The 72,089-nt window shown below is 37.8% G+C and overlaps 4 protein-coding genes, 1 long non-coding RNA gene and 1 other non-coding gene across 6 annotated transcripts; 1 reads left to right on the forward strand and 5 right to left on the reverse strand.

Annotated features, from left to right (window-relative positions):
• Positions 1 to 13,173: 13,173 nt before the first annotated feature.
• LOC104092500 (small ribosomal subunit protein eS7) lies at positions 13,174 to 17,310 on the reverse strand. Its single transcript, XM_070191575.1, has 6 exons — positions 17,057 to 17,310; positions 16,446 to 16,530; positions 16,267 to 16,340; positions 14,986 to 15,109; positions 13,808 to 13,990; positions 13,174 to 13,505 (listed from the first exon to the last, which is right to left on the reverse strand). The coding sequence occupies exons 2-6, from the start codon at positions 16,518 to 16,520 to the stop codon at positions 13,386 to 13,388; spliced, it is 576 nt and encodes a 191-aa protein (XP_070047676.1). The 5' UTR covers positions 16,521 to 16,530; positions 17,057 to 17,310; the 3' UTR covers positions 13,174 to 13,385.
• On the reverse strand, positions 15,352 to 15,733 carry LOC117275848 (uncharacterized). Its single transcript, XR_004506069.2, has 2 exons — positions 15,603 to 15,733; positions 15,352 to 15,530 (listed from the first exon to the last, which is right to left on the reverse strand). It is a non-coding gene; the product is annotated as an uncharacterized lncRNA (long non-coding RNA).
• Positions 17,311 to 17,349: 39 nt separating the features above from the next.
• On the reverse strand, positions 17,350 to 17,423 carry TRNAN-GUU (transfer RNA asparagine (anticodon GUU)). The gene has a single exon. It is a non-coding gene; the product is annotated as a tRNA-Asn (tRNA).
• A 6,833-nt stretch (positions 17,424 to 24,256) lies between these two features.
• LOC104112248 (transcription factor BEE 3-like) lies at positions 24,257 to 27,013 on the forward strand. The gene is made up of 6 exons (XM_009622116.4): positions 24,257 to 24,811; positions 25,562 to 25,681; positions 25,797 to 25,862; positions 25,989 to 26,057; positions 26,149 to 26,226; positions 26,767 to 27,013. The coding sequence occupies exons 1-6, from the start codon at positions 24,431 to 24,433 to the stop codon at positions 26,899 to 26,901; spliced, it is 849 nt and encodes a 282-aa protein (XP_009620411.1). The 5' UTR covers positions 24,257 to 24,430; the 3' UTR covers positions 26,902 to 27,013.
• Positions 27,014 to 35,569: 8,556 nt separating this feature from the next.
• Positions 35,570 to 42,455, reverse strand: LOC104112247 (cleavage stimulating factor 64). The gene is made up of 7 exons (XM_009622115.3): positions 42,299 to 42,455; positions 42,040 to 42,117; positions 39,843 to 39,881; positions 39,191 to 39,745; positions 39,009 to 39,101; positions 36,083 to 36,259; positions 35,570 to 35,981 (listed from the first exon to the last, which is right to left on the reverse strand). The coding sequence occupies exons 1-7, from the start codon at positions 42,389 to 42,391 to the stop codon at positions 35,856 to 35,858; spliced, it is 1,161 nt and encodes a 386-aa protein (XP_009620410.1). The 5' UTR covers positions 42,392 to 42,455; the 3' UTR covers positions 35,570 to 35,855.
• Positions 42,456 to 55,160: 12,705 nt separating this feature from the next.
• LOC104112246 (NAC domain-containing protein 100) lies at positions 55,161 to 58,334 on the reverse strand. Its single transcript, XM_009622114.4, has 3 exons — positions 58,132 to 58,334; positions 56,777 to 57,042; positions 55,161 to 55,915 (listed from the first exon to the last, which is right to left on the reverse strand). Exons 1-3 carry the CDS (start codon positions 58,283 to 58,285, stop codon positions 55,370 to 55,372), a joined length of 966 nt encoding a protein of 321 aa, XP_009620409.1. The 5' UTR covers positions 58,286 to 58,334; the 3' UTR covers positions 55,161 to 55,369.
• Positions 58,335 to 72,089: the final 13,755 nt, after the last annotated feature.

Raw genomic sequence — 72,089 nt, forward strand, 5'->3', positions numbered from 1 at the left:
TTTCAAGCATTTTAACTTGGGATCGCCTATCATTTTCTTGATCCACTCTTTATTTTCTGTTACAGCTGTGGCTCAGATGCCGGAACCGATCCTGAACTTTAAGCAATGTGTTGAAGGTCTCGTGTTGTAGAGACCGTACTCTGAGCATGCTTGGGTGGAACTATCAAAGGGTCTATGGGAGGCCCGTAGTCACGGTAAGTCTCTTTCTTAGTTTGTTTGTAGCTCGATCTTCTTCACTTACTTACCCTCCTTTTTTTCTTTGTAGGACTCGGAAAAGATGTTGTTATGAGGCCCCCATCTCGTGATGAAGAGGTCCCGGCCCCGAAGCAGGTTAAAGAGAGGAAAAGAAAAGATGCATCGAGTTCCCCGATCTCGGACAAGAAAAACTCGATGAAGAGAACTCGCAAACCCAAGGGGGCCCCCGATATCATGCCTTCGGACTCGATCCACCGATTAAGGGATGAGCCCGAAGAGGAAGAAGAGGTGTTAGCTTGTGTTCGGGCCAATGTTATGATACAACAATCCTCCGAATCGGCGGAGGTTAACAAGGGAGTTTTGGCCACGATTCCCGAACAAGGGAAAGCCGAGAATATTCGATCTCGAGCTGAGATGGTCGAGGGAGAGACCGAGGGCAGGACATATCTGGCAGAAGATATCTCGAGGGACGAGCTCGGGATAGTTGATATTACTAGATCCCCTCAGTTTTCGGATGCCATGATCCGCGAGGCCACCATATTGGAAGGTCACTCTTACGAGAGCATTCAGGAGTCGTCCGATATTTATGGCTTCTTGGATGGGCTCGAGTCTACTGCTTTGGAGGATATTACCGGGTTTGGTGGATTACCGGTACCAAAGAAAATATCATGGTCGGGTGCTGTTGAATCTTCATCGGGCCCAAAATTGGTGAACCAATTCCCTGCCCCGAGTGTTGATCCCGACCGTAGGAGGAAAATAGTACTCTCCGTCCCGGAGGATGCCCGAATTTTTTTCTCCCCCCGTGGGGATTGATAGTTACCTTCGGTCCTTGGTGACCGAAGAGGACCAAACAGTAATAAACACGGTAGGACCCGCCTGCCTTTTTAACGAGGCCCAACATGCTCTGAATCGGGTAACTTCGATGGTATCTTTGTTATTTCTCTTATATTTAGATATGTAGTTAATTCTAACATTTTTCCTATATTTTGTAGGCTTCGGTGTTGCATCACGAGGCTTTCCTCCGAATCCGAGAGAAGCACAAGGCTGAGGTTCGGAACCTCACTGAGAAGAGTGACTCTTACAAACTTCTTAGTGAGAAACTTCGAGCAAATTTGACAGCAACCCGGGAAGAGCACGAGGAGATGGCCGAGCAGGTATTCTGAATTTTTATGATAGTGAAGATGAATTGGAGATAACCACTAACGATCCGATCCTGCAGGTTCGGTAGAGGATCGAGCAGATCGGACGGCTCAACTCGTATGTAGATGGGCTACTGGCCGAGGAGGCAGAATTTAAATATAATGTGGATATCCTTGCCTTGAAAAAGGAAGCCATTCAAGCTCAGCTGGAGTTGTCTGAGGCCCAACTTCGATCTGCAAAAGAAAATGCCTCGGTGCTGATCGAGAAGATGAATGAGCTTTAGCATAGGTTAGAGTTGGCTATTTCTAATAAAGCAAGCTTGGTTGATGAACATAAAGTGGCCAGATCTGAGGTGATCGAGGCAATAAAAGAGCTGATGCTAAAGTGGCCCAGTTCAGGATCGATTTTGAGGTCAACCAAGCTAAAGCCAAGAGCATGGTCGAGCACGCCAAATGGTAGGCTCGGAGAGAAGCTCTCGAGGAGGTCAGCGCTCAGGGCTTCGATGTTGGGGCCGAGATTGAAATTGCCAAGGCGGAGGAAAATAAGGCTCGAAGGCTGGCCATCCCTGAGGAAGACTCCGATAGCTCGAGTGAATCTGACAGTGGAGAAGATCCCGAGGATGCGGCCTCGATGAAGACCAAGCCATTTAGGATATTAGGTAGTTGTTGTTATTTATATTGAGGCTGCTTTCAGCCTTTGTAAAGAACTTCCTTCGGGCCGAGTTGCCTTTGTAAAAGATTTGTATATAAAAAAAATTCCCTTTTATGGATTCCGAATCTTTTGCCTTTTTGTTAATTTATACAAAGGTCAAAAGTGCCATAGCATTGAATAATTATTCGAAGGTCCAAGATTGATATAGTAAGGGCCGATAGTAAGTACTGCACTCAACCGTTTCTTATAGGCAGTCCCCGAGTGAATGTCCGAATTTGAACTAAGGTGGCCCTTAGGCTTGATAGATAGATGTTAAATGAAATTATATGCTCAAACTTGAAGCAGAGTAGCCTTTTTAAGGTTGACACGTAGTCTCTAGTTTGGGGCAATAGTTCAAACTCAAAATAATGTTGCCCTTAGGCTTAATGGTCGAGTGAGTGTTTGCTCGAACTCGAGTTAATGTAGACCTTAGGCTTTATGGTCGAGTGAGTGTTTGCTCGAACTCGGAGTAATATAGGCCTTAGGCTTAATGGTCGAGTGAGTGTTTGCTCGAACTCGAACTAATGTAGCCCTTAGGCCTTATGGTCGAGTGAGTGTTTGCTCGAACTCGAAGTAAGAGTAGCCCTTAGGCTTAATGGTCGAGTGAGTGTTTGCTCGAACTCGAACTAATGTAGCCCTTAGGCCTTATGGTAGAGTGAGTGTTTGCTCGAACTCGAGTTAATGTAGCCCTTAGGCTTAATGGTCGAGTGAGTGTTTGCTCGAACTCAAAGTAAGAGTAGCCCTTAGGCTTAATGGTCGAGTGAGTGTTTGCTCGAACTCGAACTAATATAGCCCTTAGGCCTTATGGTAGAGTGAGTGTTTGCTCGAACTCGAGTTAATGTAGCCCTTAGGCTTAATGGTCGAGTGAGTGTTTGCTCGAACTCAAAGTAAGAGTAGCCCTTAGGCTTAATGGTCGAGTGAGTGTTTGATCGAACTCAAACTAAGAGTAGCCCTTAGGCTTAATGGTCAAGTGAGTGTTTGCTCGAACTCGAACTAATGTAGCCCTTAGGCCTTATGGTCAAGTGAGTGTTTGCTCGAACTCGAGTTAATGTATCCCTTAGGCTTAATGGTTGAGTGAGTGTTTGCTCGAACTCGAAGTAATGTAGCCCTTAGGCCTTATGATCGAGTGAGTGTTTGCTTGAACTCGAAGTAAGAGTAGCCCTTAGGCTTAATGGTCGAGTGAGGGTTTTGCTCGAACTCAAAAGTAAGAGTAGCCCTTAGGCTTAATGCTCAAGTGAGTGTTTTGCTAGAACTCGAAGTAAGAGTAGCCCTTAGGCTTAATGGTCGAGTAAGTGTTTTGCTCGAACTCAAAGTAAGAGTAGCCCTTAGGCTTAATGGTCGAGTGAGTATTTGCTCGAACTCGGATTAAGAGTAGCCCTTAGGTTAATGGTCGAGTGAGTGTTTGCTTGAACTCGAGTTAATGTAGCCCTTAGGCTATATGGAGCTTGATCTCATTGATATTTTGGTTGGCAGCCCTCGATTTATGGGGTAATATTTCAAACTCTGATCATGGTCGGCCCTTAAGCCTATTTGCATAATAGATCACGAACATGAAGTAGAAGAATCTTTCTGAGATATGAGAAATCGGTAAAGAAGAAATTTCTCTTTATAAGCCATTATACATGTGTTCATGTTTTGTGCCAGGGCTCGAGCAAACTACACGGGCATGGTTCGTTTGACCATTTGGCCCTTATAATTTTTCCTATCGAGACCCTATTGCCATGAAATAACTTTCTTGCATCGAACTTGATATATTCGAGGGCAATGCCCCCCAGTATTCGAGGTTGATTGTAAAAAGGCCTCAGATACTGTTGAAGTGTTCGAAGTTAGCACGATCAATGGTTGCCTCATTAAAAACCTCGCCGAAAAACCCATTTGGGACAAAACCGATCTAAGGGAAAAAGAGTGCAACGCGTGCTTTCAGACCTAAAGGCTTCGAGTTGAAGAATCCATCCTTGTTTCTGGTCGAACACCTGCAAGGGTTAATTTTGAAATACAAATGAGCATGGGAGCGCCGTACCTTAGCAGTAGTATCGTTTTAGGTGTGATACGTTCTAATTGCTCGGTAGTTGTTTGCCGTTTATCACACCGAGCTTGTATGATCCTTTTCCGAAGATTTCGAGAACCTGATATGGTCCTTCCCAGTTTGGACCCAGTTTCCCTTCAACCATAATTTGGGTGTTGAGGGTAACTTTCCTTAGCACCAAGTCCCCGATTTTAAAATGTCAAAGATTTGTTCTTCGATTATAGTACCTTTCGACCCGCTATTTTTGTGCGGTCGATCGAACGAAAGCGACTTCTCGTCTTTCATCCAACAATTCTAGGCTCGTATTCATGGTCTCGTTATTCAACTCATTTGTTGCATATCAAAACCTGAAGCTAGGTTATCTGACCTCAATCGGGATCAGAGCTTCGGCGCCATAAACCAACGAGATTGGCGTTGCTCCGGTACTGGATTTTGATGTTGTGCGATATGCCCATAGGACCTCGGGTAGTATTTCTCTCCATTTTCCTTTAGCGTCGGTCAATCTCTTCTTAAGATTTTGGAATATGGTTTTGTTTGTCGATTCGTCTTGCCCGTTTCCACCGGGATGGTACGAAGTTGATAGGATCCTTTTGATCTTGTGATCTTTGAGAAATTTAGTTACTTTGCTGCCGATGAATTATTTTTCATTATCACATACAATCTCGGATGGCATCCCAAATCGACATACGATGTGGTCCCAAATAAAGTCTATCACTTCTTTTTCTCTAACTTTCTCGAAAGCCTGTGCTTCAACCCATTTAGAGAAATAATCAGTCATAAACAAAATAAACTGAGCTTTACCTGGGGCCGATAGGAGGGGGCCGACGATGTCCATTCCTCATTTCATGAAAGTCCATGGAGATAGGACCGAGTAGAGTAGCTCCCCGGGTTGATGAATCATGGGCGCATGTCTTTGACATTTGTTGCATTTTCGAACGAACTCCCTTGCATCCTTGCCCATATCGGTCCAATAATACCCTATTCTGATTACTTTGTGGACTAGTGAATCGGCACCGGAATGGTTTTTACAAGTGCCTTCGTGAATTTCTCGTAGGATATAATCGGTATCTCCCGGTCCCAAGCATATTGTCAATGGTCCATCGAACGTCCTTCTAAACAGCGTTTCATCTTCGGACAGGGCGAACTGTGCTGCCTTTATGCGCAGAGCTCTCGATTCCTTTGGATCTGATGGGAGCTTCCCATTCATGAAGTACTCTATATATTTATTTCTCCAATCCTAAGTCAGACTCGTGGAGTTTATTTCGACGTGACCTTCTTTGATCACCAATCTTATGAGTTGTACGACAATCCCTGAATTGACTTCGTCATCTTCGACCGAAGAGCCTAAGTTTTCAAGGGCGTCGGCCTCGCTGTTCAGTTCTCGGGGTACATGCTACAAAGTCCATTCCTTAAATCGATGTAGAATCACTTATAATTTATCCAAGTACCTCTGCATTCGATCTTTTTGGACTTCGAAAGTTCCGTTAACTTGGTTGACCACGAGGAGGGAATCACACTTAGCCTCTACGACCTCCACTCCCAAAATTCTAGCTAGTTCGAGACCTGCAATCATGGCCTCATACTCGGCCTCATTGTTAGTCAATTTTGTAGTTCTGATAGACTATCTAACTACATTACCTGTGGGCAATTTTAGTACGATGCCTAGTCCGGCCCCCTTTGCGTTCGAGGCACCATCCATAAAGAGGGTCCAGACTCCCAAAGAGGTACCCGATTTTATCAGTAGTTCTTTTTCAATCTCGAGTATGAGGGCCGACGTAAATTCAACTACGAAGTCCACCAAGATTTGAGATTTAATAGCGGTTCGGGGTCGATACTTAATATCGTACCCCCCGATTTCTATAGCACACTTAGCCAATTGACCCGAAAGCTCAGGTTGTACAAAATACTTTGAAGAGGATAAGTTGTTACAACATGTATCGGATGACATTGAAAATATAGTTTTAGTTTCCTAGAGGCGTTTATTAAAGCAAACGCTAATTTTTCTAAGTGTGGATACCTAGTTTCGGCCTCGCCTAAGGTCCTACTGACATAATAAATAGGGAATTATGTACCTCATTCTTCTCGAACCAGGACCCCGCTTACCGCTATCTCTGAGACAGTTAAGTACAAGTAAAGTTGTTCGTCCATTTTCGGGGTATGAAGCAGGGGCGGGCTCGATAAATACCGCTTCAGCTCCTCCAAAGCATACTGGCATTTCGGAGTCCATGCAAAGTTGCTTTTCTTCTTAAGTAGTGAGAAAAATCGGTGGCTCCAATCTGAGGATCTCGAAATGAATCGTCCTAGGGCATCTATCTATCCTGTTAGCCTCTGTACGGCCTTTACATTATCTACTACTGTGATATCCTCGATAGCTTTGATTTTTTTGGGGTTAATCTCGATACCTCGATTGGATACCATGAAACCAAGAAACTTGCCTGAGCCAACCTCGAATGCACATTTTTCGGGGTTGAGCTTCATATTGTAATTCCTCAGTATGTCGAACGTTTCCTGCAAATGCTTTAAATGGTCCTCTGCTCGCAGGGACTTAACTAACATATCATCAATATAAACTTCCATTGATTTCCCTATTTATTTTTCGAACATTCGGTTTACTAGGCGTTGATAAGTTGCACCGGCATTTTTTAGATCGAATGGCATCATGTTATAACAGTAGGTACCGTACTTAGTGATGAATGAGGTATTTTCCTGATCCTCCGGGTTCATCTGTATCTAGTTGTACCCGGAGTAGGCATCGAGAAAACTGAGAGTCTCGTGACCGGTCGTGGCATCGATCATACGATCGATATTAGGCAAAGGAAATAGTACTTAAGGCATGCTTTATTCAGGTCTTTATAGTCTATACACATTCTAAGTTTGTTCCCCTTCTTAGGGACTACCACCACATTTGCTAGCCATTCGGGGTATTTTACTTCTCAAATAGATCCTATTTTAAGAAGTTTGGTTACCTCGTCTTTGATGAAGGCATGTTTGACCTCGGACTGGGGCCTTCTTTTTTGCTTTACCGGATGGAATTTCGAATCCAAGCTTAGTCTATGAGTGGTTATTTACGGTGGGATCCATGTCATCTCAAAATGGGACCAAGAGAAACAGTTCATGTTAGCTATAAGAAATTGAATAAGCTTTTTCCTCAGCTCGGGATCTAACCCCGCGCCCAGGTATACCTTTCGTTCGGGCAGATGTTCGATCAGCATGATTTGCTCCAGTTCTTCGACCATTGATTTGGTAGCATTGGAATCATCGAGGATACGAAGGATCGATGGATCCCGTAGTCATCATCTTCGTCAGTCTTCTGATTCTCTAGTTGGGTCGAAGCTGACGTTTGTTATTGCTATTTGGTATCTCGTTCCCCCTTTGAATCCGATCCTTTTGTCGATGATAGTGAAGATATCTTAATTACTTCATCGACGGCAAACATTTCTTTTGTTGCCAGTTGCTCTCCGTAAACCATTTTGATTCCCACCGATGTCGGGAATTTCAGAACTTGGTAAAGGGTCGAGGGTACTGCTCTCATATTGTGGATCCATGGTCTCCCGAACAGGGCGTTATACCTCATGTCGCCTTCGATTACGTGGAACTTCATTTCTTGGGTGGTCTCGACCATGTTTATTGGCAGAATTATCTCGCCCTTAGTAGTTTCACATGCCATATTGAATCCGTTTAGTACCAGGGTTGCGGGCACGACCTGGTCCTGTAGACCGAGCTACTTTATGACCTTCGATCTAATAATATTGGCCGAACTACATGGATCAAATAACACACGCTTAACTTGAGTTTTATTCATAAGTATAGATATGAGTTTTATTCATAAGTACAGATATGGGGTACCCCATAACCAGTGCATTGTTATGGGGTTGCATGATTCCTCAGTCACTAAAGGATAAGGTTCCTTTAGGTGTGTAATCCTGAGTCCGAGATCGCTTCTCTTTTACAATCGACATCTTAGTGTGTTTAAGCACCGATCCCTGGGGGACATCGATCCCTCCGATGATCATGTGGATGATGTGTTGTGGCTCTTCTTGTTCGTTTTGTCTATTGGAATCTCTGTTTTTGAAATGGGTTTTGGCCCGGTCACTTAAAAATTCTCGAAGGTGCCCTTAATTGAATAAACGGGCTACCTCCTCTCTCAACTGCCTGCAGTCTTCGGTTCTGTGGCCATGGGTTCCATGATACTTGCACATTTGATTGGGATTTCTCTGGGCTAGATCGTACTGTAGAGGTCGAGGCCACTTAGTATCTCTGATACGTCCGATAGCCGACACGATGGCGGATGCATCGATGTTGAAGTTATATTCTAATAATCGTGGTGCTTCCTTAGGTCCAGTATGCCTGTCAAACCCATTCCTGTTCATCAGCCCCCAAGACCCTTGGCCTCGATCGCTTTTCCTTTCTTCAGTTACGGAGTTGCATGTAGGTTTGTTGCCCCTACGATCTCCGTCATTCAGCCGATATCGATCCTTGTTCGACCTTGGTTCTCGGTCGATGTCCATTTTAATAACAGACCCGGAACCCAACTGGTCGTCTTTAACTCTGATCTTCGATTGATATCGATTGTGTACATTAGCCCAGGCAATAGTCGGGTACTCGATCAAATTATGCTTCAACTGTCGTGAAGCCATCGAGCTTCGTTCGTTCAGTCCTTAAGTGAAAGCTTTTATAGCCCAATCGTCTGTGACCAGTGGTAGGTCCATTCGTTCAGTTTGGAAACGAGATACGAACTCTCTTAGCATCTCGTTGTCCTTTTGCCTTACCCTAAAAAGGTCTGACTTCCTGGTCTCAACCTTTATGACTCCGGCGTGTGCTTTTACGAAAGAATCTGCAAGCATAGCAAAAGAATCGATAGAGTTAAACGGTAAATTATGATACCATGTCATTGCCCCATTTGACAGGGTTTCCCCGAACTTCTTCAATAGTACGGATTAGATCCCGTCGTCTTCTACATCATTTCCTTTAATGGCACATGTGTAAGAGGTGACATGTTCGTTGGGGTCGGTCGTTCCATTATATTTAGGAATTTCGGGCATGCAAAATTTCTTGGGGATCGGTTTAAGAGTCGTGCTCGGGGGAAAGGCTTTTGTACGAATTTTTTAGAACCCAAGCCCTTTAATACCGGTGGTGCTCCCGGGATCTGATCAACCCTGGAGTTATAAGTTTCTATTTTTTTTGTCGTTTGCTTCAATCCTCTTTTCTCCTCACTCAATTCGTTTTGTCAGTTCCTCTAATATCTTAATAATTTTAGGATTAGTCCCCGATTCTTGTTCATTTGATCTTACTATAGTTGGCCCCGTTTCGTGGGTGACTTATCGGGGTGGACCAGGCTCGGCCCTGCTCGGTGCCTGGGTTTGGCTCTGCAACTAAACTATTACTACCTGTTGAGCTTGCAACATTTCAAAAATCATATGCAGGCTGATCACGTCTTCTCCAACATTTTGGCTATTTCGAACTGCAAATCGAGTTCCACCATGAATGCTGTTTTCGGGGTCGGAATGTTGGTTCACCTCGATGGCCACATGTGAATTATCGTCAATTGGATCTATGGCCTGAGATCCAACGGGATCGACGGGTGGCCTTTCATCCCCGGTCATCAGGTTGTTATTCTCATCTTGAAGACCAGCTTCGTTGTCGATAGGTAGGGCCATTGATTGAGAGTTCGTCGTTTTTAACCTGAAATTAAAGACACTTCCAAGAGCAAGTGTAAAATGGTGCGTTTTGCAGAGATTCGTACCAAATAAGCACTATTATCCTTAGCCCCATTGTGGGCACCAAACTGTTTACCCGAAAAACGGATAGAGTTGAATTTATACGTGGTTCTAAGGATATATGGTATAACTTGGTACAAATCGAGAAAATAAGTAAAAATATATCGAATATTGACGGTAAAAGAAGGGATAAATACAAACCCAAATTGAGTAGAGAGTGATTTATATATGAACAAGAAGAACCAATGTACAAAGCACGGAAAGGGATAATTTTATTATATGCGTATGAATCTTAATAATCTCTTAAAATGAGAGTGTATGAATGTCAATAATCTCTAAAAATAAGAGTGTATGAATGTCCACCTCCCCCTCCCCCCTACAGAAATGATACTCACTCTTAATATAGTGGAAGAATCCTACTTTGGATATAATTAAAAATACATAATGGGGATCCCATAATAGATTAGTTAATTAGCTTTTCCTTAATTCCCGCTGAGATTCTCTCCTCCGGTGCGACTACAACGACTCTTTGTCTCTTGGCCCGATCTCGGTCGGTCTCGAGCTCGATATTGACTCGAGCTCGGTATTGATCGGTCTCTGGATCTTGAGCTCGATAACACCACTTCACATCATAGTTCGATTTGGACTCGAGCTCGATATTTACTCGAGCTCGGTATTGATCGGTCTCTGGATCTTGAGCTCGATAACACCACTTCACATCATAGTTCGATTTGGACTCGAGCTCGATATTGACTCGAGTTCGGTATTGATCGGTCTCTAAATCTTGAGCTCGATAACCTGGCTTGAGATCTCATCTCGATATTATGATGACGACCCTCGGTCCATCATGTTCCAATCTCGACTAATTACACAAAGGGCAAACTCGATTTTGACTGTATACAACTTTAAAACAACGAAACAAGTTTAAAGACGACAAAGGAAACTTTATTTTTGTTTCAGGTGACCCCTTTTTTAAAAAAAAAAAAAAAAACACCTGAAACAAAAGAAAGTTCCTTTTTTTTTTAATGCCAAGTAGATAAGTGAGCATCAGATTCACTACTTTGTTTTGAACTCTATCAGAGCCAAACAAAGAAAAAAACGTTATGGAGAAAGAAAAGGGACAATACAAAGATATCTGACCTTGTTTGCTGCGAAGGTTTAAGAAGCAGGGTATAACACTAAGGGGTTGTTTGGTTAAAGTCTTTAACTTAACAAGTTATGCTGAGATTAATTATATTGGAATTAGTTATACTAATATTATTTTATATTGATTATTTTGTATGTTGTATTATTCCTAGAATTGTCAATTTTATTGTTTTATCCTGATATACTTTACCCTGAGATTACTATTCCACCCTCTAGTAGGTATAAGTTATCATGATACTATTTTTAATCCTGAGAAAACTTATCTCAGGATTAGTAACCAAACAAGGAATAAGACGGTACAAAAATTTTATCCCATAAATACTATTGCTTATCCATCGTACCAAACGGCCCGAGATGTCCTCAAACTAACAAATAAATCAACAAAGCTTGATGACAGTGTCTTTTTTTTTTTTTTTGAGTTTAATCCTAGCCAACATAATTTAAAAAATGAAATTCACCTTCTCCGCAACACAGGAAACAGTAAATATAATGCGGTGCTCTTAATTCCATTTATGTTACATTGTTACCATCAGATATAAAGATAAAGTTTATATGTGACTTGCTATTCATTATCTTGCACGCTTTCCAGGTAACATCCAATTATTCCTGCAATATTACCAAAAAAACAATTATTCCTGCAATAGTTATATATGTGTCATATTTTAAGTTAAAGGTAAAGTTATTAGTTGGGAGAAAGAGTGAATCAACAAGTGCCCATCTTAACGGATCATGTGAAACACACAATTCCTCATCTCCATCAAAAGTAGGAACTGAATGATCTGAGATGATGAGAAATCAATATCTATAGAGTTGATGGACCAACGATGGCGTGGGAGGTGGGATACATCAATAGCTCTCATTCGCCACAAACATAATATCCTTTTTCTTTTTTCTTTTTGACAAACATTTGTTAGAGTTTTAGTACACATATTGCCCTCAAAGTAGACGGTCTTGAATTTTTGTCCCCATTTACCTCATGGACAGAACTTCAAGTTTAATAAGTGTTGTCTCTTGCTCGCTCATCAGAGTGGCTCTGGCCTGCCTTACATTTCATGAGAATATTGTGGACTTCAGACCAAGTGAGAGATAATTTAAATTGCTTGATTCCATACAAGAGGTGATGGTTATCTCAATTTTGGCATCCTTTGTCCCACCTAACCTACCCACCCTAACAAGTTGTTTGCAGCAAATTCAAGAAAAGAAAATGAAAAATGGACCACTCAATTTACCAAAAGGCAATAGAGCAAACTGAACCTAACTCCCACCCTCTTCAGAAGTAAAAATGATTGAAGAGAAACTAACACTGGGAAAAGAGCAAAATAAACAAATATGTGACTCAAGGCGAAATCAGAATTTAGAGTCTGATAATATAATATATGCATACATTAGTTTGTTTTATACGTATATATAATTTGAGCAATGTATTCACTAATAAAGGCTTCGTAACAATTTCTCTATTTGCAAACAGAGAAGTGAATGAGTGATTTTTGTTTTAAAGATTGGTCCAAAGCAAAGGACCTCATGTGATTCGTTAAAAAATGATCGGAATATCAAATTGTGATAGTCCTCTACTATATACTATAATGGGTACTAAAAAGTCCACCTAAAATTTAAATCCTTCAAACTAATTTGCTGGTGACCAAACTTTGGAAAAAATAGTGATGACTTGTGCTCCCCCAAAAATCCATCCGACTCAAAATCTGGAAACGACATGTCCCCAAATAGTCTTAGCGTTACTGTTTCCAATCTAGACTTGTTTACAATATGCAGCTCAAATGGACAGACGTCGCAGATCTGAACTAAGTTTGGGTCCATATGTGTTAACTGAGAAAGACACATTGAAATATTTTCACATTTGGTTACTAAAAGATGTTTTCCTTATTTTCATCACATGCTCAAATAAACATTTAGATAATAGTATTAATAATTATTACTCAAAAACTTCATCAAAACATCCTATTGGCTAATATTATTATTAATCTATAATCTAATGTATTTGAAAATAAAATGTTTTCCACTCTCCAACCAAACACCAAATATTTTCATAAAAACATTCTCAATTTTTGTTTTTGAGAATGAAAATAAAATATTTCCTTCAAAAACTTCTAATCACTATCTTACAACTCGAAAAGTGCCAAGTGCTAACAGCTTGCTGAGCAGATAGCTTGCACTACTACAGTTGAGGAGCCCAGGATCAGTTTTAATCAGCTCTTCCAAGAGCAATATCCAAACAATAGAGCTGACACAGACCAAAGAGCATAGCAAACGAAACTAAACTCAACAAACAAGGCAGTAATCTAAAGAGCTAAGAGAAAGCAGGTAGCAATTTCACATTGTTCCTTAGCTTCTAGATAAAATAATATAAACACCAAAATTTCAAAACTGACTAATATGTTTTTCAGCATCGAAGTACAAAATTTCAAAACTGACTAATATGTTTTTCAGCATCGAAGTACCAAGACCAACATTTCCTAAGCCTCAGTGATGGGGTACTCAAACACAACATCTTTGCCCGATAGCTTCCTGTAAACAGCTGAAAAAGTCTCCAGCTTGTACTCGGTGTTGTTTCGTTCCTTTGGGTCCAAGAATACCTAGCCATAAAAGAGCTGATACTATCAACAACTGTGACAAGTGAATATTTTAAGAAGAAAAAAACAAACATAGCTAAATAATCTCTTCAACCTTCACATAATTAATAATTATCCCTAAATTCTAAATTGACCTTAACATGTTTCAGGAACCATCATTTAAACTGTTCTTCGATATAATTAGTGAACGTGGACAAACTCCAAGTGACAAATTCTGGTTCTACTTCTACAACATTTTCCTATTAAACATGAAACACAAACCATTCAGCAACAAAACATTATTGTAAAGTGTGCCATAAAATTACCTTCATTATCTTGGATCCGTCAACACGATACCTAACACGCTTCCCAACAATCTCAGCAGGTACAACCACATCCTCCAATATGGCATCATGAACAGAAGTAAGAGTCCTGCTACGGGGCCGTTGAGCAGCAGAACCTCTCTTTGGAGGCCTCGCTATTCTCCGGGTGGCAATGAAGATTACATCCTAAAAGAAATAGCACTTCATTAAATTCAGAAAAACACCAGCAAGATACATTGTCATACACAAAAAGGCAACAAATAAGATAGTTAATACAACTATTGCAACTAAAACATAACCATATATAAAAAGTGCAGTGTTTATATGCATTATAACAACAATCAAAGGAAAATAGCATAACTATGTGTTGACCATATAGGGTTATTTTCTCACTGCATCCAACTAGCATCTATTTGTTAGAGCAGGCATAGATACGTTTGGACAATGTAGAGAGAGCACCAGGGAGTAATATGAGTTGAACTAGGGTGAAGAGATTAAAGTCATGAATCAACTTTCTCATCTTACTAAAGCCCTCATAAAAAAAGCTGCACTTAAAATTATGTCCTAGTTGATCCACTTCACGATGCACTAAATGGGGCCAAAAATTAGAAGTCCTCTACAATATATTCTTAGTGCAATAAACACCCAACAAGATACTAACTAACAGAATGATTTCAATGATGCCTAGAAGATTTTGCAGTATAGAAGAAGAAGGCCAATTACTGAAGATCTTCATTTCATGAGCCTGATATCAAAGACCGGGCTCCAACTTCTACACCTAGATAGGTTTCCATAAATCAGAATAACAGCAAAACCTTGATTCAAGCATAGGTGCAAATCCAAGAATAATGTCAAAACCACTAGGATCACGAGCCAACCTCATATACGTGCATTTCTCAAAGCAAATTCCAAAAATGTAACAAGAAAACTTCTCCTCCTTAAATATAAGAAGAATTTGCCCCAATCACAAAACATGATGCCATGGTAAATCTTGAAGCCAGCATGGGAGGCTCAATATCACATAATTGCATTATGCAGAACATTTAATTCCAGATAACCATAATTATTCATAACTGTTCAATATATGATCATTTCAGATAATCATTTCGGATAAGACACTAAAAAGTTCAATGCTCGAATATATACTCAAGAGACTACTAGGAAAAGAGTTCAATAGCTACCTTCCCACTGAATTTCTTCTCGAGCTCCCTAACAAGGCGGACGTGAATCTTGCGGAAAGCTTTTCTCAGCCTGTAGGGGACATGGATAACAACAGCCTTCTTGTTTCCTGACACATCAATTTGTCTGCGGAACCAGTCCAAGAAAACCAATCACAACAGGAAGTGAATGTTTGAGCTCCAAGTTTCCAACGTTATTCAGTTGCTCAACTAACAAAAAGGGTGGGACTGTTGCAGAATTTTACTCTACTACTGGTTGGCAAATTAATTGCAGAAGAGGTCTAAATGATTGGGAGATGGATGACATATGTCAGTTATTACAGCAATTGGATTCTGTTGCTGTGGAAGAAAGCAAGAGGGATTCGTTGATTTGGATTGCAAGTAGGGATAAGTTCTCAGTCAAGAGTTGTTACAATTTACTACAACGGCAGATGGGGCACTGGGAAACAGATTGGCCATGGAAGATACTCTGGAAGACTAAAGCACCTGTAAAGGTGGCATGTTTTGGGTGGATTGCTACTAAGGGAGCTTGTTTGACCCAGGATAACCTGCAGAAAAGAGGCTTTGCACTAAGTAATAGATGTTATCTATGTGAAAGAGACCAGGAAACTACAAATCACCTTCTTCTACATTGTGAAATCTCAAGGCAGTGTTGGGATCTTTTCCTGAATATCTGTGGAGTATCCTGGGTAATGCCCCACAATGTTAGGAGTTTGCTGGAGAGCTAGCAGAGTCAAATAATAGCTAAAAGACAGCAGCAATTTTGGAAAACCATTCCTCTATGCATCTTTTGGACTTTATGGCTGGAAAGAAATAAGCGATGCTTTGAAGGAAAAAGAAGACATATCTCTAGAATTAAGAACAATTGTCTGCATAATTGGTATTTCTGGTGTAAGAGCAGTATTTTGGAGAATGTAGATCAATATTTGGACTTTATTGAGATGCTTGGAAAGTTATTGTAACTGGCTATTCTGGAGCCTTCTTTCATGTATTTTTGTGTACTTATTTAATGAAATTTTTACCTTATCAAAAAAAAACAATCACAACAAGGAAATGTGAAGAATATCTCTAAGTTCTATGCACTGCCGTGTAAAAAATATTACACGATCAGGTCACTAATTAGGTAATTACCGGTAAATCTCTTGATAAACACCAATTGGTAATATGATAAACATGGTCACTAACCTGTTAAAATTCACTAATGGTGTAAAAATCTTTACAGTGTCAGTGCATATAACTTAACATTTACTAATAACAGAACTATGCAATTTTTCCAACTCTTACACTGCTGAATTGATGTATAGGTCCTTCAATTCACTCTTCAGCTCTTGGTTGGTGTTTTCCATATCAAACAAAGCCTGTTCAACAAAAAAATACAGTAAACTTTTTCAGAAACATTGTATCAATACCAATTTTTTAGGTCCTGAAAAACCAGTGCCATAACAAAAAAGAACAAAACTAACCTGTGCAACAGACTCCTCAAATTCAGTAGGTTCAGCATCTTTATCCTTGTGAATCTTTTGCCTTGACGTGTACATCTTCACAGATCTAACAATTCAACCAACCAACCAATCAATCAATCAGCATTTCAATACCATACTAGTTAGGGTTAGCTATAAATCATTTGTATCTATTCCAATCCATTCAGGCCCATTTCATTCTAATTCAACTAAAAACAATTTTATAACAGAGAAATCCCCTATGGCCGGTGGCGCATGGTTAGAAACTTGGTGGACAATGGCCCTGCCCTTCTACCCTTCTCCACTTAATAATTCAGCTGATTAGACAGTGCAGTAATAGAAAATAAGCCTAAATAAATTGTTAGAATAACGCATAGTAAAAACTAATCTACCAGAAAATAATGAACGAATTTTTACTTGATAAAGCAATATTTTGCATACAAACTCTAATAACATCAGCTAAACGAGTTTGACGTTACAAAAAAGATACTACAAAGCTACTCCTGCGGCTAAAACATAATATTTCCTTCGAGACAATGGAGTTAAAACATTGAATATTGAAGTATATAAATTAAATGCAGCAGTCTCATAAAAAGGGTGGAGGAGAATAGGACCTGTGAGAGAAAGGCAGCGATCAGCGCCGGCGGGAAACCCTAGCTATGTTTAGTTTGAGAGATGAAGAAGAACCCTAGCTGTTTGGAGGGATGAAATGGTGTTTAATGGAGGGATGAACGGAATGGATGGGCTTGAACTAATCGATTGAATTTGGGTTCGTTACCATCTCTATTGGCTTGAGCTGTAACCTTTACAAGGCCCAATATGGTAGAACCGGTTATGATATTAGGCTGCGTTTGTTTCAAAAACAAAAATGGTGAAAAAAAGACCAGGATCATTAAAACAATTTATACGCTAGAAGGAGGGCTTGAACCTCCGACCTTGTGGTTAACAGCCACACGCTCTAACCAACTGAGCTATTCCAGCTTGTGTCCTCTATAACAGAATATATTTAACTATTTTATATTTTAATGTAACGGAACACCAGGAAGGAAAGAAGAGCAACTTTAAAAATTAAAGAAAATGATTATATACGTCGTCATATAGGGAATATTATTTTTTATATAATCATCGAAAAATGTTTAAATTTACTTTTGTATTTCGCGAAAAAGTCTAATATTACTATCCATTAAAAGTTTGGTTCATCCATGTTCTCGCTATTATAATTTTGGCTCGAAAGTACGCTTAGTCTTTAATGGACCAATATTATATAGGCAAATCTTGTAATTTCTGAAAGGTCTAACTTTGCCCTTGTGGTATTTGTGGTATATAGAAGGTCTAACTTTGTCCTCTAGCATAGACGCGTGGAGAATTTCTGCGTTAATCCAAGTTTAAAATTGGGGTATTATCACTTCTAGCTCGTGCTATAAACTATTTACATTCACTAGCCGAAAAAGTATATAAAATTTGTATAATTTTTATATATAACATACAGAATATATATATACAAACAAAAAAAAATTACTACTATTTTAAGAGCGACTATATATTGTCATTTTCGTTTCAAAATTTTCCTTGTGGTTCAAAGTTTGGTTCAGCCGTGTTCCTGCGGTTATTGACTAATAAGGCCAATTTCGAGCTAAAAGCGTAACAAGGATATGGATCGATCAAACTTTTAATGGAGAGTAAAATTAGACTTTCTCGCAAAGTACAGGGCAAATTTGGACTTTTCCCTATATAATTGTGAAATTAATTTTGAGAGACCAGAAATTGAAAATGAAAAATATTTATAAACCAAGATTGTAAAGGATCTTTGTTCTTCCACGTGTTTATCTTAGGTCAAAGTAACTTTTCCATATCCAGTAATTTATTCCAACGAATGATTTATGGGTTTTCCCTATGAGGTTTCTCAATTATTCACAAATTATAAGGAAAAGGGAAAAAAGAACACGTATTGCTTCTTTCCGTCATGAGTAATCAAACAATGAATTTTTATATTCCCATACACTATTTGAAACTGTATTACTCTCCCTACTAAAGTTTCAATCTAATTACATACTATATACAAATTTATTAATTATGTACATTTTTATGAATTAAATGAGTATACATTTATATTATGAATCAATTATTTCTCATCCTTATTCTCTCTCCCTCATGCGCTCTCTCTCCCCGTCTCTCTCTCTCTCATGCGCATTCTCTCTCTCTCTACGTCTCTCTCTATCTCTGAATCCCTAATTCCAGTAATGTAGAGCAAAGGAAAAGAGAGTAGCAATTCCATGCTTATTGAAATTCTAGTAATGTAGAGCTGAAGGTGTTGCACAATTAGTGTTCAGATTCTAGTAATGTTGCACAATTGATGTTCAAATTGAAATTGTCAATCAATAAATTTTGAAGGTGTTTGACTCTCTACCATTGACAACCATTAAAAAGCTTTGAATTCGAATTTGGGTTTTTAAAAAATATTATTTGTTTGAATTGTGTGTTGTTGCAAACAATTGGGAATATTATTTGGAGTTTATATCTCAATTTTGAGGGTGTTTTGGTAAAGACTAGACTTGGTTTTGGCTGAATTTCATATTGAAACTCGAAGAAGAAGACTTGACATACCATATACTTACGAAATTGTAGTAAAGTTGTAGTAAAATTGTAGGTAAGTTGTACATACATATATATATATATATATATATATATATATATATATATATATATATATATATATATATATATTTGAATATTGTATGAAAGTTGAAAAATAGTTGTATTATGTATGAATCGTTATATAAAATTTGTATTTAAGTTATCAATACTATTTTTTTTTTTACATAAAGTTGTTGATATGTATCAAAATTGTATTAAGAGAGTAAGTTTTGATTGGAATTTTAGAGAGGAAGAAGCACACACCACACACAAAATATATACAAATCAGATACAAAATATATAAAAGATATATTGTATAAAATTTGTATAATAATTATATTTAAGTTGTATGATATTGTATTTGTATTTAACTGGTAGAAATAATGTATGAAAGTTGTAGATAAATTGTAGATTAGTTATAATTATGCACAAAATATATACAAATTAGATACAAAATATTCAAAAGACATATTGTATAAAATTTGTATAATAATTGTATTTAAGTTGTATGATATTGTAGTTGTATTTAACTGGGTAAAAATAATGTATGAAAGTTGTAGATAAATTATAGATTAGTTGTAAATAAGTGTATACTGTATAGTTAGTTGTAATTCAATATTACAAAATCAAATGCAATGTGACTAATTCAATATTACATTCCTAGTCATAATTGACTATAATTTCATTGAGGGTAAAATTTGATTATGTTTTTTTTTTTTTAAACCCATCCCAAATTAGGAGGATCTATAGTGTTTCCACACTTCTCCTCCAGCGTGACTCGAACCCAGAACCTTACGGTCATAGGTGGAGGTGCTTTTACCAACTGAGCAAGCCTCACTTGTCGGTAAAATTTGATTATGTAATTTGACCAAATAACTTGTGACTATAATTGTCCAAAATGTCGATAAGTTCAAAATGTCTCTGTGCCAATTCTTGATACTTGTACTGAGTATTATCATTTGTCTAAGTAATAAGGAATCATATTTTCAAGTTGGTTACGTGATAGACCTGCAGGCTTTCAATGCTTATGATGTAGTTTTGATTTCCTCCGCGTTACGAACAGTAATGCATGTTTAAGGAAATCAATTGTGTCAAGCTGATAGCATAATCAGATAAATATTATTCATTGAAAGACATTTGCTAAAGAAGAATTTCGTGATGCTTAATTGTGTGAATATTAGAGTTAAATACCAAGAGGCGTTGTTATGTCAAATATCACCAATTTCTCAAATTATACATGGGGAGGCAACTAGATTTTATAATCATACAACTATTTTTCAACTTCCACACAATATATATATATATATATATATATATATATATATATATATATATATATATATATATATATATATATATAAACATAAACATAATATAATTTACCTATAATTTTACTACAACTTTACTACAATTTCGTAAATATATTGTATGTCATGTCTTCTTCTTCTTCTTCTTCTTCTTCTTCTTCTTCTTCTTCTTTCAATCTAAAATTTAGCCAAAACCAAGTCTAATCTTCACCAAACACCCTCAAAATTGAGATATAAACTCCAAACAATATTCTCAATTGTTTGCAACAACGCCCGATCCAAACAAATAATAGTTTTTGAAAACTCAAATTTGAATTTAATAAGGACTGCATACGTATTTGACAAAATTGTTAATAGCTGTATTTTTATGACTTCCTTTGTGTCCGCAAAGTGCTTTAAGCGAATCAAATTGTTTTTTTTTTGCATGTTTTGCATTCAAAGATTCTACGTCCCAATGATTGATTCCTTTTCATTATATCTACACAATTCGCCATTGCTAGTTTCTCTACTGATAGTACCTTCTTCTCTATTTCTCTTTAATGCCATGGCTTTTGAAATTTTTTGAAACTTAATTAGTCACGGTGAGAGAAAGTGATGAAGAAAGAAAGAAAATTTGATGTGAGAGGCGACAGTGAGGAAAGAGGAGAGGAGAGAAAAAAAGGAAAAGGAGGTAACTAAATCCCCTTATTTAAGGCACTAATAATGAATTGTATATAAATTGTAAGTAATCCTTGTTTATGGTGAATAATATATAAAACTAGGATAATTTTGATAAATAAATTTCAATATTGTATAGGAAGGAAAAAATTCCATCAACCAATGGTCTCACCTAACTCTGATTTAATTAGTTACTTAGTGTTGAGGTATAATATCGACAAGGAGTAATGTGATTATTTAAGGCCTTAATAAAATGATTATTGTTTCTTAATTCTGAGGGGGTGAATGTCCAATCACCAATAAACCCACTTTGATTCTGATTATTTGTAACCAAATTAAGTGCATGTCGATCATTCTCAATCTCTTAATGGGTTTTATTGCTTATCTTTCAGTGCCACTTTTACGATTCTTAAATCCACTCATACTACAAAATGCTACTCCCTCCGTCAGAGTTAAATAATTAAAGGAACAACTAAAAGAATTTTGAAATTTACGGGGTAGTATAAGTCATAAAAATTTATATAGTTATAAACATAAGGATAAGATGAGAAATTTAAAATAAAATTATTACTAAATACAAAAAAATTATTTTATTTGAGATTGATTAAAAAGAAAAGAGTGTCACATGATAAAGAATATAAAATTAGTGAAAATGACACCAAGTAGCCACTTTTAAGCCCGCCGTTTAAAATATATTCATAATTTACGATGTATTTAAAGATTGGCCAATTCGCTCAAACTTAAGGACACATCGTCTTGAAGTTTAAACCTCAAAATTCAAACTTCATGACAACGTGTCCTAAAGTTCGAAAATTATGTCCAAAAGTTTGAATCTTTTGTCCTGAATTTTAAATTAGTAGCTCAGAAATTTAGGACACTTAGTCCTAAATTTCAAATTAGCACTTCAAAAATACAGGATACTAGATCCTGATTTTCAAATTTAGGATATTTAATCCTGAAGTTTGGATATATTGGCTAAAAGCATTATAAATGATGAATATATTTTAAAGAGCGGACTTAAAAATGGCTATTGGTGCACTTCATGATGTGTTTAGTGGAGGGATTTGCATCTATACCCAGTTTTTGGGTCACAATTTAACTTATACCCGCTTTGCAAAAAAAATTGCAAGCGTACCCACTTTTCGAGTAACTTCAGACATACGGGGCCTAAAGTAGCAAGAATTTATGTTTAAAGTTTGAACTTCAGAATTTTTTGTCTGAAGTGTGACCTTATCAAAATAAAACTTCAGATATTTTCGTTTGAAGTTTGGCCTGACTTGCAAAAGTAATCAAAAAAACTTCAATTCGTAGTGCAAACTTCAGACAAATTAATTTGAAGTTCTTCAATTTGTAGTGCAAACTTCAGACAAATTAGTTTGAAATTCTTCAGTTCGTAGTGCAAACTTCCAAACTTCAGACAAATTAGTCTAAAGTTCTTCATTTTGTAGAGCAAACTTCAGACAAGTTAGTCTGAAGTTTTTCAGTTTGTAGTGCAATAAACTTTAGTTTCCCAAACTTGTTAGTCTTCAGTTGAAACATTCTGAACTTAACGGTCATGTAGGATCAAACGAAAACGATCTTATTCTGCCAATGCTTGAGATTTTGGAGTTAAGATTTTGTGTTGATGTTGATTCTGTTAATATTGTTTCTCCAAAGCTTGTGAAACTTCGGTTGATGTTGATTATGTTAATATTCCCAAACTTCAGTTGGTGTTCTACATATATGTGGTATTGAGTTTTCTTTATGTCGGCGTCACCGTGATGAAATTAATAAAACGTCGACGGCAGCCGGAAAGACGATTATTCCGGTTGTCAGAAAGAGAATTATACCGGTGTTGAAGAAGTCAAATAGCAGCAAGAGGATTTTTTGCTTAGACTTGAGCTCATCCCCTGATGAGAATGTTGATATGAAGTTATGGCCACGACGCCGGTTTCATCTCCGGTTTTGCGATGTTGTCAAAAATAGGAAAAGAAGAGGAGGAAGAAAGGAGCGCATAGGTCTTGGATCTGAAGTTGTCAAAATTAAGGTATAAATTAAATAATTTTTAAAATATGGGTATAGATTAAACGGGAGCGACAAAAATAGGACCCTATGTAATTTTTTTGTTTAATACTTGAGAAAAGAGGCCAGCACACAAAATTGCAGCTACTGATGCACTTCGGTCGCCCATGATTTCTATTAAATTGTGTGAATTGTTTCAGTTAAAGTGTAAATTATTAGATGAAATACTTTTACTCACTTACTTTTTTATTTATTTATTTATTATGATTAAAATAGGAACCTTTAAGTGCAATTAATTTTTTTAATGGGCAAGTAAACCCTTATAAGAGCTAAATGTTGAGCATAAAAGGCCCTTGGAAGATTGATGAGATTTCTAACTAGAGTCCCTATTTTAACCTAACCATGCAAAATTCAAGTTGGAATTTCAAAAAATATAAATTCCAAAGTAAAAGTTGAAAATACAATTGATCTACTTTCAGTAAGTTGATATAGTTCATAATATGAGCAAGTATTTTTGCCTGTTGTAATATCATGTTAAAAATTGATATCTAATCAATATCTTCAAAGCAATGAAAAGAGTGGCTCCCATCTTTATATGACTCTTTAGATGCTCTTGTAGTACTATTTAAACATTAAATGCGTTGATTGGCAACTTCTTATGACATTTCAAAATAATCATTTTTCCTTTTTCTTAATATAAAAGAATTATCATAATTCTGTAAGAAAAATGGGCTTACATTATTAAAAAAATTAATATTTAAAAATCCGAGTTTGATAATAGTCCATAAACGTGAGCCCAATTATAAATATGATAATTTGTTATTGGACGGTGTACTTTATGTGCTTGGTAAGTATAGTGTGACGGTGAGTGTAGGTTCAACCCGATAAAGCTCGTAATGGAAGAGTCCTTCAGTGTTTCATTAATTACAGTAATGTCCCCTCTTTCATAACATTTGTTGTGTATGACGCCGTCGTATCAGAGAAAAGGTATAACTCAAACAAGTACACAAGTGTTCTTGCTAATCTGAATTATTTAGTGTCCTAATATCATGTTTGATCTTGAGTTATATTGCGTTAATATTCATACAAATTGGGCTCATAATTCCAACTGCTAATGCAGGGTCCCATGGAATTCTATACATCTCCTGAGTATGGTCCATATGGGGAACAAAGACAGAACCCCAAATTTCCAAATGGCAACCTCAAATTGCTTCACAACTATTCCATTTTTTAATGAAAAAACAAATTGAAAATTTCACAAACAATGCTCAATTTTGCCCATATACTCTATATATATAGCAGTTAGTTACAACCTATCCTATCATCAGAAACATACACTTGACATCCCTTGTGAGCTGCAAATTTTATAATAATACACCAAAAGTTGCTATGGCTTATCATTTACTCAATCCAGACATGCAAATCAATAATCCACCATTTTCTGTATTTAACATTGACTCCAGCTTGAATTTCAATAACCAGTTTCCTGAACTAAACCTGAACCCCACTTCCTTAGAGATGTCAAACTTCAATTTTCAGAGCTTTGTTGGATTTTCCCATGAAAATATTTTAACCCAAACACCTGAATTCCCAGTTTGTTTAACAGCAAATTTCCATGGAATTTTTCAAGAAGATGACAAGAATAAGGTTACAATCCAAGCTAGAAATGATATCAATGAAAGCAAGAAGAGGAAAACAATAGAAACCCCAGAAAGCAGCTCTGCATATTCATCCCCTGCAGTTTCTTGGAGTGGGACCAAAAGAAAAACTGTGAGTAATTCTTGAATTCTTTTAATTCTAATCAGTAGCAGAATCAGGAGATTAAAAAGAAAAAAGTTAGAATGTCAGACTTACAAATTGAACTTGCAACTTAAAGCAATTCTTGAGCCACTTATTCCGTTACACTATAAGTTTCCCTTACATAAGTAGGATTCAACAATTTATATATACACAATTACTATTTTGTTTTTGTCATGTTTACATAATATAATTTTCCTATGAAGGGATTCAATAGAACTCCTTTTAGGCCAACAACATAGTTATCCTCGTTTGGTCTATAGGTCACGAGCTCGAGTCGTGGAATCAACACTAATGCTTTTATTAGGGTATGTTGTATGCATCACACCCTTGAGGTGCGGCCAGGGCAGATTCAGGGGTGGAAGGGTGTTCATCCGAACCCCTTGGCCAAAAAATGTCAAACCTTTATTTTATGGTTATATATTATATTTTGAATCGCCTTAACATAACCCAACATCTTAGCTCACTGCTCAAGAGGTTCATAATTTCCTTAAGGTTGCGACTTCCATTCATTCTCGCTGCAATTTTTTACTGTTCACTCCTTTAAAATAATGAATTCCCTTGCTCGAAATCTTGAATCCGCTACTGGGTGCGGCCCTTTCATGGACCCTGCATGAACGCATGATGCTTTGTGCATCGGGCTGCTCTTTTAGTTTTTTGGGCCATATAACTCCGCCCCTGTCTATATACATGGTGCTGATACCTCAGTTTGGACATTTACAGAGTAAAGGAAAAGGAAAGAAAGTGAAAAGTGATGAAAAGGAAGAAGACAACCCAAGGCAAGTGGTGCATGTAAGAGCCAAGAGAGGTCAAGCAACTGATAGTCACAGTTTAGCTGAAAGGGTAATTTCCTATGTTTCTCTCCCTCTTGTAAATTCTAATTTTCATTGTCTGGAAAATTGTTTTTTCCACATATAAACTTGTAATGACTAATGCATTTTTTTTCCTATTAATTCAGGTGAGAAGAGGAAAAATTAATGAAAGACTTAAGTGTTTGCAAGACATTGTTCCTGGATGTTACAAGGTAATATCCATGTTTCTATCTTTGAACAATACATCTTCATTTTAAATAGTACAAAGATTATGATTCTCTTAGAAATAAACAGGCAGAATTTTAACATACTAATGTCCCTTTTTAATCAAATTGCAGTCTATGGGCATGGCAGTAATGTTGGATGAAATAATTAATTACGTGCAATCCTTGCAAAATCAAGTGGAGGTGAGTTGATAATTTGATATCAGTACAATACCTTTTCTGATTTTCCAAAAAAGAGAACAAATAGTTGACTTATTCTTTTTTTGGGATTCAGTTCCTCTCTATGAAGCTTTCTGCAGCAAGCACATATAATAACTTCAACTCAGAGACATACATTTTGGAGACACTGCAGGTAATTTTCTTGGTTCTTAGTCTTATATAATTTTTCATAATGATTCTTGAGTATTTTTCACTCAACAAAATGTTAATATGCATTGACTAAAGATTAATCAGGCTAGACTAAAAGAAGTTACACACATAGACAATATTAAAATGTTTTATAATATAATGTAATTTAACATGTGATAGCAAGTTAATTACTTGCCATTTTTATCAGCTAGCAATTAGTACTAATACTTATCATAGAAATTTGCACGTAATTACTTTGTAAATAATATGATTGTGTAAATATTTTTTTATATTGCCAATCTATTGAACGAAAGGGAGTCTTGGAGCAACAGTAAAGTTGTCTCGTGTGACCTATAGATCACAAGTTTGAGCCGTGAAAGCAACCACTAATGCTTGTATTAAGTTAGGCTGTCTACATCACACACCTTGGGATGACGCCCTTCCGTAGACCCTGCGTGAATGCAAAATATTTTGTGCATCGGACTGCCCCTTTTATTTGTCAATCTATTGAACTTTAACTGATTAGGACAATTGTATGTTGCAGAGAGCAAAGGCATATGAAGCACACATAATGCAGAAGCTAAGGAAAGAAGGATGTGAAGGGGTGGCTTCTTCTAATCAAATTGGCCCTCTTGACCACAGTTTTGGTTGCTATCCCCAGTTGCCTTATAACACCTAAATATTCTGATCAATGTTCATTCTCCCACTTAGTAGTATACACATTTGTAATTTTTGTACACATGCAAAACTCAGAAATTCGATTAATTAATATACTTGTATCAACCTCACAATACAGTTCTTTCGTTGGAATTTAACAAAATTATTGATATTAAAAAGAGAAAAGGGCCAAATATACCCATGTACTTTTATATATTGTCTATATTTAACCTCCGTTATATTATCAGACCAAATTTATCCTTACCATTATACTATCGGGTCAAATTTACCCCTACAATCAGCAAACTTTTAAAAATACCCCTTGATCTGTTAAGTCATCCAAAATCTCCCAAATTCTTTTTATTTAAATCACTTGTTGTTCTTCTTGATCCACTATTTTTTAAATAATTGGCATTACCTGCTTTCTGAATTAGAGAAAAAATAATAAGAGAAAAAAATATTAAATAATACAACCGAATAAACAAAGTATAGTAAATTGCAAAATCTAAATTAGGTAATTTTTCTAAATTCTAAAAGTATTTACAACATTCCAATTTTAATGAATTCGTTGCACCAAATGTATGGAGACTTTGCAAGTATTAGTGATTGAAGTTGAAGTTCCTCAGAGACTTTCATTGTCTAATTCAACTTTGCTTTAATTAAATGTCTACACATTGTGCACTCTTAAGTTAGTTGATCGAACTATATACTAAGCAGGCAATGACAAAATATATTTGAATATACATGTACATACATGATAATAAGCTGCATATAATACACAATAAATAGACCCACTAAATTCTACGGTGTGTATATGATTGAAAAATAAATAAAATTCTAAACCAATTTTATTTATTACAAGAAGAGAAATTGGTGTATTGGTAATTAAAAAAATTATGAATAATTTGTATAGTCTAGTAACTTTAGCATTCACATCAATAGTAATTTTTGAAAATAATGGAGCAAGAAGAACAACAAGTGATTTAAATAAAAATAATTTGAGAGATTTTGGATTACTTAACAGATCATGGGGTATTTTTAAAAATTTGCTGATTGTAGGGGTAAATTTGGCCCGATAATATAACGGTAAGGATACATTTGGCCGATAGTATAACGGAGGTTAAATGTAGACAATATATAAAAGTAAAGGGGTATATTTGAACTTTTTCCTAATTAAAAAGTATAAACTATCCTTTTCTCTCTCAACATACTTAATTTTTTCGAAAAGGGGCTGAAATTACCCCTATACTTTGGAAAATTATTCATATCTACCCTTCATATAAATTTTTGAATAAATTTGCCCTCGTCGTATGCCTTTGGATTACATATACCCCTTCGTATTTCTGTAACTTACAAAAAACATTCCTCAGTTTATTCAAGTGCATAGTCATTTCTGTAGTACAACAATAACAATAACATACCCAGTATTATCCCATATCGTAGGGTCTGGGGAGGGTAATGTGTACGCAAACCTTACCCCTACCTTGTGAGGATAGAGAGGTTGTTTCCAATAGACCCTCGGCTCAAGAACGTATAAGTACTACATTAATGAAAATATAGATAGGAAGGGTCAGTACCAAAAAGCCATACAAAAACAGAATAAAAACAACAAGATAGTAAGGTGATCAATAATGAAAGAAAATAACAGTTAGTCATAAAAACCTCCTACCAACAGAAAGCAAGAATGCATGTCAATACTACTGTTATGAACACTCTAGACTACCTACTCTACTACCCTAATCATCGACCTCCATATCTTTCTATCAAGGGTCATGTCCTCGGTCAGCTGAAGTTGCGCCATGTCTTGCCTAATCACCTCTCCCTACCTTTTCTTAAGCCTACCTCTACCTCTCACACCTCCTCACTGGGGCGTCTGTGCTCCTCCTCCTCACATGACCAAACCACCTAAGCCGCGCTTCCCGCATCTTGTCCTCAATAAGGGCCATACCTACCTTGTCGCAAATAACCTCATTTCTGATCCTATCTAACCTGGTGTGCCCGCACATCCATCTCAACATTCTCATCTCTGCTACCTTCATCTTCTGGACATGAGCGACCTTGACTGGCCAACACTCAGCCCCATACAACATCGTTGGTCTGATCATCACTCTGTAGAACTTACCCTTAAGTTTCGGTGGCACATTCTTGTCACACAAAATGCCAGAAGAAAGTCTTTATTTCATCCATCCCGCCCCAATACGATGTGTGACTTCTTCATTAATCTCCCCATACCCCTGAATAATAGACCCAAGGTACTTAAAACTTTCTCTCCTAGGGATGACCTGCGAGTCCAACCTCACCTCCCCTTCCCCTTTTTGAGTCTCACCACTGAACTTACACTCCAAGTACTCTGTCTTGGTCCTGCTCAACTTGAAACCTTTAGATTTCAGGGTCTGCCTCCATACCTCTAATTGCGCGTTCACACCATCTCTCGTCTCGTCAATCAAAACAATATCATCTGTAAATAGCATGCACTACGACACCTCCCCTTGGATGTGGCGCGTCGGTATGTCCATCACTAGAGCAAACAAAAAAGGGTTGAGTGCCGACCCTTGATGCAACCCAATCATAACCGAAAAATGGTCCGAGTCCCCACTCACCTTCCTCACTCGGGTCTTTACTCTATCATACATGTCCCTAATCAAACTAACATAGGCCACAGGATCACCTCTAGCTTCCAAACATTTTCACAAAACCTCCCTTGGAACTTTATCGTACGCCTTTTCTAAGTCGACGAACACCATATTCAAGTCATTCTTTCTCTCCCTATACTGCTCCATCAATCTCCTAACAAGGTGGATGGATTCTGTAGTCGAACGCCTCGGTATAAACCCAAACTGGTTCTCGAAGATAGATAAACTCCTCCTCACCCTTAGCTCTACCACTCTCTCCCAGACTTTCATAGTATGACTAAGCAGCTTGATACTTCGATAGTTATTGCAGTTTTGAATATTACCCTTTTTCTTGTATACAGGAACCATCGTGCTCCTCCTCCACTCTTCGGCCATCTTCTTCGTTCTAAAAATGACATAATATTTATTCCTCTAGTAGCAACATAATAAGATGTTACCCGATACTGAGCTGATGAAATTTATAGTAATTGTGCTTAAGTTAGATTTCTTATAAAGTAGCATCATCTAAAGCTTAGGTCACAGTAATAAAATATCAAATTGAATAAGCAAACACAATTAAAGGACTGTAATCTAACATTTGCAGTTATCACCTTCTAATATGATAGTCTTGTGCTTACACTTTTAATATATTTTAAGGTTTAGAAATTGCACAACCTCTTAACCTTTTGATTTTCATTATGGAGATAAAATAAAGGTTTCAATATTAATTAAGAAGTTGAGCTACTTTAACATCTAGTTGCATTAAGTGAGCCAAGTAATGCTCTTATTCTATAAGAGAGTATTAATTAACTTTTATTTTTTATTTTTTCAGAAGCTACATCTTTTAAGTACTCTCTTTCGTAATTAACTAAAAAATTAAAGTTACAACAATAATTATAATGATTAAAAAAAATTAAATTTTCTCAAAAGTTACAAAAAGAAAAATAAATAAAATGCATTGCTTGAAATCTGTTACTCCCTGCTCCATCCTTAATTATGTGGTACTTTTCGCTTTTCAAGAGCTGGTTTTACTAATCTTTGCAGCTAAATTGGATTAGATCAATTTAATATTTTAAAATTAAAATGTAGATACTTAAAACAATACAAAATGTACTACAAGTTGCAATTCTTCGAATTTCAATATGATGAAAAAAATACATTTTAGAAATTAAAGTTCACATAATTTGAATATCGAAAAACAAAGAGTATCACATAAACTGAGATAGATGGAGGATAAAAGAACAGAGTAAATTTCATGGGTGATCATTCAACTTTGTATTCATTACTCAAAAGTCACTTTTCTTTCTTTTGTTACGTAAAAGTCATTCAATTTTGTGTTCATTACCCAAAAGTCACTTTTCTTTCTTTTTTTTACACAAAAATTATTTTACTATGCTCTAGTTATCATAATAGTTATTTTGACCAGATTTTACAAACCTTTCATCTGAAAAGTCTATTATGCCCTTGACATTATAAATCCTCTCATTAATGCAACACCTTCTATACTATATGCTATATAATATATTTTTACACAGGTATTTACTTATAATTAAAATGACTTAATATTATTTTATTTATTATTTTTATAACATATTCCTACATTTAATTTTTTCTTAACATTAATTTTCAAGATATATAAGTATCATTATTAAATTTGTCGATAACATTACCGTGAACAAATCTCAAGCCCACGTTCTTAACCATGATTAATGAAATACTTTTAATGAAAATTATAAAATTAAACTTCATTCATTTATCAGCCAAGTCATACCCATTAATCCAATAAATAAAATACTTACATTTAGTCAATGGCACATCAGATTAATACTTTCAAATAAATAATGTCAATACACAAAGTTTTAAAAAACTTAATATTAAACACAAATATCTTTGAAACTTTTTCTAAAATTCTTATTAACTATAAAAAAACTATATTTGTTAAACAAACCTATTTTTATTATTTCAAATAAATATTAGAAAATAAATATTTTTATTGTTTTTATATATAAAATATGTTCATGTTTGAGTATGATTAAACAAATTGAGTGCCATGGAAAAATTAAATGTATGCATATACTATAAAAATAATAATTAAAATAATATAAAGTTATTTTAATTATAAGTAAAATATCTAGATAAAATTATATTTTATATATAGTATATAATATAGAAGGTATTACATAAATGAGAGGATTTATAATGTCAAGGGCATAATATACTTTTCAAGTAAAAGTATTATAAAATCTGGCCAATGTGGTTTTTGTGATAAATAGAGTAAAATAAAACTTTTTGTGTAACATAAAAAAGAAAAATGACTTTTGAGTAATGAACACAAAATTGAATGATTTTTACGTAACAAAAAGAAAAAATAACTTTTGCGTAATAAACACAAAGTTGAATGACCACCCATGAAAATTACTCAAAAGAACGCGGGTGATTTTCATGTTTACTTAAAGGTATGTTATACTGCACAAGAAAAAAAAGTAGAACAAAAGAAAGTTGAAAGAACAAGTACTTAACTTACCTAAAAAAAATATAATACAGAAAAGGGTCAAATTTGCTACATTTGCGAGGTACCTTTTTGCTCCATTAATGGGAGGGGTATATATATATATATATATATATATATATATATATATATATATATATATATATATATATATATATATCCAAAGGCTAACGACGAGGGAAAATTTATTTGAAAACTTAAATGGAGGATAAATATAAACATGGGTTGACCCCTTTCTCGTATATTTAAAATTCATGCGGTGCCGGAGCCAACTTGCATGCATTTTAATTATTTCTCGGGGTACCTACTATCTCCCACGAGCATAGTAGTAACTTTGCCTGCCAAATTGCAATGAAAGAAATCACTAACATATTTTAGTCTATGCTGAATTTGACACCAATCATTCATAGTTTTCACACACTTTATTAATCACTAGGCCATATGTGCTAATTTATTTGTATTTACTTATTTGTAAAAATTTATCGATGTAGTATGTCTAATATAATTTTTTTTTACTGGGAATTAATGATGTGTAATGTTTGCAGTTTTCAAAAGCAAATGATTAAATGTGTAATGACTTAATTAATTGGACGCTAATTGGAGTAGACATTTGTATTGCATCTTAATGTTTCAACCTAGCTAATGATAATTCATAAAAGCCAAAACTTCCTTTTGACTTCGAGACTCTGAATGTAAGGATTCTTTAAACCAAAACTACTGCTCCATATGATCTTGCTCCCTCGCAGGTTGCAATAATTAAAAAAGAAAGATTTATTGCTTAATGATCTTTCTAACACTGATTTTGACTGAAATATGCAACTTAAAAATGCATAAGAAGAGTTTTTTTGTTTTTTTATTTTTGCCCTATATAGTCTAATAAATCTAGTGAGACTTTGAAAAGAAGGGAATATATAGTCATTTCTTTTCGTATGTAATTTGCAACGACCACTTAACGATATCCTTTTACCTTAGTTAAACTTTCTTTTTATGTTAAAAAGTTCAGAAATTAAGGAATACTAATTAGTATAACAATTGAAGGAAGAAAAAAAAAATTGTATAAAGAAAGCTATGACAATTTCATCAGCATATTATACGCGCAGGTATGTATGTGATATATGAATTAAATAGCATGGATTAGATTGAGTTATCTAGTAAACTTATTATAAAAATCTTAGGTTACTTCAGTAATTTCATTGAATTACTGAGTTGGATATTCATATTCTTTAAACTAAACGGTGAATTCAAAAATCTAATTACATGTGTAAGTGGGTTGTAATATGCAATCCTCTTTTACAATAGCGTTTTCCAATAAGCTTATAAGGGTCTCAAGTTATTCGACCAATTACTTTAAAATTAAAATTTTGGATTTAATACTTAGATTTTCTTAATATATGAGTGCCTACTTTTAACAAAGCTTATTCTCAAACTCGTAAATTTTTATTAAATTCCATTTTTAAGTTAAAAAATGTTTACGCGTGCTTGATGGTGCTAACTTATATAATTGTCCCGCATAGATTATGTTAAAAGTCTTCCAAATGAGTTACATGATGTCTTGGTTAATTTACTGCTTAGTGTTATTGCCTTTAAAACTTAAATTGAATGTTGAAATACTTTCACAAAAAGGATCTAATGGTGTTTTAACTAAATATCTAAATAATTAAACTCTACACGTCAAATAATATTTTGAAATTAGTAGGGCCATTAGCCCTACCAATTTGAAGGGGAGTCTTGGCGTAACTGGTAAAGTTGTTGCCATGTGACCAAGAGGTTACGGGTTCGAGCCGTGAAAACAGTCTCTTGTAGAAATGCAGGGTAAGGCTACGTACGATAAACTCTTGTGGTCCGGCCCTTTTCCGGACCCCGTGCATAGCGGGAGCTTAGTGCACTAGACTGACTTTTTTTTAGGGCCATTAGCTACAAAGATAGTGAGTTGCAAGTTGTTGAAAGATCCTCTTGTAGGTATAATTAAGGAACACTTACAAAAATGGATAGGAACATCAAAAATGACCCCAAGTAGGCCATATATATATATAAGACCAAAAGTCTCTTGATAAAATAGAGTGTGAATTCAAGAAACAACTCAATTTTTGAGTGACCCACGTCGGCAAAACCACCTCTAAAAATATGATTGGGTACATAAAATCTAATGGATGTTGCCAATTCATCAACTGAATGATTATGTGATAAAACTAAGAAACTAATTTTTATCTATTAAAAAAAACTTTAAAGTCCCTTCTCTTTTTTCTTTATTAGGAAAGGGATGTATGCTGAAATGGAAATGTTTTTTGGGCAGATGCATTGGATTGGACAAGTTTAAGGGGGTAGGCCATAGGGGGATGGGGCAAACCAATGTGTGGGGATTCTCCAAAATATTTCTCTAAATTATAAGAGTTAATGAAACTTCATAGATACTTTTAATTTGTTTGTTCTTCCCACTCAAACATCAATATCTTTTTCAGTTTGACTCTCTTTTGACCAAAATTTTGCCTTGTTTTGTTGGAGTATGCATGAACAAGGAGGGAGAAAAGGGACTGTTTGGGGTCCTACATACACTTAACAAATTAGATAATCTTGTGTTCTTGAAGTAGATTGATGCCTCACATCCTCCCCCCCCCCCCCCCTCTTATGCACATGGTAATCCAGTTGGTAATTAGTTGGAAAAAAGTTGGGATAGGTAGCAAAGTAAAGGGATCATGCTATATGGGGCAAATTCAAGTATCCTTAGCACAGTGTTTCATAATAAAACACTTGAAAAATAGGGGGAAGGAGAGGATAATTCTCAGGTTATAATATATTCATGCATTTGCCCGTTAGCATCACTAGTCCACTAGTCACTACTATTATTGCTAAAGCAGCTAAAATTAAGGCACTGCAGGTTCTGATAGTTGCACTTGTTTTTGCTCTTCTAAGTTTGTATATTAAGATTCAACATTTATAATTAAAAAAAATTGAGCTAGAAGGTGTCGGATACGGCCACTCATCCGTTGAACTGGCCAAAAAATGCAAGTGACGAGCCTTAAAATTTTATTTTTATTTCAAAAATCTTGTAAACTATTAATCGAAGAACTTAGTACTTACTCATTGTTAGTGAAAATTAATTGGACGTGGGGCCGCATCTATTCCAGTTAAGTTTTAGCTTTGCAATGAGGTAACTTATTTTCACATAATTACCTGGAAATAAATAGTCAATTTACATGAGCAGTTGCTATGAGATCTGAACTCGGAAACACTTTCTATTACGCACATGTTATGGCTCGATTGGAACATTGGGTAGATGAAAACTCAGTAAAAAGAATCTGTAGTAATTGATAGCATGAATTATAATCATCATAATCAACTACGAATTATAACAATGTTCAAGCCACGAGATTGAGCAAAATCTTAATAAGAAGCATTTGCATATTCAAATGTTCTAAACGATTTAGCAGACATGACTGGGCTTAATATACTTTAACAGTCTCATGTTTGGGCTGGCTCAGGCCAAGCCAACAGAGTTCCATGCTTAGTGGTAATAGATATACTACAATGACAAGCACAAGAAGAGGAGAGGGATGGCATAAGACAAAATATAGAGAACTAGAATTCGATTTGCGCAGCTAAGAGTTCCTCAAACAAGCAAGCAAAAATTTATAAGTTGTAGGCTACATAGAATACAATACAGGCAAACCTAAAATGGCCTGAAACAATCAATATTAAAGGGGAAAACAACGGGGAAAAAAGAGAAACTATAAAGGATTGAAACAGAAACTTAGGAGAATCCTATCACAAAGCAAAGGTTTGGATAAATAACATAGTCAATTAGCTGGATCCAATATTTCCACCTCCGTTGCAAGATGTTTTTTGACAACTTGTTTCTCATTGACGGAGCACTTGCTGCAACTGAAGCACTTGATTTCTTTGCTCTGGAGGTAGCATGTTAATCTGTTCTGGCGTCAGGCTCCTTACTTGCTGAAGAAGCGCGTTCTCCATCTCTGGACTCAGCTGCACATAGACAAAATAAACCCTTTGAGTCTCAAATTGACGGTAAGACTAATGATCAGTTTTAAACCTAACCAAGTGAAAAATAAAGCTGTGGATATTACTGCTGGGGGTCTAGGAGGCTGATTGCTGGCACCCATCTGGCCAGGGATCAGTGGTGGTCCTGGAAACTGTATTCCTGGTGAATTCTCTGGTCGACCAGGAATCCACGCAGAGCCTCTATCTGCTTGTGTGAAACTCCCAACTTGATTGAATTCTGTCCGCAATTGTGAACCTCCCATCTGTATACACTCGCATACAAGAGCATGTCAAAGCCCCTAGATCACACATATTGAACACAAACAAAAAATTGTACCCACCAAAGGGTTATTGCTTCGTAGTTGAAGCCACATGCTTAATATCAGCATTATTATGTATTAGATGTTGAATATTAGTTATTGTAATTGTGATTTTGATTATAATAGTACTAAATTTACATATTATTGGTATTTTTATTTTTTTATAGTTTCACGCTTACTTCAAAGAAGCGCCTTTTACTTCAAGTCCCAAAGACCTTTTTTTATTTAAATTCGTTTTTCCCATTGTAAAAACACTGCACTGAACAATCTCAAGTGACATTTTCTTATTTTATCAACTAAGTGTGTTACTTGCACCTTTGGCATGATCATTCTTAATCTTATCTAATATTATATATCCATCTTAACATTTGCATTTCTGCAAACATATATCTTGTGGATATGTTGGAATTTAGAGGCCCGATCTTTACTTCCACAATATTATTGTTGGTCTAACAATCGTTCGGTAGAACTTGTCTTTTACTTTGGTAGGAATCATAATATAAAAAAACACTTCGATAACACTTCTCCAATTTAGCCATCTTGTTCTGATTTTACGTGTATTAACATCGTCTATCAAACCATTCTCTTAGAACATTGAGTCTATACATCTAAATTGTCAACATTTAGGCACCGAAACCCCCTCTAATTCAACCTCAACTTCATTCTTCTTATGCTAGCTAAATTGCAGCACATGAATTCAGCCGTATTTACACTTATCCTAAAAACCATAGCTGTCGAAAGTACTTCTCCACAGTTCAAGCTTTGTGTTGACACCCTCACTAGTTTCGTCAATTAGCAAAATATTGTCCGCAAATAGCTAACTTCGTAAATGAGTACGAACAATGCCAATCCCTGGTGTAAACACACAATTATCGAAAACTTCTTTGTATCTCCAACTATTCTTACACTAGCGACGACTCCTCCATACTTATCCTTTATGGCATGTATGTATTTAATTTAAGTTCTTTCTTCTTCAGTAACCACCAAAGGACTTCTCCGTGCACTTTATCATGAGCTTCTCTAGGCACTTTACCATATGTCGACCTTTCTTTCTCTCCCGATAAATTTTCATCAATCTTCTTAACAAAAACATAGCATATGTAATAAAACTACAAGGTATAAATTCAAATTGGTTCTTGTCACTTTTGCAGTGTCCTTAAGTCTACACTATTATCACTCTTTTCTAAAGTTTCATCATATGGCTCATAAGTTTAATGTTATGATAGTTCGCATTGAAAATCCCTTTTACTCTTGTACACTGCAATCAACGTACTCTTTGTCCATACTTGGGCATCTTATCACTTCGTAGTATAGCATTAAATAGATTGTTAAGCCATACTACTCCAACCTCTCCAAAACACTACTAAACCTCTATAATGATACCATTTGGTTCACACGCATTTCTAATCCTCATATTTTTCATGGCGGCCTCTGCTTCTGTCGACATAATTCTACGAGTGTAGCTAAAGCTTCTACCATACAAAGATGCATAAAGATCTTTAAAAGTAGGCATTATAATCTATACTGAACACCAATCATTTCCTAGTGGTATTAGATGTCTCTCAATTACATTGATATATATGTGTGTTTCTGAGTATAAGTTTCTCTCCGAATTGATCCCAAGGTTCTCATAGAAATATTACTCCCTCCGTCTCATTGTATGTGACGGTGTTTGAGTGAATACAGAGTTTGAGAAAGAACAAAATGCTTTTGAAAATTATGATCTAAAACAACCTATACACATTTGGATCGCTATAAATCATATCATTAAGGATAACATCGGAAGTGTAAAGTTAAATTATTTCTAAATACATAATTGTATCATTCATTTTGGGACAAAATAAAAAGGAAAATGTGTTGCGTAATTATAATTAATTTTTTTGATAAAGTAGTTTTCACTTAAATATTAATCATTATGTACTCCATCCACCCAATTAAAGTAATATAATTGGACTTTGATGACTAAATTGACCTAAGTTTACAATTATATTAATGATGGACAAGCAGTAGAGCGCGGTACATGCAATGTTAAATATTGTTTCAACTGCAAAATACAATATAACTTAATATATGTTGATGTCAAAGAAATATAACTTTGATAATGAGTTAACTCAGGATACTTAATTTTAGATGGAGGAAGAAAAAGAAATGATTGAGGGATGTATTTATTGATTAAAAGGGACAAAAGAAACGATTTAGGGATGTAAGTGAAATACGGTACTGAAAGAAATTAGCCGTCCATTAATTTCTTCATCATAACATTAGCAACTTCAGCATATTAAATGTAATGATTTATGCTATATTTTGACCTCTTAAATCCTTTTATTTTTCAAGATAGCCATAATCTCTTTGCACTCATCCAACTTCAAATTCCCACATGAATGAACAATAGTCATGACATCGCTTCAAGTAGCTCATCAATTTGTTAGTTTCAATAGCTCCTCAACATGTTACACTTTGTCATAGATATCCCACAAGTTAAAAATCTTAAACATAGAGCAAATTTTGGTAAGGACTCGTCCATGGAAAGAAAGGCCGCTTTCCAGTGGAACTTAAAATGTAGGGCAGGCCCTTATGCTCATACAACTTTTATTAGAGAAAGAAGTTAATGATTCAAGCTTAAATGACCAAAAACACCAAAAGAAAACTAGCATGCTAATTTCAGTAAAGTGGAGCATAAGGACCAGGGCACCTGATATGGCGGCTGGGATGGCAGCTGACTTGGAACTGGTGGCTGCCCAGACATAAAAGAAGGCCCCATGCTTGCTGGAGGCTTCATAGTTGGCTGAATGATGAGAAAAAAAATTAAATGCTGTGTATGGAAAAGGGGAAAACCACAAATCAGTATAGGTAGAATAGTCATCCTCTGCTTACATGAAAAGCAGGATGTGAATGGTGCGGCGGAGGTACTCCAGATGGCGGAAAACCAACATTGGACCCCATGTGAGGGTGCATTGGACGGGGGAATGGTTGCATTGATGGTCTCACTTGTGGTGGCATCTGTGGCTGCATATGCTGGTGTTGGCTGCCACTAGTATGCATCGGTTGCTCCAATTGGGAGGATGCAGAAGGCATCTGCATTTGAAAATGAGATGGCAGCTGCGAAGCAGAATGATGAGGAACTGGTGGCATGTTAACAACTTGAGAGGATTGTGGTAAAGAGATTGGCACTGATTGACCACCAATATGTCCTTTTGGCTGCTGCACTGACAGCGACGGATGAGACGGTAGGGACTGAGCTTGAAGGTTTGATGACGGAAGAGAAGGAGATGGCGGTGCTGGAGCAGATTGATTTTGCTGCTGTTTTCTTGTTTGATCCTGCATACCAATTTTCCCTGGCAATGATGGAGCCGACTGACCATCTGACTTTGTAAGTTGAGACACTGATGGCTGTAGATTTGGTGATCCTGTCGGTTGGATGGTCGGAATCTAAAGATAGAATGGAGTGAGATCTGTAACTACATCACATCATACATTTATATGGACAAAGATACTTCACATGTTCAAGATGCTATAACTAACTTACTGCTTGTTGGGCCTGCACCATCCCAAGCATAATTTGTGCCTAATAAACACATCATTAAAGGAACCAAAGTCAGAGAATCAGAAATCAACCAATGAACTCCAAATTTATATGATTCTTAGCTCAAAGATTTAAAGCTAATTAATCTGGGAATCATGCGATGCACTCGCAATAAAAGACTACAGCAAATCCCTAAAATTTTCACCCATATCAAAAGTAACGCACTGTGATTTCTCAGAGAGACTGCAACGGCTAAACTCTCATCCATATTGCACTATGTGATTTCTGGTCCTTTTGTAAGAAAAAATAGCAGCTGCCTATTAATCATGACATTTGAATATTTCAAAGAGATTTCATCATGCATAACATGACAATAGATTTGGAATGACATCCATGTACTCTTCCAATGTAACCTTTATGAGTAGTGATCACACATATTGGTGACTATAAAACAAGAAAACTAGAATTTACAGTTCAAACCACATCACACATTTCCAATATATAATGTACGGCAAAGGGCCAAATATACCCCTGTACTTTCGAAAATGGTCTAAGAATACCCCTCGTTATACTATTGGGCTATATATACCCTTCCCGTCATACTTTGGAACAAATATATCCTTATTTTGGATGGAGTGCCACGTGTCAGCACCAGATGAAAAGGACCCATTTCTTTTTTTTACCCGATCCGTTTTTAAAAACCCACCAGCTGACCCGTTTTAAAATTCAGTTTTTTTAAACCATATATTTTGTAAAAACTGGAATTGTTTTTTGTAAAAACTGAAAAACAAAAAAGGAATTTGCAAAATATATATTTTTAAGTCTTTTCAGTTTTTTTAAAGTATTTTTTTTTTGTACAAACTGAAAACAAATTATTTTTTTTAAAAATGCTTTAAAAACTGAAAAATATATATTCTGTAAAAACTATAAAAAAAAAAGGAATTTACAAAATATATATTTTTCATTTTTTTCAGTTTTTAAAAGTATGTTTTTTGTAAAAACTGAAAAAAAAAATATTTTTTTAAAAAACTGGAAAAAAAGACTCTCCTAAAGCAGTGGACTACATATGCATTAGTTTTAAAAAAATGAAAATATTTTGCAAAATCTTTTTTTTTCAGTTTTTACAAAAAAAATACTTTAAAAAACTGAAAAGACTTAAAAATATATATTTTGCAAATTCCTTTTTTTTTTTTTCCAGTTTTTACAAAACAAAATTCCAGTTTTTACAAAATATATGCTTTAAAAAAACTGAATTTTAAAACGGGTCGGCTGGTGGGTTTTTTAAAACGGATCGGGTAAAAAAATGAAATGGGTCGTTTTCATCTGGTGTTGACATGTGGCACTCCATCCAAAATAAGGGTATATTTGTTCCAAAGTATGACGGAAAGGGTATATATAGCCCAATAGTATAACGAGGGGTATTCTTAGACCATTTTCGAAAGTACAGCTGTATATTTGGCCCTTTGCCGTATAATGTATTGAGGGAACATATGATGGCATCTCTATTTCTCTCTCTTACACTCTTATTCTTTTATTTTACACTTCTAACAAGAACACTAGAATCTAAAGTCTAAAGGCTTATAGCCTATTTGGCCAAACTGCAAAAATAAACTTATTTTGAGAAGTGCTTTTTCGAGAAAAGTACTTTTGGTGAGACGCAATTTGTGTTTGACTAATTAATTTGAAAACAATTTCTGAGCAACAATTAGTATTTGGCCTACCTTTTAAAAGCTGCTTCTAAGTGTATTTTTCTCAAAAGTGATTTTCAAAAAAGTATTTTTGGAGAGAAGCTACTTTTTCTGATTCTCCAAAAATGCTTATGCTTCTCCTCAAAATCATTTTTTTTTCTTCCAAATGCTTGGCCAAACACTTCAACTTTGAAAAAATAGCACTTTTTTTGAAAAAACAAATACTCTAGGATTGGAGAAGCTTGGTCAATCAGGCTATTAATCTGTTAGAGAAGGAACACTCTCGTTCTTTTATTTAACGACTCTTAACATATCATATCTCTAAAAATTTCATACTTTTGTAATTAAAATAACATCTATAGTACGACTATTACTTTCATAAATTGGATAACCTCAAAGCCTTAATTTAAGCATTCCATCAGCAGGGGAAAAAAAAAGATAACAATACTCAATGCTTTGCCGCAAAATGAGTCAGATTAGAAGGTTGACTTAGAATATAAAATAAGTGAAACCTGAAATAGTGCTTTGGTCAAGTTAGGGTTTTGAATGAGAATTTGCCTCGCTTGTTGCTGGTTCTGTTCGATTAATCCCTGCATAAAAAACAAATTAATAAAGCAGCAACAAATTTGACACAAATTTATCAAGAAGCTCGTGCAAGAGAAAGTCAAATATTGTTAAAGCGAACAAAGAATTAAACTTGATTTCATCTCTAATGTGGACATATATATCCATCACGCCTATACGCAGGCACACACACACATAAATAAATACCTTCATCTGACACATAATGTCGTAAAGCTGATTTTTGGACATTCCGGCGAAATTCGTTGTTAGGCCATCGGCGGCGACCTGCTTTCCCGCCATTTTGTCCCAATTTCTTCCCCCGGAGAAAAAAGAGGGAAATCAATTATCAAATTGAGTCAGATTTATTTTGGGCGATTAAAGCCTCACCGTTAGGACCTCCGTGGCCCAAACTTATGGGCCTGAATAGTTACCCGACAGGACAATTTTAGTCGGTCTTTTTTCACCTTTAGCCCGAGCCAAAAACTATTTACATTCGGTAGCCGAAAAAACGTATAAAATTTGTAAATAACATACAGTATGTGTATATATATATATATATATATATATATATATATATATATATATACATAATAATTATATATATTTTTTGCCTATTATTTTGAGAGCGATTATACAATGTCATTTTCCTTTTTTATAGTTGCTTCTTGATAGGATGATTTGAGGCCACTGTTTATATATTGTCCCCTTACAAAATAGCCTTTGTGTTATATAGCTGGAAGTAGGGGTGACAAAATGGTTAAAAAAATAGTTAACTACCTATATTATCCACTAAAAAATGGGTTGGATAATGAACTTTTTAAAAACGGGTCAAATATGGATAAGAACCATATTATCTATCTAGAAAATGGATAACCAATGGACAACCAATGGGTCTAACTTTTACATTTGTAAAGCCTCAAATTGGGGGTTCCTCCAGTTAGGGAGACTAAGAATTCTCTCAAAAGTGATCATGTGCAAGAAGTTATGGATAATATGGGTAACCATTTTATTACCCGGTTAACTCGTTTTATATCCGTATTAAATATGGGTCGAATCGGATAATTTATCCTTTTTATTACCCGTTTTCGACCCAAACCATATCCGCTCCGCTCCGCCCGTTTGCCACTCCTAGCTGGAAGAATGAAAATGTAACGCTTGTTTAATTGTTCTTAAATTTTGTTGGGCAGCCAAAACTTCGTATTATTGAATTGGTCACAAGTTTACCGGACGGGAAAAATTTAATAATTTGTCAATAGTTCACGAGCTTTGTCGTACGCTCACAACTTAGGACTATCTTCAATCTACCTATCTAGTTAAATCGTTTACATGTTTCACTGAATATTTAAATTTTATACGTGTTGTTCAATTGTACATAAGTTTTATCAGACGGACAAAACTTGGTGTTACCTTCATTCGACCTATCTTGGTAATTAATTGTATATTACTTTGCCTAGATTGTGACTCATTTATGCAACCAGTTTTGCTACCAGTCTATGTGAACTTAATTAGTTTTTACAAGTCTTATATCAGTTAAACATGAGTTCAGCGTGTGGAGTGCTGTGTATGCGCGCAAAAAAAAAATCAAAGAAGAAACTCAAATCATCAATTGATCTAATATATCTTTGTTTCGATGGCTTTGTTGGCTTCTGTTGCATCAGTTTAACCTTGTGAATGATGGAAGTATTGTATACGGTCGAAATAGATTTCGGCCTTCCTACGTTCGATCGAGTTCAAGTGGTAAGAAGTCGGAGTGGGATTTTGGGAGTGAGCTCCGAAGACAGTACTAACGAGCCTCGAGTCCGAAGGCTGCTCGAGGAGTCGGCTCGATAACCTTATTGAGCCCGTGACCGAATCGATCCGCAAGGCATTGCTTCGAGGTCGGAAATGTGCGACGCCCATCCCGAAGGTCGAACTCGAGCCAAGACCGAAGGGCTCGACCCAGTAACGAGTTTGAGCCAATATCGAGCTCACAGACAAGAGCCGTTGTAACCGCACCAAGAAAGAGAATCTTGGCGGGAATCGAGGAAGAGACAAATCATGATGGGTCCTCCACTATATGATTTATTTTATTATTTTTTGTAATGACCCTCTACTATAAAAGGGGATCCTTGTAAACTATGGACACACTGAATACACTGGAAAAAAAGAGACCTCCTTGTGCTTATTTTACTTCGTTTTATTCGTTCTTTCTTATTCATTATTCCCACTGTCATAGTCAAGAATATTCGTATAGGATTTTGTATCAAAGGGTATCACGTATCCTTAAAACCATACATAAATTTAACGTTATCCGATTTTTCGGGTAAACAGTTTGGCGCCCACCGTGGGGCTAAGGATAACAGTGATTGTTTGACATAAATCTACAGTATACACCAGTTTACAACTTCAAATCAGCAATGACTTTACATATCGATCGCGAAGCCGGCCTTCAAGATTAAACCAACAACTTGGCAGCCGGGGGCGGAATGCCACTTGACGATGACACTGAGGCTCGAATTGAAGTACCCGAAATTCGAGCCGAAGTACCATTGGATGTCAATTCACGAATAGCTCTGGAGGCGAATCAGCGTTCCGAACCGGAAAAAAATACTCAGGGCGGTACTCGATCCGTAGCCCGAGATACCCATAACGCGGGGGAAATCAGAGCCGGCTTACGTATGATCTTCGAGATGCTACAAGCCCAACAAGTAGAAATAGCCCAGTTATAGAGCCAAACTTATATACAAAGCAGGCCGGATCCCAATCCGCTTCGAGAAATCACCCCCAGAACGGAGCCCGCCATAGTGAAATCAAACGAGCAAGAATTGGGGACCACTCCCGAAATTACTAAATTGCTCGAAGAACTCACAAAACGAGTCGAAGCCAACGACAAGAGAGTGGAACACATACAATGCCAGGGTCGATCAAATCCCGAGGGCTCCACCAATGATAAAAGGGTTGGATTCGAAAATATTCATACAAAAGCCTTTTCCCTCGAGTGCGGCCCCAAAACCAATCCCCAAAAAATTTTATATGCCCGAAATTTTCAAATATAACGGTACGACCGATCCTAACGAACACGTCACCTCTTACATATGTGCCATCAAAGGTAACGATTTGGAGGACGATGTGATCGAATCCGTGTTGTTGAAAATGTTCGGGGAGACCCTATCGAAGGGAGCAATGATCTGGTATCACAATTTACCGCCTAATTCCATCGATTCTTTTGCCGTGTTAGCAGATTCGTTCATAAAGGCACATGCTGGTGCCATAGAGGTTGCAATAAGGAAATCAGACCTCTTCAAAGTAAAACAAAGAGGTAATGAAATGCTGAGGGAATTCGTATCCCGATTTCAAATGGAACGCATGGAATTGCCACCAATCACAGACGATTGGGCCGTACAAGCTTTCACCCAAGGGTTGAACGAGCTGAGTTCGACAGCGTCACGTCGGCTGAAGCAAAATTTGATTGAGTATCCAGCAATAACTTGGGCAGATATACACAATCGATATCAATCGAAAATTAGGGTCGAAGATGACCAGTTGGGAGCTCCGTATGGACCAGTGCATTAGAACAGGACAACTACTAAAAACCAAAGGGAGATTGACAGAGAACAAAGGTCGAACAGAAACCGATATCAACTGTACATCACAGATCGGATGAACAACAGTCCAACATGCAATACAGTTCGGAACAATCGAAGGATTGATCGAGGGCAAAATTCTCGGGGACTTATGAGCAAGAGCGGCTTTGATAAATATGTCGATCCTATAGAAGCACCTCGGTTATCAGAGTATAACTTCAGCGTTGGTGCATCCGCCATGTGTCGGCTATCAGACGCATTAAAGACACCAAGTGGCCTCGACCCATGCAGACCGATCCTGCCCAAAGGAATCTCAATCAAATGTGCGAATATCTTGGCACCCATGGTCACAGAACGGAAGATTGCAGGCAACTAAGAGAGGAAGTAGCCCGCTTATTTAACAAAGGGCACCTTCGGAAATTTCTGAGTGATAGGTCGAAAAATCATTTTAAAAACAGGGATTTTGGCAAGCAAAACGAGCAAGAAGAACCGCAACACGTCATTCACATGATCATCGGCGGCGCCGATACCCCCCAGGGACCAATGCTTAAATGCACTAAAACATCGATTGTGAGGGAAAAGCGATCTCGGACTCTTACACACCCACGGGGACTTTGTCCTTCGATGATAAAGATGCAGAAGGAGTCATCCAACCTCATAACGATGCACTAGTAATATCAGTACTCATGAATAAAATTAAAATTAAGCGTGTGTTAATCGATCCAGGTAGTTCAGCCAACATTATCAGATTGAAGGTCGTAGAACAGCTCGGCCTACAGGACCAGATCGTACCCGCAACTCTAGTTCTAAACGGATTCAATATGGCATGTGAAACCCCCAAAGGTGAGATAATCTTACCAATAAACGTGGCCGAAACCATCCAGGACACAAAGTTTCATGTGATCGAAGGCGACATGAGGTACAACGCCCTTTTCGGAAGGCCAGGGATCCACAACATGAGAGCTGTACCTTCGACCCTACACTAGGTCCTCAAATTCCCGACATCGAGAGGTGTCAAAACAGTGTACGGAGAACAACCGGCCGCAAAAGAAATATTCGCCGTCGAGGAAGCGAAATTAATATCCTCGCCTTTGCCGATAAATGGATCGGGCTTAGAAGGACAGCGGGACACCAAATAACCATCATAGATGTCGGCTTCGACCCAGCCAGATAACCAGAAGATCAAAGAAGATAATGGTCAAAGGGTCTCTCGATCTTTCATGATTCCCGATGACTCCAATGCCACCAAATCAACAATTGAAGAACTAGAGCAAATCACACTAATCGAGCACTGGCCCGAGCGAAAGGTATGCTTGGGAACGGGGTTGAGCCCCGAACTCAGGAAAAAACTTGTTCAATTTCTCATCGATAATATTGATTGTTTTGCCTGATCCCACTTAGATATAACAGGGATCCCACCGGACATAACGACGCATCAGCTAAGCTTGGACCCTAGGTTCAGACCTGTGAAGCAAAAGAGAAGACCCCAGTCCGAGGGAAAGCACGCATTCATAAAGGACGAGGTAACCAAACTTCTCAAAATAGGGTCCATTCGGGTGGTGAAATATCCCGAATGGTTAGCCAACGTAGTTGTAGTACCTAAAAAAAGGAACAAACTTAGAATGTGTGTAGATTATAAGGATTTGAAAAAAGCATGCCCTAAATATTCCTTTCCGCTGCCCAACATCGATCGCATGATCGATGGCACGGCCGGCCACGAGATCCTCACTTTTCTCGATGCCTATTCCGAGTATAATCAAATCCAGATGAACCCGGAGGACCAGAAAAAGACCTCATTTGTCACCAAATATGGAACATATTGTTATAATGTGATGCCCTTCGGGCTAAAAAATGCAGGGGCTACTTACCAACGCCTAGTAAATAAAATATTCAAAGAACAAATAGGTAAATCAATGGAAGTTTATATTGACGACATGCTAGTTAAGTCCCTGTGCGCAGAGGACTATTTGACCCATTTGTAGGAAACGTTCGAGATTTTGAGGAAATACAACATGAAGTTCAACCCCGAAAAATGTGCTTCCGGGGTCAGTTCGGGCAAGTTCCTCGGCTTCATAGTGTCAAACCGGAGCATCAAGATTAACCCTGATAAAATCAAGGCCATTAAAGACATCACCATCGTGGACAGCGTGAAAGCTGTACAAAGACTAACGGGACGGATTGCAGGCTTAGGCCGATTCATTTCGAGATCGTCAGATCGAAGTCACAAATTTTTCTCTCTACTCAAAAAGAAAAACGATTTCGCTTGGATCCCGGAATGCCAACAAGCTTTGGAGGAACTAAAACGATATCTATCGAGCCCACAACTACTTCATACTCCAAAAGCGGATGAAAAACTTTGTTTGTACTTGGCAGTATCGGAAATTGTCGTAAGTGGTGTCCTAGTTCGAGAAGAGCAAGGTACTCAATTTCCCGTTTATTATATAAGTCAGACCTTAGGAGAAGCAGAAACTAGATATCCGCACCTAGAAAAATTGGCACTTGCACTAATAAGCGCCTCTAGAAAATTAAGACCATACTTTCAATGTCACCCCATATGCATATTAAGCCTACGGGCTACTTTCATTTCGAGTTCGAGCAAGCACTCACTAGACCATTACGCCCACGGGCTACATTACTTCGAGTTCGAATCATTCACTCGATGACTAAAGCCTACGGGTTACTTTTATTTCGAGTTCGAGCAAGCACTCACTCGACTATATCGCCCACGGGCTACATTACTTCTAGTTCGAATCATTCACTCGACGACTAAAGCCTACAGGCTACTTTTATTTCCAGTTCGAGCAAGCACTCACTCGACCATTACGCACACGGGCTACATTACTTCGAGTTCGAATCATTCACTCGACGACTAAAGCCTACGGGCTACTTTCATTTCGAGTTCGAGCAAGCACTCACTCGACCATTAACCCACGGGCTACATTACTTCGAGTTCGAATCATTCACTCGACGACTAAAGCCTACGGGCTACTTTCATTTCGAGTTCAAGCAAGCACTCACTCGACCATTACGCCCATGGGCTACATTACTTCGAGTTCGAATCATTCACTCGACGACTAAAGCCTACGGGCTACTTTCATTTCGAGTTCGAACAAGCACTCACTCGACCATTACCCCACGGGCTACATTACTTCGAGTTTGAATCATTCACTCGACGACTAAAGCCTACGAGCAACTTTCATTTCGAGTTCGAGCAAGCGCTCACTCGACCATTACCCCCACAGGCTACATTACTTCGAGTTCAAATCATTCACTCGACGACTAAAGCCTACGGGCTACTTTTATTTCGAGTTCGAGCAAGCACTCACTCGACCGTTACGCCTACGGGCTACATTACTTCTAGTTCGAATCATTCACTCGACGACTAAAGCCTACGGGCTACTTTTATTTCCAGTTCGAGCAAGCACTCACTCGACCATTATGCCCACGGGCTACATTACTTCGAGTTCGAATCATTCACTCGATGACTAAAGCCTACGGGCTACTTTCATTTCGAGTTCAAGCAAGCACTCACTCGACCATTACGCCCACGGGCTACATTACTTCGAGTTTGAATCATTCACTCGACGACTAAAGCCTACGGGCTACTTTCATTTCGAGTTCGAACAAGCACTCACTCGACCATTAACCCACGGGCTACATTACTTCGAGTTTGAATCATTCACTCGACGACTAAAGCCTACGGGCAACTTTCATTTCGAGTTCGAGCAAGCGCTCACTCGACCATTATGCCCACAGGCTAGATTACTTCGAGTTCGAATCATTCACTCGACGACTAAGCCTACAGGCTACTTTTATTTCGAGTTCGAGCAAACACTCACTCAACCATTACGCCCACGAGCTACATTACTTCGAGTTCGAATCATTCACTCGACGACTAAAGCCTACGGGCTACTTTCATTTCGAGTTCGAGCAAGCACTCACTCGACCATTACGCCCACGGGCTACATTACTTCGAGTTCAAATCATTCACTCGATGACTAAAGCCTACGGGCTACTTTCATTTCGAGTTCGAGTAAGCACTCACTTGACCATTACGCCCACAGGCTACATTACTTCGAGTTCGAATCATTCACTCGACGACTAAAGCCTACGGGCTACTTTCATTTCGAGTTCGAGCAAGCACTCACTCGACCATTACCCCCACGGGCTACATTACTTCGAGTTCGAATCATTCACTCGATGACTAAAGCCTATGGGCTAATTTCATTTCGAGTTCGAGCGAGCACTCACTCGACCATAATGCCCACGGGCTACATTACTTCGAGTTCGAATCATTCACTCGATGACTAAGCCTACATGCTACTTTTATTTCGAGTTCGAGCAAGCACTCACTCGACCATTATGCCCACGAGCTACATTACTTCGAGTTCAAATCATTCACTTGACGATTAAAGCCTACGGGCTACTTTTATTTCGAGTTCGAGCAAGCACTCACTCGACCATTATGCCCACGAGCTACATTACTTCGAGTTCAAATCATTCACTCGACGACTAAGCCTACGGGCTACTTTTATTTCGAGTTTGAGCAAGCACTCACTCAACCATTACGCCCACGGCCTACATTACTTCGAGTTCGAATCATTCACTCGATGACTAAAGCCTATGGGCTACTTTTATTTCGAGTTCGAGCAAGCACTCACTCGACCATTACCCCCACGGGCTACATTACTTTGAGTTCAAATCATTCACTCGACGACTAAAGCCTATGGGCTGCTTTCATTTCGAGTTCAAGCAAGCGCTCACTCGACTATTATGCCTACAGGTTATATTTCTTCGAGTTCTAATCATTGACTCAACTAGTAAGCCTAGGGGCTACGTCACTTCGAGTCTGAAAAAATAATCAATCATAGAGACTACGAATTCCAAATTAGATTAAATTGTTAAGATCCTTGTGAAAACATTTGTAAGGCACGTATAAAGTCTTCACAAGTCGGCCAAGTTGTCTATATACAAAAATTTTTACATGATTGATTACAAACGTAAAAAATTAAGAACTAAGCTTCCTGATCATCATCATCGCCATCAGAAGCCATGGCTTCAGCTTCAGCTTCGAGCTCTTTGGCCTTTTTTATTTCTTCAGTAAGGTCGAAACCTCGAGCGTGTATCTTCTCGAGGGTCTCCCTCCGAGACCTACATTTAGCAAGTTCGGCAATCCAATGTGCTCGAGTGTCGGCAGTATCCGCCGCCTCTCATGCCTCCATCTGAGCGGCCTAGGCATCTGCTCGATACACGATAATGGACTTATCCGCCAAAATTTTCGACGACTTAACCTCCGCCTTGGCCTCAGCAAGCCAAGCTTCAAGCTCCTCGATCCTCTTAGCTTGAGCCGAACCCTTTTGCTTGACGTTTTGAAGATGAACATCGGCCGATAATAAGTTGGTCAAAATGGTCTCTTTTTCCGCAGCCAGGCGGTCGATAGTCTCCTTCCACCAATTACATTCAACTTTTATTTGATCAACTTCTTCCCGAAGTGACCCGATCTTTTCAACCTTTTGCTGCAGCTGAGACAATGAAGGGTTAACTTACACAGTCAAGTCAAACCCATACTTTAACAGAACGAGGCTCACCTACTTATCGAGTTCGGCCTCTTCTTCACGAGCCTTAGCCAAATTCGCTTGGAGGTCCTTTATAGCCTCGTCCTTTTGGCTGCAAAGAAGCCGCAGGGTGTCTCTCTCCCCCGAGACCTTCTGAAGCTCGACCTCACACTAGCTAAGGTCGACTCGAAACCTACCAATGGCCTGTACAGTAGGGAAAGAACACGAGTCAAGTTTGGAAAAGAACAAAGAAATCAAGTATAGTAAAACCATTACCCGAGTAATGAAACATTGGGCCTCTTCTAGTAGAAGATAAGCGTCACCAATATCGAAAGCATCATCGACTCCAGTAAAGCAATCCCGAAAGGGATCCCCTACACTAGAGCCTCCACCCATATCGGGGGTCTTCAATTCTCGAGCTTCCTTTAACGCCTCCTCAGAAAAGGTTGGAAGGCAAGGCAAATGACCCACTATCATAGCCCCAAGGGAATCACTCGGGGCGCTCCGATCAAGACTCGGGATCCTGGGGCCAACCCCGACCGGTACAGCCGCCATCGGCTCAGGAGCTTTGGTGACCCCGATAGCTCTCGCAGATCGGATCACCAGAGCTGAGGCACCGCCTTCTTCTTCTTCGTCTTCTTCTTCTTCTCTCAGTCGTTGGACCGAGTCAATCGGAAGAGCAATTGCCTTTCTCCTCACCCTTCGAGTTTTGGGCTTGGGATCCTCAGACCGAGAGGCAGCTTTTCGCTTCTTATCTTTCCCCGATTTCGGGACCGGGGACTTGGTTCCTTCTTTACCGCTCAAATGCCTTAAAGCGGCATCCTTGGTTACACCTACATGAAAGAAAATCGGTAACGAATGGAGCATAAAGAACACTTCGAAGGAAACGAGAAGTAAAACCTTACCGTGATTCTTGGCCTCACATCTACCTTTTGCCAAATCACGCCAAGCGCGTTCGACATAAGAGGAGGTCGAGGCTAACTTTCGAACCCAATCCTCGAGGTCGGGCACCGCTTGTGGTATCCAAGAGGCAGCTGTATATCGGAGAAAGACATCAGAAAAAATCGGGAAAAGATACGAAAAGCAACGTCTTATGAGAACCACTTACGGTCGAAATTCCATTCCTCGGGGAATGACATCTTCTCTTCCAGAATAAGGTCACGGGTCCTCACTCGAATATAACGGCCTATCCAACCCCGATCCTTGTCTTCGTCGATGCTCGACATCAAAGCCTTCGATGCCCAACGATGAAGTCTGATTAGTCCTCGAAAGATTTGAGGCCGATACAATCGTATGAGGTGATTCAGGGAAAAATCCAGCCCCTCGGCTTTGATGAAGAAGAAGCGAAGTAGGATTACTATATGCCATAGAGAGGGATGAATTTGACCGAGGGTGACCTGATATCTTTTGCAAAAATCAATGATCACCGGGTCGACGGGACCCAATGTGAATGGATAAGTGTAAACACTTAAAAATCCCTCCACATGGGTGATGACGCTCTCTTCGGGGGATGGAATTTGCAACACAACCTCAGAACCCCAGTTGCAGTCTTTCCTAACACCCTCGAGATGACCCTTCGTTATAGAGAACATGTACATCGACACGTGCTCGCATCGACCCGGAATAGATGAAGGATTCTCAACCTTAAAATTGATCTTCAGAGTACACGGGCCGGGAATATAGTCATAGGTGGACGGCTCCACCGGCGCCTTGTCGCCGGACGGCTGTGAAGAAGAAGCTTTCTCTTTCTGATGTACAGTTTTCGAAGTTTTGGCCATTGATATGAGAGGAAGAAAGGCAAAGAAAAGTGAAAAATTGACGACACCAAAACTCTGGTGTAGATGGCTCTGCAAGCGACGAGATAGAGAGAAAAGATAAAAAAATTTGGGGGAGTGAATGTGTAAAAATGGTAAATGTTAGATGGAAGGGTTATTTATAGGCTCGCATCATGACGGTTCAATATCAGAGGTGGCCAACCGCCATCTGACAAGCATTAAATACCTTGAAAGGCTAAATCGATGGGACATCTATCACATACGTCATAATCGATCCCTGTTAAAACGTCAGCTTATAACCCGATCGAACCGTCAAAAATCATATCGATTCTCACCGCATCCTTTGTGAGAAACGAAGGGACTATCTGTATATGGTCAAAATAGATTTCGGCCTTCCTACGTTCGATCGAGTTCAAGTGGTAAGAAGTCGGAGTGGAATTTTGGGAGTGAGCTCCGAAGACAATACTAACGAGCCTCGAGTTCGAAGGCTGCTCGAGGAGTCGGCTCGATAACCTTATCGAGCCCGTGACCGAATCGATCCGCAAGGCATTGCTTCGAGGTTGAAAATGCGCGACGCTCATCTCGAAGGTCGAGCTCGAGCCAAAACCGAAGGGCTCGACCCAGTAACTAGTTCGAGCCAGTATCGAGCTCACAGATAAGAGCTGTTGCAACTGCACCAAGAGAGAGAATCTTGACGGGAATCGAAGAAAAGACAAATCATCATGGGTCCTCCATTATATGCTTTATTTTATTATTTTTTGTAATGACCATCTACTATAAAAGGGGGATCCTTGTAAACTATGGACACACTGAATACACTGGAAAAAAAGAGACCTCCTTGTGCTTGTTTTACTTCGTTTTATTCGTTCTTTCTGATTCATTATTGCCACTGTCATAGTCAAGAATATTCGTATTGCTATCTCTCTATACGATTTGTATCAAAGGGTATCACGTATCCTTAAAACCATACATAAATTCAACGTTATCCGATTTTTCGGGTAAACAAGTATATTTATGATTTTTTTAAAAATGAGATAAAATTTAAATAGTGGCTTAAAATGGGGCATATAGTGAAATTCTCTATTACATTGGTAAAACTACGATTGGAAAAATTAAAGGGCTAAGCGCACCACTAGCCACTTTTAGGGCAGTTGTTAATTGAAACATAATTTGCATTGTAATGTATTAATGAATTTAAAAAATAGCCATAACTTGGCTATTTTTTATGAGATTTAAATAATCAATGTAATTTAATATGTAATACTCTCTCCGTTCTAATTTATGTGAACCAGTTTGACTGGGCACGAAGTTTAAGAAAAAATTAAGACTTTTGAAATTTGTGGTCCTAAACAAGTCAAAAGGGGTCCAGAGTATTTGTGTGGTTATAAAAGTTTTCCATTAAGGGTAGAATTATAAATTTAAGCTAAATTATTTTTAAATTTAGAAAGGGATCATTCTTTTTGGAACGGATCAAAAAGAAAATATGTTCACATAAATCGGAACAAAGGGAGGAACAAATTAATTACATACCATGGATTTTACCAAATTACGGGTTACTACATATCGATAGACATACTTGTAATTACTTGATAGTCTCATATAATTGAGGCTCTTTGAGAGTTAATGCCGACTTTTTTCTCATGTTGGAGTTATTTAGCACTCCTCCAACAACAACAAAAATAACCCAGTATAATCCACTAGTAGGTATGTGGAGAGTAGTATGTATACAGACCTTACCCCTACCCTGGGGTAGATAGACTGTTTATGATAGACCCTCGGTTCCATCCCTCAAAGAACTTCCCACCTTGTTCTTGGGGTGACTCGAACTCACAACCTCTTGGTTGGAAGTGGAGGGTGCTTACCACTAACACTCCCTCTGTCTCAATTTGTGTGTCATGTTTTTTTACTTTTTCTAATAAAGAATGTTATATTTCCTAATTTAAAAATAGTTTAACTTTAAATTTCTTATTTTATCCTCAATAAGATAATTATAGCCACACAAATATTTATGAATTGCTTTATACTACAACTTTCAAAAGTTTTTCATCTTTTTAAAATTTCGTACCCAATCAAACACCACCCCACCAATTGCAAATGCATATGTGGAAGCTTGATGATTGTGAAAAAAAGACAAAGTACTAGACTAGTGATTTTCGCATGTCAATCAAAGACTAAATGAACATAAATTTACCACGTTTTTGGGCTTATTTATGTCTTATACACTTTTTCCATATGGAATTGCTGCAACATATACAGTAAATATATCTAAAAGCATTAATTCCATCAAATAGTCTTGGTTGGTTCCAACTCCTTCCCTTTACAAAGCTGTAGTTAGTTGTGACTACTAAAGACTAACGTACGTACGTAGTTACGTTCCTCTGCTCTTCACCAAATATTGGAGTCCAATTTGTAAGGTTGCTCCTGTGTCTGTTGCTGCTGGACAGAATTATCAAATACCATAGATGAAGAAGGTATTGCCCCAATATTAGCAACAAAATTAGAACTAAAATGATTATCGTTTGCAAACTGAGAAATATTCCCTTGTATAGGTGGCATAAATGAGTAATCATTAGTAGTAGTTGTAGCTTCTCTTGGTTGATATCCCCTTAACTGTAATGCCCTAAAAAGCAAAGAATTTACTGATGAAAGATTAGAGCTGTTTAACAAGCTAGAAGCCAAGTTCATGTTCAAGTTCATATTCATGTTCTCATTGTTGTAATTGTGCAAGGAAATATTATTGCTGATCATCCCAATTGATGGAGTGGCTAGGCAGTTGTAATTAATTGGTAACTCAATATCTCCAAGCTCATTTGTAATTATTGTGTTAGTGTCACAATTAGGAGACTCTAGGGATTGTGGGGAAGATGATGTTGGCTGTGGTTTCTTCACAGTTGAGCTCTTTTGGAACACCCTACATACTACCCATTCCTCCTGAAAGCAAGAAAAAAGAAAGTGTGATTCAATGTACGTAGTAAAATTTAAGTTATATACACCGGCAGAATAAACACATTTAACAATGCTAGTATAAATGATAAATCCAGAAAAATAGAGTGGCCATCCTCTATCAGTCTCATGGTGTACTAGATCTATTCCTTTCTTCTAGAGGTGCTAAGTTAAGACGACTTAATTATGGCTCCCTTCAATTTAGCATATTAGTTGTTTTGTTCCAAAATATTTTACATTTTAGAACAACAAAATGCCATTTTTTAAGTAATTAAATTCTTATCATTCCATTTAGCAGAGTGTTAATTAAGCAGAATATAAGAAAAGAATAAGGATAGTTTAGACAAAAATGTTGTGATTAAGAATATTAAATGTCTTTACACAAAATATATATGGATAGGACGTAGTTGTATTTTGCTTTCTTAGTAATTTACTCTCTCTGGGTGACACACTTTCAATATTAGTTTGTTTTGGAAAGAATATCACCTTTCACTTATTGAAAATTATTTAATTTTTTTTATCCCAGATTATTCTTAATGACATGACTTGTTGAGAGCCTCACCACCACTTATGTAAAATAAAATAACATATGAAACTATTACCACCATTTATTTAAAAGAATACTTTTAGTAGTTTGAAGGAGAGCCTTGGCTGATAAAGTTATTGTCATATGACCAGGAGGTCACGGGTCAAGACATGGAAAAAGCTTCTTGCAGAAATACGCATAGCAGAAGTTTAGTGCACCGAAATTTTTTTTTTTTTTGTTGTTGTTTGTATACATTTGACTTACATGTCACAAGCAGTCAAACTTCCGTTATATAAACTGAATCAGAGGGAGTACTAGATTACCTTAGAAGGTTTGAAACCAAGTCTTGTTTCAAGTCTATATTCATGTATAACCCAATTGGTTTTCTCACCCTTAGGAGCTCTTCCTCTATAGAAAACTAGGGTTTTCTTCATCCCAACAAGAACTCCTCCACGAAAAATCTCCTTGTCTTTGCCTGTCGTTTTCCAGTAGCCAGCTTCTGTAGCTCTGTTTGTGCGAAGGCCAGTGGGGTACTTCCGATCTTTAAGACTAAAGAAATACCATTCCTTTTCTCCCATTGAAGCTTTAGCTGTACAATTCAATATAACAATATAATGTCAATATTTCATTATCTTTATAGCCAGCTAGGCTTTGTTGCACGGATTCTCCAGAGATATTATAGCTCACAATATTTTTAGAAAGTCCGAGCAACATAACAGCTTACGTTATTACTTCGAATTTTCATGCAGCAGCATCTTTGTTTCTTTTTTAGTTTATTAGTTTTCTTGACATAGTGGTTGCTATTTGTTGAGCTTATTTAGATAGAAAGAATTTCCGTTCATTTTATTCTCCTTGATCTCCACTTTGACACGCCATGTTTGTCAACATAGATTATAAAAAAATGCTACTAGTAAACAAGTTTTAAGCTGCAATATTGATAAAAAAAAATATCCAGAGAGCTTTTGCAAAAGAAGAATGTCATTTTCTGTTTGTTTGATAGGTAAATAAGCATTCTTACATGGAGGTATAATCTCAGACGCAATCTTTGCCTACTATTTAACTATATTTAGGGTAAACTGCATTTTTTCTTGGAAAAAGAAAAAGAATGAAAGAAGATTAACAGAAGCAAGAAATTTATCTCATTTTTGTTCTCCCTTGGTTTTCTTCTCGTGTCAAAAGGAAAACATAGAAAATCTCGATCCACCCCATGAGTGCTTATCAAATTTGAATTTCCCAAACCACACGGTATATATATTATGCTTTTAAATACATTAATCCACAGTAAGATCTGGATCTACATCGCTTTAGAAAAATCAATAGGTAAAAACTAAAAGCAAATGCTGCAGGAATCAACTAATTAAGTGTATCATCATGCTAGATGCTACAATATTATATAAGCCGACTTTACAAATAATTCAGATTTGTATGACCTAATTAAAGCAATATTTGAACCCCTCTGACTACTTCATTAGAATTTTTTCCCATCTCAAATGGATTCAACAGTGTATATATAAAGAAAAAATTCATTTTACTATTTGCATAGTAATAAGCTTTAACAGTTGAACCCGTTTCCTTCTTCTAGCTCCGCCACTGCTTCTATGTTGTTTGTTGACTGTGGTTGAAGAGAAAGAAAGAAGTAAATGATCAAAGAGAAGGATGCAAAAGAAAATATAGTTACCAGGGAGATCCCAAGGCTCGCATTTGTTGAGATCAACATCAGCAATAGCTCTAGCAGTGAAACTGAAATCAGAAACTTTGTTAGTGAGATAAAAAGTGATGAGTTCTTCATCTGTGGGATGGAACCTGAAACCTGGAGGAAGCTTTTCTTCCATTTTGGGATAGAAACTTTGTTTAAATTTGTGAGGAAATTAATTAAAGTACGGATACAAAGAGGATGCTTATTATATATGGTGTTAAGCTGCGTTATTTCCTATGCACCATACTTCAGGAAGAAGCTAAGCGGCCAATTCCTCAGTCTTTTTTTAATCTTTATATATAATTAATTATTACAGCTACCGTATTGACAAAGATAGTGTATATATGAGGCAGATTTAGATTTTCATTTGTCGGGGTGTTTATTATTATTATTATTATAATGCCACTGGATAAAGTGAGCTAGCTACTGCTCACTTATACCCTCTAATTAAAATGACACATTCACTAGGGTTTAGGTTCATATATTACATAATCCTATGAACTTAAAAGGTTCTTCTTAGTCATCATAGGAGTATTAAGAATTTAAGGTCTTTAACATATATCCTCTCGGGTCTAGTAATAAACCATTATTGTTAACCTTTGGTAAAACTTAAAAATCAAGTGGAAGTAGTTAAAGTTTTCCATAACGTGGCAGTATATATATATATATACACTAGTGGCAAATAAATAATTAGGGAAGAAAATGAAATTGGAAATTAGGGTTACACCTGATGCCCGATATTCTTTCAGTTGCATGTTCAACTACCTTACACCAATTTCTACCCACCGCAAAAAGTCTGTCTAACCTTCACACTGCTCCAATGAGAACCCAAATTAAACTCCCTTTCGTCATCTACAATATTCTATTGACACTTGTTTTTTCCTTTTCCTTTAGCCCCAACTCTGAGAATTTATTCACAAAAAATGTTTATATCAAAATCACATTAATTTATGTATCATGACTAAAGTGGTAGATTGAACTGATGATCGATACATGTTATTTTTGTTTCAATTTATGTGATATTTTATCTTTGATTATCTGTTAAAAAATACTATATATTCAGTATTTGAAAAGAGTTTATTACAAATTTTTTATTTTGTAGACACAGAAATGTAATGGGATGTTAAAATCATAAGTTCCAGAAGTACTCATTTTTTATTTTAAATTCTGTGTTTCGTCAAATGTCGTTACATTAAATAAAGTGGAAGAATATTAAAGAACCATAATTAATGCATAAAAGTGCATATGAAAGCCACATATCATATATATGTTTGCTAGTTTGATGTAAAGATCGTGTCATAGTCCAGACCTAGCTAGCTGCCAAGATATTGTTCGTTTTGGCTAATTCCTTTGAGACAGCTCAAGGGCAGTTTTATTCCCTTGAGGTTTGACCGGCAAGACGGTTCAACAATTGAATCCTGAACTCGCCTTTATATGACTTTAACATTCTCTTCCCAAAAATTCCTCAGTAAATCCCAAACTAGCCCTCATATGGCTTTAACCTTCTCCCATTCTGATTGTGAAATTTATCTAAAATAAGTTTTACAGCTACGAACTCCATTTCGAGTTCATCCACTAATTAATTAACAACCCACGGGTGTTGCATATCAATGACAATTTTCTATATCAAAATAACGAAAGAGAACATTTGAAAAAAATTTAGACAAATGCGCTTATTTTGAATCTGGATATTGAAATAATATCTATTTGAGGAGACACAATTACATGTTTCCTGGGTATAACTTCTCAATCCTTTTCTATCTTTTGATATTGGCCAGAGTTTACTAGGCAGAGTGGTTAAATTCCTCAACCAACCATATGACTGTCTATATCTCCTATATTTCTGAGTCTTAATCTCAAAGCAATTCCTTAGTTTAACTTTATGTATATCTCTCTTTTCTCCCATTTGATTTGGTCTTTTGCATCTTCATGTTTTTTCTATCCTAACAAAGAATTCGTTCGTACTTCAAATACTGGCTCTTTAGCTTTCTAGAAAGGGCCTCTCCCCCCAATACCACACGTGCGCACAAAAAAATACAGAAATCAAAATTATATTAATAAATCTTAATTAATTTTGGACAGCGTCTAACTTCTTTACACTTGCAATGTAAAGGAACTTTTACAGTACTATTAAGTTGACCACCAGCCAATGACTACTTGTAATTGTCCATAACTTGAAAAATAAGATATGTTACCTAGCTACTAGAATAAGTTAAAATACAAAATTTTTATACTCCTTTCGTTTCAAGTTATGTGAACTTATTTTATTTTTAGTCCGTGCAAAAAAGAATGATCAATTTTCATATTTGTAAACAATTTACCTTTATGCAATGATTTATAACCACATAAAATATATGCGCTTATTTTTTATTTTTTTTATTAAAACCATCCACCCAGGCTTTCACCTCCCGTGGTGGAGGGGGGTTTGGCATTGGCCCCAACCTTGTCTATTAAATCTCAAAAGTTAATACAACAAGAGGGGGACATAAAAATCTTCTCTTATTTCTTAAACTTTGTGTTCAGTCAAATGCGTTCACATAAATTGAAACGGATGGAGTACTATACACGTGTGGATAATGTAAATCGTTTTCGAACATGTCGTTAGAAGTGATCGTGGAATCGGCCATAAAACAGAACTTGTCATTCAATATCTACTACAATATCTTCAAATTTACGACCTTTTGAATGTGTCTATATATATATATATATATATAACATATGTTAGTCCTGGTAGTTGCGACTCTGCAGCTGCCTTAATATCTTTCATTTTACTTTAAAAAAAAAATTAATTTGCAAATAAATGGTGTGCGGTGTGCGTGTTGGTACGTGAGTTTGCATGTAAGGAAATAAATTTCGAATAACTTGTTAATGGTTTGTCAATGGTGATTCTGCCATGGAAGCACTGGGCAGTATGTACCTACACATAAGTCTGATATATTAGCACGTCGATCGATTTGCCTAGGAAAATCATGTTGCAGATTAACAACATGATAATTGTATACGGGTAAAACTGAGCTTGATTCTTGATCGAGCATCTGGAACAATAGACCAGGCTCAAATCATGTATTAGAGATCGAAGTTACAGTTGAAACCGAGCTCAATATTGAAGTTCAATTTCGACAAGACCATCATATTTGCCCTCGAGTTTACAGAAAGCACCATCGATCCTTCTTTTAACGGCCTCAGAGAAAATAGTAGCTTATATGCCGTGGGAGGGTTACAATTCTGAAGATGCAATACTTATTAGCGAGCGTTTGGTATATGAAGATATTTATACTTCTTTTCACATACGGAAATATGAAATTCAGACTCATGTGATTTCGCCAACTCATCCGACAAGGATTCTTGATTCTCGCCATTAACCAATCATTATGACAGAAATTACAAGATTAAGTAAAAAAGGGGCCAACGATCTACAAAATCAAGGACTTATGTTTTTTATAAAATAATGTCTTAAAAGGAAGATCTCCCCCTGTATATAAGGGGGACTTTATAATTCATAGGGACACATTGTAACATACTTGAAAGAACTACATACTATTTTTTCTAGTTTTGTTCATATTATTCTGGTTTCAATAATATCACGTCTAAATTCGAAGGAGGTTAACCTCGCGAGACTTAAGTTGTCTAATCTGCATAGTTTGCATTTATTGTTCTATTTATTCTTTCATATTAAGTCTGATTTCTCACTTTGTATCAAATAAGATCACATATCCTTGTAACCGCGTATAAATTCAATTGTTATCCGATTTTTTGGATAAATAGTTTGGCGCCCACCGCGGGGCCAAGGATAATAGTGGTTATTTGATACAAATCTTCATAACACACACTACTTTACACTTACTCTTTGAAGTATCTTTGATTTCAGGCCAAAATGACAAACTCTGTATTAGCACCTCCACATATCGACAATGAGGCTGGTCATCAAGGTGAGAATAACAATATGGCGTCCGCTAATGCGGGGCCAACCGCTGATGTCGTTGGAATTCAGACTGCAGATCCAATTGATGTAAATTCACATGTGGTCATCGACGCGAACTTGCGTACCGATCCTGAAAATTGCGTATGTGGTGGAGCTTGATCTGCAGCTCGTAACACAAAAAACATTGAAGAAGACGGGATTAGCCTACACATGATCTTCGAAATGCTGCAAGCTCAACATGTGGCGATAGCTCAGTTGCAGAGCCAAACCCAGACACCGAGCAGGGTTGAACCCGATCCACCCCAAGAAGTCACCCGCTGAACGAAACCGGTTGTGGTAAGGTCGAATGAACAAGAGTCAGGGACTAACCCCGAAATTATAAAAATGCTTGAGGAGCTGACAAAGCGGATAGAGTCAGGGGAAAAGAATATCGAAGCGAATGATAAAAAGTTTGAAACCTATAATTCTAGGGTAGATCAAATCCCAGGAGCAACCCCGATATTGAAGGGACTGGATTCCAAGAAGTTTGTGCAAAAATATTTTCCTTCGAGCGCGACGCCAAAACCGATCCCCAAGAAATTTTGTATGCCCGAAATACCTAAGTACAACGGAACGACTGATCCAAACGAGCATGTAACCTCTTATACATGTTCCATCAAAGGGAACGACTTAGAAGACGACGAAATCGAGTCTAATTTGCTGAAAATATTTGGGGAGACCCTGTCGAAGGGAGCCATGATATGGTATCACAACTTACCTCCTAATTATATTGACTCATTTGTTATGCTTGCAGACTCTTTCATAAAAGCACATGCCGGTGCCATCAAGGTCAACACCAGAAAATCAGACATTTTCAAAGTCAAACAGAAAGAGAACGATATGCTCAGGGAGTTTGTGTCCCGTTTTCAAATGGAATGAATGGATCTGCCGCCGGTCACCGATGATTGGGCTATTCAGGCTTTCACTCAGGGACTCAATATTCGAAGCTCGATGGCTTCGCAGAAATTAAAGCAAAGCCTGATAGAATACCTTGCCGTTACCTAGACCGATGTACACAATCAGTATCAATTGAAAATTAGAGTTGAAGATGATCAAATTAGGGCACCTTCGAAGTCTATATATCCCGCCTGGATTCTCGTAAAGCCAAGAGGGACATCAATCGTGAACCAAGATCAAACGAGGATCGATATCGGCCCTATAATGGAGATCGAAGAAGTAGTGGGTCGGGGCGGAACCCAGTAAGAAACCATAGGAGGAGTGATCAAGGTCGAAGCAACCGGGGACTCATGACCAAAGATAGCTTCGACAGGTCCATCGGGCCTAAAGAAGCACCGAGGCGATCAGAATACAACTTTAATATCGATGTTGCCGCCATCGTATATGCTATCAGGTGCATCAGTGATACCAAATGGCCTCGACCTTTACAATCCGATCCAGCTCAAAGGGACCCTAACCAGATGTGCAAATATCATGGCACTCACAGTCATAGAACGGAAGATTGTCGACAACTGAGAGAAGAAGTAGCCCGTTTATTCAAAAATGGGCACCTTCGAGAATTCTTGAGCGACCGAGCCAAGAACCACTTTATAAATAGGGTTTCTAACAAACAGATAGGACAAGAAGATACCGAACCTCAACACGTCATAAATATGATCATCGGTAGAGTCGACATCCCACAATGGCCAATGTTTCAACGCACAAGAATCTCCGTCACCAGGGAGAAACGAACTCGAGACTACATACCTGAATGAGCCTTATCCTTCAGTGACGAGGGCGCGAAAGGGATCATACAACCTCACAATGATGCACTGGTAATATATGTACTAGTAAATAAAACTAGAATCAAACGTGTGTTAATTGATTCAGGTACCTCGGCCAACATTATTCGATCGAAGGTCGTAGAACAGCTTGGTCTACAAGACAGGATCGTGCCAGCAGTCCAAGTCCTAAACGAGTTCAACATGGCATGTGAAACCACCAAAGGAGAGATAACATTACCGTTCAATACCGCCGGAATCATACGAGAGGCCAAGTTTTATGTAATCGAGGGGGACATGAGGTACAACACCCATCTCAAAAGGCCGTGGATCCACCAAATGAGGGAAATACCCTCAACTCTTCACCAAGTGTTAAAATTCCCAGTCCCAGGAGGGATCAAGACAATCTACGGGAAACAACTGGCCGCAAAAGAGATGTTTGCTATCAAAGAAGTGGTTTCGATATCAACGCTCACAACACCGAAGGAGCCGAATTCTGGTGCCGCCTATAGGCCAAATAGCAATTATTGATTCCGGTAACGATCCAATCAGATAGGCAAAAGACCTACAAAGACGATGATTATGGGGTTCCCCGATCTTTTATAATCCCCGATGACTCCGACGCAACCAAATCGACAGTCGAAGAGCTGGAACAAGTTGTATTAATCGAGCATTTGCCCAATCTAAAGGTATACCTGGGCACAGGACTAACTACCGAGCTAAGGAAAAAATATATTCAATTTCTTATAGTTAACATAAAGTGTTTTGATTGGTCCCATCTTGATATGACATAGATCCCACCAGAAATAACCACTCACAGACTAAGCATAGACCCAAAAATTAATCCGGTCAAGCAGAAGAGGAGGCCCCAGTCCGAAGTCAAACATGCTTTCATCAAGGATGAGGTATCTAAACTCCTAAAAAGAGAGTCCATTCGGGAGGCTAAATACTCAGATTGGTTAGCAAACATAGTGGTAATCCCTAAAAAAAAGAATAAACTGAGAATATGTGTAGATTACAAAGATTTGAATAAAGCATGCCCCAAAGACTCTTTTCCTTTGCCCAACAACGATCGTATGATCGATTCCACGACCGGCCACGAGATCCTCATTTTTCTCAATGCCTATTCCGGGTACAACCAAATATGGATGGACCCGGGTGATCAGGAAAAAACCTCCTTCATCACCAAAAATGACATATACTGTTATAATGTAATGCCGTTTGGATTAAAAAATTCCGGTGCCACATACTAACGCGTAGTAAATCGGATGTTCGAAGAACAATTAGGAAAATTGATGGAAGTTTACATTGACGATATGTTGGTTAAATCCCTGCAAGCAGAGGACCATTTAAAGCATTTGCAAGAAACCTTTAGTATATTGAAGAAGTACAACATGAAGCTGAATCCAGAAAAATGTACGTTCGGAGTTGGATGGGGTAAATTCCTCAGGTTCATGGTATCCAATTGAGGAATCGAGATCAACCCCGATAAGATCAAAGTCATAGAGGATATCATGGTTGTAGACAAAGTAAAGGTCGTGCAAAGGCTAACCGGGCACATAGCCGCTCTAGGATGATTTATTTCGAGGTCGTCCGACAAGAGCCATCGATTTTTCGCACTACTGAAAAAGAAGAATAACTTCTCATGGACCCCGGAATGTCAACGAGCTCTGGAGGAGCGCAAAAGCTACTTATCGAGCCCATCGCTGCTTCACACAACAAAGACAAATGAACAATTATATTTGTACTTAGCCGTCTCAAAGGTAACGGTAAGTGGAGTCTTAGTTCGGGAAGAACAAAGTACGCAAATTCCAATTTATTAAGTTAGCAGGACCTTAGGTGAGGCTGAAACTAGGTACCCTCACCTAGAAAACTGGCGCTCGCTTTGCTAAGTGCCTCTAGGAAGCTTAAACCATACTTTCAATGTCACCCCATATGTGTTGTAACTACTTACCCGTTAAGGAATATCATGCATAAGCTCGAAATCTTGGGACGATTGGCCAAATGGGCCGTGGAAATAAGTGGGTACGATATTGAGTACCGACCTCGAACCACTATTAAGTCCCAAATTTTGGCAGACTTCGTGACCAACTTCACGCCGACCCTAATACCCAAGATCGAAAGAGAGTTATTGGTAAACTCAAGGACTTCTTCGGGTATTTGGACCCTCTTTATAGATGGGGCCTCGAATTCAAAAAGATCTGGAATTGGTATCATACTAAAGCCACCGACGTGTAATATTTTTAGACAATCTATTAAGACTGTGAAATTGACTAACAACGAGGACGAATATGAGGCCATGATTGCAGGCCTTGAGTTAGCCAAAAGCTTGGGGCAGAGGTGATTGAAACCAAGTGCGACTCCCTCATTGTGATAAACCAAGTTAATGGAGCATTCGAGGTCAGGGAAGAACGAATGCAGAGATACTTGGACAAGTTATAGGTGACATTACATCGGTTCAAAGAGTGGACTTTGCAACATGTACCTTGGGATCAAAGTAGCGAAGCCGATGCCCTCGTTAACTTGGGATCGTCGGTCGAATACGACGAGTTTAAATCAGGGGAGGTAGTACAACTTATGAGATCGGTGGTGGAAAAATGCCATGCCGAGATCAACTCGACGAGAATAACTTGGGACTGGAGGAACAAGTACGTGGAATATATCAGGACCGGAAAGCTGCCCTCGGACCCTAAAGAATCGAGGGCCCTGCGTAAAAAGGCAACCCGATTTAGCCTATCCGAAGACAGAACCCTGTTCATAAGATCATTCGACGGCCCAATTGCAATATGTCTAGGTCCAGGAGATACTGAGTACATTTTGAGGGAAATCCACGAAGGTACCTGTGGAAATCATTCAGGCGCCGAATCACTGGTTCGCAAAGTAATCAGGGTTGGATATTACTGGATCGATATGGAAAAAGATGCAAGGGAATTCGTCCAAAAATGTGATGGATGTAAAAGATACGCTCTGATGATTCATCAACCGGGGGAGCTACTGCATTCAGTTTTGTCTCCATGGCCATTCATGAAGTGGGGAATAGACATCATCGGCCCTCTAACATGTGCACAGGGTAAGGATCAATTTATTTTATTTATGTCTGACTATTTTTTTAAGTGGGTTGAAGCGCAGGCATACGAGAAGGTTAGGGAAAAAGAAGTCATAGACTTCATTTTGGATCACATAATATGCCGCTTCGGAATGCCATCCGAAATTGTGTGTGACAACGGGAAACAATTTATCGGTAGTAAAGTGACCAAGTTTCTCGAAGATCATAAGATCAAAAGAATCTTATCGACACCTTATCACCCTGGAGGGAACGGATAAGCCGAATTGACCAGCAAAACCATAATCCAAAACCTAAAGAAAAGGTTAACCGACGGGAAAGGGAAATGGAAGAAGATCCTGCCCGAAGTCCTTTGGGCATACCGCTCGACTGCAAAGTCCAGTACAAGGGTTACGCCGTTCTTATTTGTTTATGGCACCGAAGGCCTAATACCGGTTGAAGTCGGGGAGCCAAGTATCAGATTTCGATGTCCAACAAAGGAATCAAATGACGAGGCCATGAATACGAGCCTGGAGCTATTGGACGAAAGGCGTGAAGCCGCCATTGTTCGATTGGCTTCCCAGAAGCAACTGATCGAGAGGTATTACAATCGAAGGCCCAATATTCGATACTTTAACGTCGGGGATTTGGTACTAAGAAAAGTTACGCTAAGTACCCGAAACCCGATAGAAGGGAAATTAGGCCCGAACTAGGAAGGATCGTACCAAATTATCAAAATCATCGGAAAAGGGATCCTACATGTTTGGAATAATGAACGACAAGCAATTACCGAATAACTAGAATATATCTCACTTAAAACGATATTATTGCTAATGTACGACCCCAATTCTTTATTTTATTTTTCTTTTTTACATGTCAAATTGACACTTGCAGGCAACTTACAAAGGATGATACGAGATCCTAGGTTTGAGAGCAAGCGTTGCACTCTTTTTCTCTTGAATCGGTTTTGTCCCAAATAGGTTTTCCGGCAAGGTTTTTAACAAGACAAGAAGTAATCGTGCTAACTTAGAATCAAAGGCGGGCTACAAACCGGTAACAATGATCATGACATCATTCAAGGCCTCTCATCGGTCAACCTCGAACACTGCGAAGGCAATATCATCGGATATCAGATTTAATAAGGCATTTCGAATTCGTGATTGAAGGGCCTCGATCAACAAGATTTATTGTAAGGGCCAACCGATCAAATCAACCGTGCCCGCTCAAATCACTAGAGCCCTGGTACAAAACTTGTATACATGCACAACTATTATGCATAGGAATAAAAAATGAGACTCTTCTCTGCATATAAACATCCCGTCTTCAAAAACGTCACTTGCATTTTTCAAGGAATTTCCTACACCTGATCCCCTAAAGATATCAAGCCCAAGGGCCAGCTTAATCTGAGTTCGAACATTCACTTCACTCGTAGACTGTAGGCATTGCCTAAATTAAAAGGCTAAGGCCATTCCGAGTTAATAAAACTCAAGGGCATGAAGCTTATTTGGCATTGCTCGAATTTAAAGGCCTTCCATTCCGAGTTAATAAAACTCGAGGGCATGAAGCTTATTTGGCATAGCCCAAATTTAAAGGCTAAGGCCATTCCGAGATAATAAAACTCGAGGGCATGAAGCTTATTTGGCATTGCCCGAATTTAAAGGCTAAGGCCATTACGAGTTAATAAAACTCGAGGGCATGAAGCTTATTTGGCATTGCCCGAATTTAAAGGCTAAGGCCATTCCGAGTTAATAAAACTCGAGGGCATGAAGCTTATTTGGCATTACCCGAATTTAAAGGCTAAGGCCATTCTGAGTTAAAATAGCTCGAGGGCATAAAAGCTTATTTGGCATTGCTCGAATCTAAAGACTAAGGCCGTTCTGAGTTAAAAACACCCGAGGGCATAAAAGCTTATTTGGTAGTGCCCAAACTAAAAGGGATACGGCCATACTAATATGGATCGGGGACTGTCGATCGATGCCGAGCTTAAGGGAAATCTCAATCCGAGTTCGAACATTCACTCGGAGACTAGGCATCGAGCCTAAAAGCAAATTGTCGATCGATGCTAAGCCTAAGGACAATCTCAATCCGAGTTCGAATATTCACTCGGGGACTAGGCATCGAGCCTAAAAGAAATCTTAAATCCGAGTTCGAACATTCACTCGGGGACTGCCGTAAAGGCAAGGTTTGTTCGAACCTTCAAACATAACCTAACCATTGCATGCTAAGGCATTTCTACCTTTACAAACACAAATAGAAAATCAAAGGAAAAGTTCAAAAAGCCATAGAAGGTAAAATTACATACATACATACATACATACATATATATATATATATATATATATATATATATATATATATACATACATACATACATACATATATATATATATATATATTAAAATTTATTTACAAGGGTTGTACATCGCCGATGCTTGTTTTCTACAAAGGCCGAACGACCTCAACAAAAAACTAGTACAAAAGATGAAAAATGGCCTAAATCTCATTGGGGGCTACGTCGTTGCCTACGGGTTCTTCGTCACCGTCAGACTCACCTGACTCTTCAGACGCCTCGAAATCCTCCCCGAGAAAGGTTATCTTCCGGGAATTGGCTTCGTATATCTTGGCGTTCTTGATTTCGGTCTATATGTCAAAGTTCTGAGCATGGACCCTCTCGGGGGTGTCCCTTCGAGATTACCACCTCGCATGCTTCACCGTGTTTTTTGCCTGCTCTTGGATAGCCTCGACATAAACCTTTAACTATGCCACCTTTTTATCGGCCTCGGTCTTGGCTGTGACGACCTCTAACTTGGTAGCCTCGAGCTCCTTAGATAGATTTTCTTGACCATAAATGTCCAAGTTTAGCTGAGATTTGTGTCCCTCAGTCGTTTTAACTTGCACTAAATTCTTCTCCTTTGTATCGTGAAGCTGAGCCTCAGCTGAATCTAACTGTGCCTGGGCAGTTTCTTTCTCCGAGGCCAGGCGGTCCATATTATTCTTCCATTTTTTGGTCTCGGCTTTGACCGCATCCACCTTACCTCAGAGTTCCTCGATCACGTCAAGTTTATTCTGAAACTGCGAGTTCATATTGTTAGCTACTGAGTCTGACTCATCATCACTAACTCTAAAAGCTCTCCTTACCTGTTCGACCAGTTCGGTATGTTCTCTACGAGCCACTTCTAGCACAGCTTGGGATTTTTCACTAAGGAGCTTATAAGCGTCCCTCTTTTCAGCAAGCTCCCGAACCTCGACCTCGTAACACTTTGACTCCTCCAGGTATCGAATAAAGGCCTCATGATGAATCACCGAGGCCTGCAAACACAAAGAAAAATATTATGATTATTCATGATTAAAGCTAAATACATAATGAAGTGACATTAGAAATTACCCGATTCAACACCTTTTGAGCTTCGTTGAATAGGCAGGGCACCTCTACCTCGTTTATTTTGGTTTGATCCTCTTTGGTCACCAAGCACCGAAGGTAACTGACAATCCCTACCGAGGAATAAAGAAATTGGGCATGCTTCGGGATGGACATATAAATTGCCCGTCTCCGAGTAGGATCAACACTCAGGGCTGGGAACTGATTCACTAATTTGGGGCTCGAAGAGGACCCGCCGACTCCCAGGGACGATGTCTTTTTTGGTACCGGCAAGTCGCCCAACCCAGTAACATCATCTGAGGCGGTATAATCCAAGCCATCAAAGAAGTGGTGAAGAGAATCTACTGCTCCTTGGGCCCCTTCGCCGAGGTTACCTTTCAGCGTCTGGGACTCATTTATCATTGAATGGGTAAACGAAGTCGACCTAGAGAGGTCGATCACCCTAACGAGCGCAAAACACACACTTAAATTATGCTCGCTAGTTAAAGATAGTATAGTATAATTATCGTCTCCATATGGATTGGATTTAAACAGTATTCTCGTAGTTTGTAGCTCGATTGCTATCCAGGAGGATCAACAATGGAGATTTATACAATTAAGAATTGAAACTAAATAAGAACCTAAACTATCGACTAATGAAAATCTCAACAAAGGTAAGCAAGGAAGTTATCAATGGGAGAAAATATGAGTTGATAGGATATGTGCAAGATAATTGTTCGGGATCTAACTCTAGATAATTCACTTCTAATTTTCAAGTGTGTAACACCCCAAATTTTTACTAATATTTTGCATTTACAATTGAGCATCTTTATAATGAGGAGATATTTTTTTACTTCGCACTTCCTAAACGTGAAATTAACAATACATGAAAATTTCTTACTTTAGGTTGTGTTTATATTGACAAAGAAGTTCCATGGTATTGCTATGTGTAGCACTTAATATTATTTTGATGAATTCTTATTGAATGCATTATATAATTAAGGTTTTGGGCTGCCATCCTTTTGTATTTATCTAAAGATATTTAGTAGGTTGGGCAGCCACATTTTTCATAGTTATCCAAAGTTTTTATTTTTCTTTTGTGACATGTTTTTTCATAACCTCATCTCATTTTCAGTCCTTAATGCCAAAGAAAACCCCATCTTTCTCTCTCTCTCTCTCTCTCTCTCTCTCTCTCTCTCTCTCTCTCTCTCTCTCCTTCTTATCACCTGAAAAACTCCATTAAAATCATCATAAATTTCCACTAAACCAACCAGCAAAACCCGTTCTTAGTGAAGCTCAAGTTGCTCCTCTCTTTTGTGGTAAGTTACTAAACCCGTTTTTAATCAAGCATTTGCCCGATCGAAAGGTATACCTGGGCACAGGACTAACTACCGAGCTCAGGAAAAAATATATTCAATTTTTATAGTTAACATAGATTATTTTTATTGGTTCCATCTTGATATGACATGGATCCCACCAGAAATAACCACTCACAGACTAAGCATGGACCAAAAAATTAATCTGGTCAAGCAGAAGAGGAGGCCCCAGTCCGACGTCAAACATGCTTTCATCAAGGATGAGGTATCTAAACTCCTAAAAATAGAGTCCATTCGGGAGGTTAAATACCCGGATTAGTTAGCAAACGTAGTGGCAATCCCTAAAAAAAGGGAATAAACTAAGAATATGTGTAGATTACAAAGATTTGAATAAAGCATGCCCCAGAGACTCTTTTCCTTTGCTCAACAACGATCGTATGATCAATGCCACGACCGGCCACGAGATCCTCATTTTTTCTCGATGCCTATTCCGGGTACAACCAAATATGGTTGGACCCGGGTGATCAGGAAAAAACCTCCTTCA

The sequence above is a fragment of the Nicotiana tomentosiformis genome, chromosome 12 (genome assembly GCF_000390325.3).
Source record: "Nicotiana tomentosiformis chromosome 12, ASM39032v3, whole genome shotgun sequence".
Lineage (NCBI taxonomy): Eukaryota > Viridiplantae > Streptophyta > Magnoliopsida > Solanales > Solanaceae > Nicotiana > Nicotiana tomentosiformis.

Bases quoted from the DNA above. Each gene is read 5' to 3' on its own strand.
- LOC104092500 (XM_070191575.1), bottom strand. From the start codon at position 16,520: ATGTACACGTCAAGGCAAAAGATTCACAAGGATAAAGATGCTGAACCT. The intron at 16,341-16,445 runs GTTAGTTTTGTT...TTTGTTGAACAG, and splicing joins TTGAGGAGTCTGTTGCACAG to GCTTTGTTTGATATGGAAAA. The intron at 13,506-13,807 runs GTAATTTTATGG...TTTTATGGCTAG, and splicing joins ACGGATCCAAGATAATGAAG to GTATTCTTGGACCCAAAGGA.
- LOC104112248 (XM_009622116.4), top strand. From the start codon at position 24,431: ATGGCTTATCATTTACTCAATCCAGACATGCAAATCAATAATCCACCA. The intron at 26,058-26,148 runs GTGAGTTGATAA...TTTGGGATTCAG, and splicing joins CCTTGCAAAATCAAGTGGAG to TTCCTCTCTATGAAGCTTTC. The intron at 26,227-26,766 runs GTAATTTTCTTG...TGTATGTTGCAG, and splicing joins ACATTTTGGAGACACTGCAG to AGAGCAAAGGCATATGAAGC.
- LOC104112247 (XM_009622115.3), bottom strand. From the start codon at position 42,391: ATGGCGGGAAAGCAGGTCGCCGCCGATGGCCTAACAACGAATTTCGCC. The intron at 39,102-39,190 runs GTAAGCAGAGGA...CTCATCATTCAG, and splicing joins ATTCACATCCTGCTTTTCAT to CCAACTATGAAGCCTCCAGC. The intron at 35,982-36,082 runs GTAATATCCACA...GTCTATGTGCAG, and splicing joins AGCCTCCTAGACCCCCAGCA to CTGAGTCCAGAGATGGAGAA.
- LOC104112246 (XM_009622114.4), bottom strand. From the start codon at position 58,285: ATGGAAGAAAAGCTTCCTCCAGGTTTCAGGTTCCATCCCACAGATGAA. The intron at 57,043-58,131 runs GTAACTATATTT...TGAATTGTACAG, and splicing joins CGAGCCTTGGGATCTCCCTG to CTAAAGCTTCAATGGGAGAA. The intron at 55,916-56,776 runs GTAATCTAGTAC...TCTTGCTTTCAG, and splicing joins TTGGTTTCAAACCTTCTAAG to GAGGAATGGGTAGTATGTAG.